The sequence below is a fragment of the Pseudonaja textilis genome, chromosome 8, assembly GCF_049901715.1.
Source record: "Pseudonaja textilis isolate UNSWEBS1 chromosome 8, rPseTex1.2, whole genome shotgun sequence".
NCBI classification, from domain to species: Eukaryota; Metazoa; Chordata; class Lepidosauria; order Squamata; family Elapidae; genus Pseudonaja; species Pseudonaja textilis.
Window position 1 is genome coordinate 23,022,210 of NC_141997.1, and position 72,089 is coordinate 23,094,298.

Sequence of the window (72,089 nt, forward strand, 5' to 3'; positions counted from 1 at the left end):
ACTCTGTATCTTTTAACATCATAAAAGCTGAAATTCATAGGAAACTAAATTCTATTTCTAAAGTGGGTTTTACTCTTTTTAAATGTTCTGGCAGAATAAGAGCACACATGATGGATATAAGCTATTATTAAAAAACAAGATTTCAGAAAGCAAAGCTAACGGGAAGCCCAATGTTAGCTTAAATATACCTTCAAATTATATATAAGATTAGAGGAATACAATTTAATGAATATTGTGTTTTTGTCTAGCAACGAAAAATTGGCTCAATAGTTAATTCCCTGCAATATACATAAAAACATTTCAATTTCACAATCTGAAGGCATTATTTATAAAAATCAAGAGCACCACATTAAAAAATTCACAGTGGAAAGTATAGACCATAAAATAACAGAAAATGAATCAATTACCAAAAGAGTTGAGTGCAGCTTTTCACCTGTATCACTATCAATACAGAGATAAGTGAGGCTATCAGTATAGTCTTTGTGTCAACTGAAACTTACTTTTCCAATCAATCCCTGCCTTTAAAAAAAACATTATAGGTAGTCTTTAACTTTGAACCACTCTTTTAATTATCAAACTTACAATGGCATTAGAAAAAGTGACTTATGAGCAGTTCTCACACTTATGACTGTTGCAGCATCCCCATAGCCACCAATAAAACCTCATCCTGTATTTATGATGGTTGCAGCAACCCAGGGTCCTGGGATTGTCATTTGCAAATAAATGAGGGAAGCCAAATTTGCTTAACAAGTACATGACTCACTTGATTGTAGTGATTCTACAGCTTAACAACTATGGCAAAAGGTCATTAAATAGGACATAACTTACTTAACAATTGCCTTGTTTGGCAGCAGAAATGTTGAGCTCAATTGTGGCTGTAAGTCAAAAACTACCTGTATTTGCCTTTTAAACCAGCAAATAAAGCAAACTCTTCAACAGAATTTACACGCATTTGTGAGATTTTTCACTGAATTATAGCACAAATGTTAATAATGCAGTATTTATAGATAAACCATAATGCACCTGCCTTCTCTCTCTCTCTTTGTATATATAATGTGATCTAAAAATATACACATTCTATTTAACATTCAGTTCACATTCATTTACTGTCTCAAAAGAAATAAACTTCCAATAATCTATAATTCATTCTGCTTTCTTCTACTCATGACATTTAAAAAAATTAGCAACGCAGAATTAGGAAGAAAGGAGTGGCACACCAATATCCTCCTGTTCTTTTTCTCTTATTTCTTCCCTCGAATTACATAGGAGTTAAAATATACAGGAGCTTTTCTCTTGTAAAAGCAATAATCTCAGAAAAAGAGCCAAGAATATATTTCTAAACTCCATAGCCTAAGGCTATTGCAATTCATAGAATAAACAACCACAACTTAAATGGTAGAAATGGTTGCATTGAATGGTGAGATAAGAAACATAGTTTACTTCAAAAGTAGGATCATGGCATCAACATGTTTGTGCTAGTCCACATTTGGAAAACAGGCAATACTTGGAAAATGACCATTTGGCACTATATACTGAATAAAGATGCTTGAAGGAATATCAAATGACACTTGGTTAAAGTGACTGTTCAAAGTATATTGCCATATATCAAATGATACTTTTTAAAATAATAAAGTGTGCTTTGGCTGCTTATTAGTAAAAAGCAGCAGATGCACATGGATGGAAATACTTTTTCCAAACTCACATTTTAAAGTGAGGGCACATATTAAAAAGAATAAGTTTATCTAAAGAGGAGAATGGCCATTTGTTCCCATCAGGCCTGCTTACGATTCAGCGCATATCATAAAAATGTGTACTATGTAAATTATTTTAGTTAATACACAGTAGTGTTTCCACCTTTTTTTAAAAAAAAGTGTTTCCTATGTGGTTCTGAAACACCAACCTTTTTCATTTTGATCCAAACTAACTTTTAAAAAGTTACAATTTTAGTCGGGGTACAAAGTAAATATTACCAAGTAGTGCCAAATACTCACTTGCAATTAGACAAGGTAGCTCAACAGATCTTCATATTTAAGAAAATGGTTAGCTAATGCCCAAATATTGGATTCAGAGGAAGTCCCTGTCTCCATAGAGGTCTATAAGCTTTAAGCTCTACATCTGAACTTTCCTGAGGCATCAACATGTTTGTTTGGGGGATAAAAATGGATGATTGACTAGACGTAATTTGTTCTAATAAACATTTTTCAATGATCCATAGCAATATCAGTTTCTATATCTATTTCCCTTTATTCAGAACCTGGACAAGTTATCAAAGGCAAAAGCAGCACTTTAATATTCCTCAGTCAGATAAGTTGATTTACAACAACCAACCTGCTTCATAGATCACTGATCCATCTAATCCAGGGGTGTCAAACTCAAGATGTTACACTGTCATCACGTGACATATAGTGACTTTTTCCCCCTTTGCTCAACGGGGTTGAGCGTGGCTAGTACATGACACATCCGGCCTGTGGGCTGGGAGTTTGACACCCCTGATCTAATCCAATACTTGTTGGCAATGGTTAGATTTTTTTTCTCCCTAGCCTTAGCTGGAGATGCTGGAATTAAACTTGGAACCTCCTGCACACAAACCATGTGCTCTTCTACACTGCAGGATATTTTTTCCCCCTGCAGATTTTTCGAGGGTTTTTGGCTAATGCATCAGATCAAAAGAATAAACTGTTTTCTGAAATAAGTAGTTTCTCTCTTGTTACACTTTCCAATCTATCTATAAATCTATCTATATATTTAATCAAATACAGTCTTAATGCATTTTAAAATAGACTAGCACAAAATACTTGTAAGACTGGGATGCCATGTTTTAGCACTATATGAAATAAAAATGAAAAGAATATGGCTCATTGTATTAAATACACATCCAGTTTTTGTTCTTTTTATTGTCCTTTTTAAATTTTTTAGAAGAGGGAAAGGATAGAAATCCTAGACTAGAACTTTCTGCTATCATTCCATTTTTATTTTTGTTCTAAGAACTGTGTTATTGGATTACACTAAACTAATAAAATACTTCCCCTAAAAGGCTTTAATCTGACACATATAAGTAGAAACGTCTGATGTTTTCTGGTAGACCACATATAAATACTCAAGTTTATTTTCACTAAATTTTGCATTTCTCAAAAAGCTACATCTTAAAAAAACCTTGCAAAGAAAAAAAATAAGAGGCTCTAGAAACAAGAATTTCTCTCATGCCTGCTACTTAACTACACATTGTAAGACTGGTTAGTCTAGGATCCATTTTTCAAGTATTTCTGCTATTTATCAGTATGACTATAGCACCTGTATTGCACATTGTTTGAGAAAGATATCATTCTTATGGGAACCAGAATCGTCGTCGGCATCTCACTGACCGAAACCCTGGCAAAATCACTTTCCCTTTCCGATATAAATCCTCCTTGATTCCTGTGTTCATCCTCTGCATCAGCAATTTCTCATAAAGCAAAGGGTGATAAGCCCCCAAGGTACAAGCTGCATCATGGTAATGTTCATGGTAGTGGCAAAGGTCAGTTTGTCGGATGGATGGAATATATTCATACACGTGGACTTCACTGCACATGGACATCATGATGAAAATGCCTAAAAATAAAGTACACACATAACTGTAGTTTTGCCACAGAGTGTAATATGCAATTACAATGTCAACCCCCATTTTCTTTTAATGGCTGCAGATATTATGCAAAAATAAAATCGAACCTTTCTGTTTATAATTCAGTTGGATATCAATACACGAAAAACACTATCTGAATTGTCTCACGTTTAAGAATGTGGCAACATTTGCTGACAGTGAATGCAACTTGTTAACAATTGCTCCTTTTTATTCCAATATTTTTTTAAAATTTTTATTCATAAATTAAAATGCAAACTCAAAAAAAGAAAAAAAAGCAAGAATAAAGCAAAGCCAAGACATTAAAAACAACATATACAAATAGATTGTCTTCCCTAGTTGAATACTGATAAATATATTTCAAGAATAATAACATTTGCTGACAGTGAATACTACTTGTTAATAGCTGCTCCTTTTTGTAGCAGTTCAGCTACTGGACATATCCACTTTCTGACAACTTGCAACTTCGGAAGTGCCCTTCTGATCGGACCTCTGGCCTATCTAGTCCAGTAATCTCTTCTTGGCTAACCAATTGCACAAGGAAACCCATATCATTCATTCATTCAGAATGTAGGCAATAGTCATTCAATAGAGACTTTTCTGGGACTGTCTCTTTGGAAAATTATGCTTGTGTGCCTCCCAAATTCTTGGCTCTCTTAATCCAGAAAGGCTTGGTTATAATGTTGAAAAAAAAACTGGGATTGCAAGGTTCCATACTCGGAGGAGTCAATTCTTTTTGCTTCTTGGGATATAACTTTAGATGAATGGATTGACTTCCAAGGCTCTCTTGGTTCCTTCTTATGTTCCAGGAATGGTGGCTATGACAGATTAAACATTGTAAAAAGTCCTGCTTAGATAAGAAAGTTGGCTAGACTAGAGGATCTCCAAGAACTATCTGAATCTTGCTTTAATTAGTCTTTTCTACCTTATGATGACAATGTTTCAGGGTCAGGTTTTGTTGCCAAGGCTGTAGATTGGCTAAGGTGTCCTTGTGGGGGATTTAGGGAGCAACATGGTAAGTCTGAAAATGTCTGGAAGCTGCAGAAAGGCAATTCTTTTGTTTACGGGGTCTTCTACACTGCAGACTTAAGATGCTTGAATCCCATGTGCAAACTAGCCGGAAATTAAACTGGTTTTTTAAAAAACGCCTTTCTGGATTTCAATTCTTTCCTTAGCTTTGTAATTAGAACTTCAAGTGATTTTCTCCTTTTTACTGCATACATCATCATCAAAGCCGTAAGACAAAATTATGTGGGAGTTATGCACACTCATGTATCTACTTATGTAAATGCTATTAGCTTTGCATTGCTGGAAGAGAAACCAAGGCTCTCCTAGTTACTCTATGTTAAAAATAACATACAGAGGAAAAGCTTCACAAGGAGGTCTTTATGTACTGAAGGTTCAATCCCAGAAGCCCAAAGTATGATAAGGAGGCTCTGAAGGCTGGTTCTTTCTCTCTGATAGCACAATCATAGACTTGGGTCTCTGACCTTCTTAGTTATCACAAAGTATTTGTTCCGGATGAGAAGAGGAAGAAGAGAGCTGCTTTTCATGGCTCTACTGATATGGACTAAGATGATTACTGAAATGTTTTGCATCTTGTTCCTATACTGATTAAATATGCAATACAGCAACTGAAAAAGTAGATTTCACCATCACTGGAAGTTGTTAAATGTAGCCACCTGTTAAGCATGCAGATAATCCTGGTTTGGACTATGAGAGCCTTTCAAAGTATGCCATGTGCTTTCTTTATCATGTGTGTGTGTGGCAATTTAATATTTTCAAGCCAATTTACCTCTCTCTCAGAAAATATAACTATAATAATAAATAAATAAAATAATAATAATAATAATAATAATAATAATAATAATAATAATAATAATAAACTAATATAGCATAACTAATGTAAGAACTATTAATTTTCTTGGATGCAAACTCTCCCTTTTGCAAAATAGAAAGTAGAAATATAATTTCTAATACTTTAATGCTTACAATACCATATTTGCAAATATTTTAATGCTCATTGCTCAGTGCAGTGGTAACCAACTGAAATTTTAATATTTATTTAAAATAATTTATTCCTTTGTTGGAAAAAATTGTATTGTTCCTGTTCTTCCAGTTCTATAGTTAGCAAAAGAAAATGTTCTAATATTTACATCTAGTTAAACTCAAATATGCCATTTTACAATAGATGCAAAAGCTCTGAAATCATAAAAAATAAGTTTTCATAAACATATACAGTCTCTAGATAACTAACAGATAACTTAGCCCTAAAAATAAAAATTGCCAACATTGTGAGCTAAGTGGCTATATAAATTTAATAATAAATAAAAAGAACTTACACATTATAAATGTGTTTTTCTACATATTATAAAAGATAGTTTGCTTCCAAGCTATGAATGCTGTTACTGCAAAAATTAAAACCAAAACCAAAAAGCAATTTATGCTACAGTGTATGTCAATTTCATACTCATCAGTAACTATTTTTTTAAAAGTTTCTTTAACATCTAGTTCTGCAATCACAGTACTCAGCAATAGACTATTTTACCAGGTAATCATTACGGCTGAAATAAATGAAAACTCAAGAGTAACAGTACATAAAACAAGACATAACTGCTTGTACATACAGTTGTGCTCATAAGTTTACATACCCTGGCAGAATTTATGATTTCTTGGCCCTTTTTCAGAAAATATGAATGATAACACAAAAACTTTTCTTTCACTCATGGTTGGTGTATGGCTGAAGCCATTTATTATCAATCAACTGTATTTACTCTTTTTAAATCATAACGACAACAGAACACTTTACTCACACAATTCTGGGTGTAATTAAAAATTACTAGATAGTTTTATGAAAAAAATGTTTTTTTAAGATAGGAAACCAAACATAAAATCATCATTAATATCACTTTCATTTATAACAGTTTACAAGTCTGTCAAGGGTGCTGGGATCTTCATTTTTTTTTTATCAACGCTCTATGATGGAATGTTCAAATGTTTTTCTGGCTGCTACCATATCCTGTTTTCTTCCTTTACATCTGCTGGGTGCCTTCGCATGGGAAAGATACCCATCTTTTCTTAATGAATATTATTTTCCCAAACCTCATTTTGCTTTTGAAATATAAACAGAGTACTCTTCAGGGAAAAGAGGATAAGATTCAGAGTAAGTCGATCACTTTTAGTCCCAGTGATATCAGTAAGAAGCTAGTAATGAATCACTTAAATACAGCTGATATCAGAGCCTACAATGCTGTTAAATTAATCTACACACAGATAACTGATTTTTAAATTGATATCCTTACTCTTTTGTGGTCCATTATGGTCAATTGTAGACCGAAGAAAGGGAAATATTGCAATGGATGTGTTAAGCAAAGGCAAAACTCTGTGATCCTCCAGATGTTTTAAACTGTTAACTCCTAGCAGCTGAACTGGGGAAGGATGCTAGGAATTGTGGTTTAGCAACTTCTGTAATGACAAAAATTCCCAGCCTCTATTTAAAGGATAGCATGGGAATCCAGATGGTATTTCCTTAATGTTGAAGGTGTTGGGTTTTTCCCCTCAAATATTTAAAAGAAAATATATCTGAAACTTTTCAAACACTGGTCAGCAATCCTTGTTCCATTCTTTTTAAATATTTTATTTAGTATTTATTTGATTTGTCAATCGCTTACAAATTAGAGTTATAAGAATCAATATAGTTTTGAATACATGAGATACATACTTATAAGAAAAATAAAAAAACAATAGGACAGGGACTGTAGGCACGATTGATGCGCTTATGCACAGGCCTCTTAGGAAGGGGGTGAGGTCAATAGTAGACAGTCTAAGGTTAAAGTTTTTGGAGTGTGGGGAAGAAACCACAGAGTCAGGTAGAGTATTCCAAACATTGACCACTCTGTTGCTGACGTCGTATTTTCTGCAGTCAAGTTTGGTGTGATTAACCTTGAGTTTGTATCTATTGTATGCTTTTGTATTGTTATGATTAAAGCTGAAGTATTCATTTGCAGGTAGGACATTGCAATGTATGATTTTATATACAATATAAATATGGGATTAATGTCAATTGTATTTCATTCTGGTCAAATACACAATAAGTACCAGTAGTAAAGGTCACAAATTTATAATTTTAATTTGTGAATTATATGGGCCCCAAGTTAGAAATTCGTAATAAGAACAACTGAAAACTTCATTGCAATCACTGTACTAGAATTTCTGATCAACAGGAATGAACTGTACTTTAGGACCAAAATAAGAAATTGATTTCAAACATGCATCGGTACACACAAAGCACCTATCAGAATATTTTAAAGCAGTTGCTTTATGGGGTTTCTGACAGAGGCTGGATTTACATCCTACTTGTTTTATTTCTTTGTCTCTAAAGTGCTGCAAATCTTTCTGTGTCTGGATTTGTTTAAGGACAAAACCACTTCCCTTCCCTGAATGACACCCAAAGCCTGTGTAATTCAACAGTCGGTTCCCACCAGTGGTAACAGCCAAAAGCCAGATATGAATAGAATAGCTTTCTTCCCACTTGTTGGCATTGAGAGGAGCATTGTATCCTGAAGATACATGTGATAGATATATGTATCTATGATAACTAAGAAAAACAGAGAGTTTTCACTTCCATGTTTCTTAGCAGATTTGCAATCAAAACCTTTTTTTTTTAAACACAGTGATGTCAATATTTTAATCTGGTGCAAATGTGAGCTCAAATTATATATCAATTTATTTCTGAACAGATTGCTAGAATGTATACATCTCTAAATCTCTCAAAAGGCTCCAAGCAGTATTGCCAGCGTTTAGCTATGTTGTGTACTACATCATCTCTCTATTTGTTCACTTTTATCTCACCTCCTTCTAAATTTCGCTAAAGATGTTGCCTACTCTGGTAATGAATTGTTTGAAAACCAACCCACAAGTTCAGAGAATGAACCTCCTCCCCTAGAAAAACTGCCAAGAAAGACAAAGACCTCAGGAATTTCAGAAGGCTGCTAAAAAAAAGAGAGTATTTCAATGAAAAATATAAAAATGTGGGAACTAACATATAAACAAAAAAATCTCCAAAATATTTTTGAACTCAAGAAACAGTTTCCAAACTCAAATAGTTATACTAAAAAATTTAACTGACTCCAAGCAGGTGAACCAAAGATAGTATACAGAAATTCTGCATAATAGAGATATCTTAGAAGATACTACCTATTTATAAGAATTTTTAGTACTAGATGATGAAGTCAAATTAGCAGTCTTCATTGCTAGTTTGGAAGGCTACAAGAATTGATGATGTATTTACAGAAATATGCAAGCAACAAAAGAAGAATCAGTAAAGATTCTAACCAAACTCTGCCAGCCAATCTGAAGAATGAAACAGTGAATAACAGACTGGATAGTTCAGTCTACATACACAAATACCAAAGAAAGCAGATTGCCTGCAAGCTATCGTATGTCCTTAACTTCATATTCTAACGAAATAATGCTTAGGGTGAGGCAATAAAGTTTGGATCCCTATGTGATAAAGAGAGAAAACCAAACCATCAAGTTGGTTTGAAAAAGGTCCAGGAACAAGAAACATTATTGCTGGTGCACTCTGGATAGTTGAAAAACCCAAATAATACCAAAAATAAATCAGTATGTGCTTAATTACATATAAAAAGGCCTCTGATTGTACTAATCATGTCAAACTTTGAAATATGCTTAGAAAAATGAGAATGCCAGAATATTTCATTGTCCTCTTACAAAACCTATACACTAGACAAGAATCACAGCCTTGACAGAATAGCAATTGCACTTAGACTTATATACTGCTTCATGGTGCTTTACAGCCCTCTCTAAATGGTTTAGTCAGCATATTGCCCCCAATAATCTGGCTCCTCATTTACTGACCTTGGAAAGGCTGAGTCAATCTTGAAACAGTGAGGAGCGAGCACCTGGCAGTCAGCAGAATTAGTCTGCAATACTGCATTCTAACCACTGCACTACCACGGCACAGATTGGCTTCACGTTGGCAAAAGAGTGAAATAAAGCTGTATTATTTAATCAACCTATATGCTGAATATATATTGAAAAAAGCAGGACTCAAAGATGATTGTGGGTTTAAAATTAGAGGAAGAAACAATAATCTATCTACGCTATGCTAATGACACTGATCTGCAGGCTCTAGTAATGGAAGTCACAGAGTACAGTGAGAAAATAAGACTAAAATTAAGTAAAAAGATTACCCAACTAATGCCAAGAGAGCCAGTCTGATGCTGTGGTTAAGGCACCTGGCTAGAAATGGGAAGGTTCATAAATTCTTTGTTTATGCAAATATCACTAAAACATCTTTATGCAAATTTAATTATAATTCCAGCTAGTTAAGCTAAAATATTCCATTAATTCCAAAATGTCAGCAAGCCATAGCTTGAAATACTTTCATATCTAGAGTTAAACTGTGACCTGGTCATTATTCATTAATTTTATATTTTATCTTTGTAAAGAAACCAAGTAAAAGCTTCTTCTCTACCATAGATAAAAAGTTGTAGCATACACTTCAATAATAAATGATTTTTTTCAGAAAATCCAGGTGTCTGAAAAAATTAGGAAACAAGAATAGTTGAAAAATTAGGAAATAAGAGCAGTTGATATGATTAGTGAATAACATGCTTTCCATCAGTTTCTGTAAATTTTTTTTACCATTTTGATAGAGAAGATTTCAACTGATATAAATAATTATTTACAAAGACGCAACTCATGAGAAAATCTACCACTGGACATACCTACCAATGAAACCTGAAGAAGGAGGGTTGGGTTGTATTTTCTCTTTAGTATTCTCCTGAATAATATCCCAAAGCTGCCATATAAATTTTGGATGAAGAATATAGAACGGCTGATTTGGATTCTTACTGCGATGCTGTACGTATGGAGTAAACAAGTTGTAGTCTGGATTCTTATACCACTAGCAGGGAAAAAAAAAAAATCTTAGTGTGCTTAGCATACACCACAAATTATCTAAGCTATCACATTGTCATCTTTGGAAATATGAATGCACCTTGGTATATAGCACAGCAGAACCAGAATGCTACATCTCTTACTTAAAAATCTATCACTATTTCAATCATTATTAACTACTGGTAGTCCTCACTTAATTACGAGTCACTTAACGACCATTCAAAATAATGTCTGACCTCACCCCCACCCCAGAAGTTACTTATGACCCATCCTCAAAATTATAACAGTTGTACAGCCTCCCTGGGGTTGTCTGATGGCATTTTGGGCACTTGGTTGAATTTAGGAAAGGATGCAGCCTCCCATAGTCATGTGACTGATTTACAATGTTTTTGCCAGCTTTTGCCTTTTTTTTTTGTTTGCCATCCATTTTCCAGCAAAAAACTACACCTGTCTTTCATTCAGAATGAGTTAAGTTAATGACCACATGGTAGCTTAGTGGGATAAACAGAAAACGTTCATAGATGTATGCACGTATGAATCAGATTTTTTTTTTTAAAAAATGGAAACACACAGAATTCCCAACAGCTAGAAATTTAAAAATGGCTAAGTCCAACTATGTACTGACAGCTCTTTGGGTTAGTCATTTTCTTCTCTTTGGATACATTTCAATGAGGTATGAAAAACAACATTGCTTTTCAATATTTTGAACGTTGAATATCTACACAATTCCTATCCTAGATTCAGTCTTGGCAAAAGTGCTGAGGCAAAAAACTGTGAAGCTCAATTCTTTTGAATAAAGAAAGAACACAGTGGTATCAACACAATAATGTATGACTTACCTTATCCAAATTTGAAGAATAAGGAGCCGGATCCCAAGCCACTAAAATAACGTCTTTATACAAGGAGTTATCGACGAAATGATAATTAGGATTAGTAAGAATCTGTTAAATGCAAAGAAACACATATCTACTAAAACATATTCCAAACTTTATTTCCCTTCTATGTTCTTCCCTTCTATTATCTGCCAGTTTAGCTTAAAATTAGCTTTAACCTCCACCCCAATCCTTCTGTCATCAGATTTAAATGCCGCCCTCCCACTTTTGAAAAGAAACTTTAAGTACCCTTGCACACTTGATAATGTAGAACACCAGTGTAGAGAAGGTAAGTGTTATTACTTTCAAGGAAGAAAGTAATAAGAGAGAATGGCTCTGCCAAAGAGCATGCTTCTGCCTACATAGAATAAATCAGGTTTTTTTAAATATTTCTGTGTAGGTTTCAATCAGTATTTGTCACTGTTAAAATAACGCTAGCTATTGGTGAACCACAACAGCTGGAGATACCTTCGCAACTGTTGCAGCATCCGGCAGTCACATGATTGCTATATGTGTGCTTCACAACCTGCTTCTGACAAGCTGAGTCAAAAAGAAGTGGTAGTCATTGATGCCTCTTTAACGACTGCGGTGATTTGCTTAACTAAAGAAGCAAAAGTGATGTTGTGAGAGCAGCGTGGTCATGTGATGTTTCCTTTAGTGCTGTTGTTGCCAATTCCCACTGTGGTTGGTAAGCACTCAAGCGTGGTGAGATACTGCAGGGATGCTGCAGGCATATAATATTTTCCAAGAAGTATTTAAGAAATAATAATGGCCTGAGGAGTGGGGAATTTATTAGCTGCAAGTCATAGTTAAGAAATATAAAATTCAAAATGCATACAAAAAGAAGTTTGTTTTGAAGTGAATAATGTACCTGCCACAAGAGGGTGCTACAGGTTTTTAAAAAGGAGTATTTGTTCTGTTTGGCCTTGAATCTCTAATCACTTACAGCTTTTAGCTTCATTCCACTCCCTAAAACTTTGCTGGTTTATGTCATCTCTGTTTTATCTAGTTCCCGTGAGTTCTTATGGTGTAACAGTCTGAATATGTAATGCCAGTACAGTTTGTACTAAAATCTATATCCATTCTATCCAATTTCCACATCCCATGGCACTTTTAAATCTCAAAAATGTAGGTTTACTTCTGCACAAAATATCTAATTAATTTAAAATATCTTTCTCCAAACCATTTTTGCATGCATTTTTAAAGATAAGAATTACATATCTGGAAAATTATACAATCCAAAAGATCTGCCCTGATTATTAGCCTACGAACCATAAATTTATCCATTTAAAATGCAGGAAAAAAATGAAGTTGTCTACTTAAGATGCAATTTATAAAGAATGAAAGGGATAGACAAATCAACAAAGCCACTGAGTCTGGCTTTCCTGTTTATTTTCCTCTTCTGTCTTTTTATGTGATCCCTAGGATACAAATTATATTTTATGCCCCTATATTATGAAGCCGGAAATTTATTATTTACAATCCTATGGTAACATAATTTTACACTGAAGCTAATAGATATGCTGGTTTATGATTATCACCTATCTAAGCGCAGCAATCCATTTTTGATTAATAAATATGAGTTTACTTGAACAGTAGAACCTAATAAGTTAAATGATACATTTTAAAATTATGTTGTAGACTGGTTAAAAAATTCTGTTGAGCATGTTGATGGAGATAAGTACATGTAAAATTTTCAAAATGTATTTATTAAGATTCATATTGCTTATACCTTCTAGAAAATAATATATATTTATGGATCTTCAACAGATTTACCTGGGAATTAATGATGCGCATTGTAGTTTTATTTCCAACATCTTTTTCATAACCTTTTGTTGGAGCTGAATTGAATCGCAGAACTGCATCATGAGAATCTAGTGTGAAAAAAGTTACATTTATTTGGGTTGTTATATCTGTGCAATCATACAGATGCTTACTCAAAAGCAGATTCCACTGTATTTTAAATGAATATATGCTTGATTATGGAAATTTTTTCTACTATATTCTCATTTTTTCTTTTAATGACCCTGTAATCCCTTGCATCTAGGATGGAGTTGAGGTGACTTAATACAGCTGAGCATTTACTGGCCAGATGCCTTTCCTGACACCTATATGGAGCTCACAGCAGATATGTTCTCTTTGTGACCAGAGAGAGAAATATCTATTGCCACCTAGGATCGAACTCATAGTCACTTGACTGTGAGGCTGCACATCTAGGCCACCACACCACTCATTTTCTATTATATTCTACTATAATATTTAAATTCACTCAAAGAACAGTCTACACCAAGACTTTTAAAATTAGAACAGAAACATTAATACTCCATGTAAATATGGTTCTATTGTCGTATGTTTTTACAAAGAGACAATAAATGCAAATACCTAGTTGCAGAACTAGTTACACTTTTTTCCTTTTTCACTATTGTTTTAAATAAGGTAAAGTTTATATACTTTGGATATTTTATGTATTTTGCATATTTATCTTCAAATACATTTTGCTGTATCTTGGATTACTATGCCAACATTTAAATTATGAGAGAGCGTGAATATACCCCGGCAATGTTTATTTCCTCATCAGACACAGTTCAGTTATTCATACAACATTTTGCCATTCTGCTGTGAAACAATTCTATACTGCGTTGATAAGCCTTGGAATTCTGTATTGTATATATTGGCTAGATTGGGTAGTATCTTAAAATTCTGTAGTACTAGGAAAGATTGAAGGAAAGAGAAGATGACATGCAGCAGGAAGCTGGGTTGCCTTGATTGCAACAATAATGGGTGCATCATCAGATCTAAAAGACCCTGCTGGGATCAGATTCTCCTTGAGATAAATCAATGTGATCACCAAGGGTTTTCAATGGCTTGATGACACCTGATCAATGGAATGTAGGTACAGAAGGGAGACAAGAAGAGAAAGAGTCAAAGTCAGGACAATAGTAAGGTAGTAAGGATAGAACTGATGGTTCTGGTTTCTTGCATGGATTACTTTGAAGGGCTTATAGTTCCATTGTGAGAAAGGAGGTTTTTTTTAAAAAACGTTTTGTTCTATCATCATGCTGTCTCATTCATGGCATTTTATAGGAGGTCCAAATGCTAGAATTTTCCTCTTCTATGCCTTTTCTTTCATGTTTTGTCACCTATCATTCATCTTTTCCTCTCCCACAAAAAGTGAGAAAAAAGTAGATTAGTAAAGTAGGGGGCATTTTCTTATAAGCACCAACATAAATATGGTACAAAATTGAGTATCAAAACTGTAAGGTTTGAACCTGGCTGTGACAGCAAGATCCCCATGAGATCTGATGTGATATAAAGCAGGATACCTTAAATAAGCAATAAAAATGAAGTGAGCATTAGCAGAAGGAACATATGTACGGTCAGGAAGATAAAATATACATGCACTAAGAAATAAAACATTTGTCTTTTTCCTCTATTCATTCCTTTCTCAGTAAACAAAGGAGAAAAGAAATGAACAGTGGCCTCAATGTAAAAAACAAGAAAGAATTAAAGCTGAGCCAGCAAAGGAATAAAAAGGGTGATAATTTGTGAAGAAAAGAGAAATATGAAAGAAGTGAGTATTACATGGATTCCCATTAGAAGACTCCGTCTCAAATACTTTGCAGCTTATCTCATTATTTGCTATCACAAATGTGCTTTAAACATCTGAAACATGGCAGATAAAATTATATGTACTACTATTATTATTATTGCTGTCATCATCAGCTTGCAGGTATATAAATGAAACTCTCCAGAGCAGGTAATAAGGAGTGAAACATTAGGTCTGGAATGATAGAACACTATTTTAAGAGGTGGGGGGGGCAGTCAAGTGGACTATGGGGTGGTGATGGAAGGAAAAGAATACTGACAATGTCACTTTCTATAAAAGAAGGAAAGTTAGGACCAGAGGTGGTTTAGCAGGTTCTGACCAGTTCTGGAGAACCGGTAGCAGAAATTTTGAGTAGTTCGGAGAACCAGCAAATACCACCCCTGACTGGAGATTTTACAGAATTCTTCCCCTGCCACGACCACCAAGTCATGCCCAGAGAACCGGAATTAAAAAAAATGTGAATCCCACCACTGGTTAGGACTCTACCAAAACAGAATAAGAGAACAGAATAATATGTGTTTCCATGAATTAGATATGATAGTGTGAGTTTCATAACCAAAGTTTGTTTGCAAAATTATCATTGCTTCATATATACACATACACTGCTCAAAAAAATAAAGGGAACACAAAAATAAGACATCCTAGATCTGAATGAATGAAATATTCTTATTAAATACTTTGTTCATTACATAGCTGAATGTGCTGACAACAAAATCACACAAAGATTATCAATGGAAATCAAATTTAGCAACCCATGGAGGTCTGGATTTGGAGTTACACTCAAAATTAAAGTGAAAAAAAAAAACACTACAGGCTGATCCAACTTTGATGTAATGTCCTTAAAACAAGTCAAAATGAGGCTCAGTAGTGTGTGTGGCCTCCACGTTCCTGTATGACCTCCCTACAATGCCTGGGCATGCTCCTGATGAGGTGCCGGATGGTCTCCTGAAGGATTTCCTCCCACACCTGGACTAAAGCATCCCCCAACTCCCGGACAGTCTGTGGTGGACCACGGCGTTGGTGGATGGAGCAAGGCATGATGTTCCAGATGTGCTCAATTGGAATCAGGTCTGGGGAATGGGCGGGCCAGTCCATAACATCAATGCCTTCATCTTGCAGGAACTGTTGACACACTCCAGCCATATCAGGTCTAGCATTCTCGTGCATTAGGAGGAACCCAGGGCCAACCGCACCAGCATATGGTCTTACAAGGGGTCTGAGGATCTCATTTCGGTACCTAATGGCAGTCAGGCTATCTCTGGCGAGCACATGGAGGGCTGTGCGGCCCCCTAAAGAAATGCCACCCCACACCATTACTGACCCACTGTCAAACCGGTCATGCTGGAGGATGTTGCAGGCAGCAGAACACTCTCCATGGCGTCTCCAGATCCTGTCACGTTTGTCACATGTGCTCAGTGTGAACCTGCTTTCATCTGTGAAGAGCACAGGGAGCCAGTGGTGAATTTGCCAATCTTGGTGTTCTCTGGCAAATGCCAAACGTCCTGCACGGTGTTGGGCTGTAAACACAACCCCCACCTGTGGACATAGGGCCCTCATACCACCCTCATGGAGTCTGTTTCTGGCCGTTTGAGCAGCCACAAGCACATTTGTGGCCCGCTGGAGGTCATTTTGCGGGGCTCTGGCAGTGCTCCTCCTGTCCCTCCTTGCACAAAGGCGGAGGTAGCAGTCCTGATGCTGGGTTATTGCCCTCCCACGGCCTCCTCCACATCTCCTGATGTACTGGCCTGTCTCCTGGTAGCGCCTCCATGCTCTGGACAGTACACTGACAGACACAGCAAACCTTCTTGCCACAGCTCGCATTGATGTGCCATCCTGGATGAGCTGCACTACCTGAGCCACTTGTGTGGGTTGTAGACTCCGTCTCATGCTACCACTAGAGTGAAAGTACCGCCAGCATTCAAAAGTGACCAAACCATCAGCCAGAAAGCATAGGAACTAAGAAGTGGTCTGTGGTCCCCACCTGCAGAACCACTCCTTTATTGGGGATGTCTTGCTAACTGCCTATGTTTTCCACCTGTTGTCTATTCCATTTGCACAACAGCATGTGAAATTGATTGTCAATCAGTGTTGCTACCTAAGTGGACAGTTTGATTTCACAGAAGTGTGATTGACTTAGAGTTACATTGTGTTGTTTAAGTGTTCCCTTTATTTTTTTGAGCAGTGTATTTAGCTCATGATAAGTGCAACAGGAAAATCTGAGAGAGGGAGCTTCGTGTAGCCACAAATCCCATAAGAAGCCGAGCAGGCATAGTAAAATAACTACGAAAATAGAACACATGGATTCCACAGTGAATACATGCAATTGTAATAACAGGAAAATAACCACATCAAGATATACACTTCCAATCATATTTATTTTAGATTAAGACTAGGTGTTATCCATACTATTCCTATTTCTCAGATATTACTATGGTTAAGCCTTTATTAGAAATATATTTACTAGAGCTAGTCTTCAATTTTCCATCATTCATTTAGTGACAGTTCAAATTTATGATGGCACTGAAAAAAGTGACTTACAACTCAAGTTGATCACCATTGCAGAATCCCCAGTCATGTGATCAAAATTCGAATGTTGGTAACAGGCATGTATGAGCCAGATTCATGTAACGGCTACATGATTCACTTAACAACTACAATGATTTGCTTGTAGCAAAAAAGGTTGCAAAATTGGGTACAACTCATTTAATAAACTTTAGCAATTAAAATTCTGTTCTCAATTGTAGTTGTAAGCTGAGAACTGCAGTATCTGTAATTTTACTAAATTAATAGGAAAGAAATTGCTTTTGAAGTTGTGTCAGAATGTTCTGTTTTCATACTAAATGATCTCTTCTGTAGTTTGCAGCCTCTCTGATCCCCATGTTTCAAAAACATCTCAGAGAAAGGCATTATGAGGCAACTCCCTGCATGGGGATTCTTCAGATCAAGTATGGGGGGACCCAGAGTGATAAGAGAGATACAGAATGATACGCATCTGAGAGTAAGATACCAAATAGAAGCCCCCCCCCCCCCGAGGAAGAAAACTTTCAGAAAATAGGAAGATTTTTTTTCAGCCAAATATTATTCAAGACAGTCTCTTCTATATGCAAGCTGGTATCTTTATTTGCATATAATATATATGTGTGTGTGTGTGTGTATATGTGTGTATGTGTGTGTGTATGTATGTATATGTGTATACACACACACACACACACACACACACACACACACATATGGTATTCAGCTTTGTTCGGGTATTTTCCCATGTCATTGTAGTTGTGGTTTTAAAGTTGTAGCAATGTTTCGGCAGAATCTTATCTGCCATCATCGGGCTTCTGTATTGTGTTCGTCTGTGAGTCAGACTATCACAGCCGTTTCAGTTGTGATAGTCTGATTCAAGATGAACACAATACAGAAGCCTGATGATGGCAGATGAGATTCTGCCGAAATGTTGCTACAACTTTAAAAGCACAACTACAATGACGTGGGAAAATACCCGAACAAAGCTGAATACCATACATGTAAGTACCCGCGAAAACTTAAGAAAACAAATACATACACACACACACACACACACACACACACTCTTAATGAATATTTCAAAGAGGGAAATGTGTATCACCCCAGAGTCAAGAGAAACATTTTCAATAAAGGGTAAGTCACAATATAGTGAGCATACTGAATAGAAAGAAAGATTCCAGGAAGGTTATGCTTGAGACAAAACTGTTGATTCTGTTTAAATGACAAAGGTTAGTGGAAAAGTAGTACATATATTTATAAAATAAAATCTATTAACTTGAATTGTTTTATTTTTTCCTACTGAGAGAAAAGGGGAAAATGGTTAAGCTATTTTACAACAGAAGTTTTCAAACCAGTAGGACTTTGACTTTCAGTGTTAAGGTAGCATAGCTCTTATGCTGAGCAGAGATGCCTACTGAAGTAACTGGATAACAATAGTACTTTCAATGCTCCCAAACATTTTAGTTTTTGAGAAAAGAATAAGTAATAAAATAAAAAAGGATAGTTATCAAAAAATAACAAAAACATATTTAAGTAAATAGAACAACTTAGTATTTGAGAGAATTAATAACAGAGAAATAACCTAGAAATAAGGGGAAAATTTCTGACAGTGATACCAATCAACCAATGCTTGCCTTCGGAAGTTGTGGGAGTGTCATCACTGGAGGCTTGGAGATTGGACTGCTATTTGTCAGAAATGGTGTAGGGTCTCCTGCTTGGGCGGGGGTTTGGCCTAGATGACACACAAGGTCCCTTCCAACTTCTCTCTCTCTGTCTTAAAGAACATGTAGTGAGGGGTGAATGGAAAACTGTCTGTACCACATGGTTTAGAGAAATTCAAATTTTGCATACTTCTTAGTGGATTCAGACATGGACTTGCATTATCCTTAAAGAAAAGTGTTTATATTTTAGTTCTGCATAATTTATTTTGCACTTGTAAAGAGTATTTTTCATGTTTGAAGTACAGGATAAAGTGTCTTATTGAGGTTACACATGAAATGTTGCTTAAGAGTTTTGTCTTGTAGATGTCAAGAGAAAACATCTTTCTGTGGCCACATGAGTTTATTAGTCAGGAGGAATTCATTACTTTTTCATCTCTCTACTTCTGATGTTAGCTAATTAACATTTTTTCAACACTTAGTTTTCTACAAAAAAAATAAGATACAATTCAGTAAAAATAAATCCAACCAAACCCAGTGACTTTGAAAATTGGAGATGAGTACCAAAATGGAGGGGAAGGGAGGCAGTTTTTGTTACTTTAGATGTTTATCATTACTGTACGATATGATACAAAGATTATTAAATTATATTTAGAAAAACTGTGAGAGGAAAGTTAAAGAAAAGGGCGAAGCAAGTGATTCTGCCTATTACAGGCTTTAATTTAGGCACCCTAATTCTTGGATTCCTTATTGGGAGAACCAAAGGTAGAGTGTCTCAAAGGTGTTCTTTTTTTTTTTTCTTGAAAAGGTAACTGAACTGTTTTTTTCCTTGAGAAAGAAGAAGAAAACATTTTGCTTCTCATCTAAGAAGCTTAATCAGTTCCGATGGCAGGGATGAAGCTTCTTGGATGAGAAGTGAAACGTTTTCTTCTACCTTCCCAAGGAAAAAACAGTTCAGTTGCCTCTTGAAGAAAAATGCACCTTTGAAACAACTATGACCTAGATGACTGAGAATCTCTACAGACAAAAGTAGAGTGCCATCCTAAAAATTAAGTTCCAGAAAGTGTTGGCTCATGCTAGATTTTTTTGCACTGGAAAATTCAACAATGTGGAAATCTAACTTCACTAAAGCAAACAGTTCAAATTTATGTTCATAGGAATTTATAAATTAATTAAAAAATACTACACGTTTATATTACTATCAAATGTTCTTAAGACTATAAGAACAGCACTGCTGCTCTTCATCACCTTGGATTGCTTTGAAATTTATAATTATGAACAGCAGGTCAATTGGTGCCTATTGATCTGGAGAACTATAAGGCTGTCCAATGATTTATCAATAGCAAAAAAGAGAGCATGCCGTCATCTATCTTTCCAAGGAGAGAGGTCTGGAGGGCCATTCTGTAAAATAGGATACTAGACTATAAGGTCATAATCTGTTCATAGCACTGCTACTTATAAGAGTTAAAAATGCTGAAAAAAATTCAAATTTCCTTTAATAATCTTTGAATGCATTATTCCCTGACCAATACATTAACCAAGCAAAACATGTTGAATCATCTTTCGGAATATATTAAATTGTGAATTGTTAAAACAAGAACATGGAGACTATAAGATGAAGTCAAAAGACCAAATGACTGAGAAACTTTTCAATGGTTCTCATTTGTATAGTTGACAGAAAGATAACAGTTTAAAGTATAGTTTAAAGAAGATAACAGGACATTTGGAATTGAAGAACATAAGGCAGAATTTGAAACTGAATTATGTGATAATGTAATTACTAAAACATATAAGTTTTTATTTACATTTGAGACAGAAAAATGGCTAAAATCTGTGGTTATTTTATACTAAAGAATAAATGGAAAATGAAAGGACTGAAATTTACATTACAATTTAAAAGAGAACTTTTATAACTTTCTTTTTTAAGTATATTATATAGAGAGAAATGACTATTTTGTTCATGACTCAAATTCATGTACTGACATTTAATGATAGCAGAATAGCTAACAAATTGCTGTATTAACACTAATCACAATGGATATATTATATTTACTGGTACTTTTATTGTAATTTCATATAGAGGGTTAAAAACTATTTAACCTTAATGTCATACTTTCATACTTTCAAATGATTCACTTGTCTAGGAACACCACTGCCTGGGGTCTCCAGATGTTGCTGTTCTTTAATATCTGACAGCTCCAAATCAACCAATGGTAAAGAATGCTGATAGTTACCATTCAACATCTGGTGTGAAGGAAGGTTAAATGTATGATTTAGCCTTTACATAAAATCTGTTACTATAGTTAATTCGTTGTTTAACTTTTCTGCATCCATATAGTAATGGAATTTTGCCCTAATTGACATTGCAGTGCCGCTTGTGATTAAATGTATGATGTATCCAAAGCCGAGTCTCACTGACTCCTATACTAGTTTACTGAAATGTTACAGCTGTTTATAATGTAATGGAATTTTGCGTGTGTATAAATCTCTCCAATCTTAATCAAGTTTTAAATGTGGCATTTCTATTTAAATTGAATCATTATTTGATAAGGAAAAAAGAAAACTAAAATAAATGAGAACTCTTGTTTCATACTTTTATATAATCAAAAATATTATAAACTGAGTACTCAACTTTGCTTGATAACATTTCCACTTGAAATACATACATCTGTAAAGACCAGTATGTTTATCTTATTTCTAACCGCTTAGCAAAATATGCTCCAAATTGCATTTGTCCTAATATAAATATTTTGTAAACCTTAACCCTTAATATATTTGTTGAATATAGATTTTTAAATTTATGTTATACATATTTAAAAATTTAGAAAAATGCAATATACATTGTTTCTATACTGATTCAGGTCATATCAGTAATATGGATTGATATTAAAAACAAAATGTACTAATTTCTTCTCCAAACACATTGTTCCAAAGGTGCTTTTCAACTGGACTTTCTTTGTTTTTTCCTTAAAGATGTTTTGCTTCTCATCCAAGAAGTTTCTTCAGTTCAGAACTGAAGAACCTTCTTGGATTAGAAGCAAAATGTCATCAAGGAACAAACCAAGTCCAGTTGCATTTTGAAAAGTACCTTTGGAATAACTGTGACCTGGATGACTGAGAATCTCCACAAACCTCCAAATACATTGGTTCACAAAAGTGTTTTTTTTTTGGGGGAGGAGGAGGAATTGATAGAAAAGATCATATAAAAAGGAGAAACTAAGTGTTGAAAGAAAAAGAAACCTCTTCTCATAATACTTATAATTTGTTGCCTTCACATGGAGGCAATGCATATGACTACTCAATTCAGAGGAAGTATGCCTTTGCTATGGTATCATTTCTGGAGAATAGCAATATGGGAAGATTGCTACGAAATGCTGTTCTGTTTAATTCCAGAAAAAGAATACGGTTGCCTCTATACAAAACAGGATGCCTTCTTACAAGCTTTGGTCTAACCCACTGCTTCTTTTACCTTACCTTATAAGGTCAAAGAGTATAGAAATAGCCCACATGTGGTCATTTGGATTCTAGCTACATATCAGCATTCAAATAAGTTAAATACCCACCTATTTCATGCCCCAGGGAAGAGTTCAGTATGGCACCAGCAGACATAACGACAGCACAGCTTCCAAATCCACGAGGATATAATTTGTTCAGTGAAGTTTGAGGGACATGTTTTTTCCAACCAAGGACTGAAAAGGGAGCTTCCTCACCATCAATGGTTCTGATGTTTACGCGTGCTTTGAGCTCACAGAAGAGCTGTTCTGAAGTCAGTTGGGAGTTTTGCTTCCCTCTGAACTTCACCCCATGCTTATTGGCATTCAAGTAATCTTTCATTGCTTTCTGAAGGCGAGGATTCAGCATGTTGGAGGAGACATCCCCCCTCCAAAGCCTGAACAGGAATGATTTTGACATTGTGGAATACATTTCATTCCATTCATGGGACCCTTCAACCAGTTCTGTTCCTCTGTGATTTATGTGCCTTTTCTTTATCTTCTTTTGAGGGAACCAAGCGTTCTGCAAAATATTCCTCTTCTGAATCTCCCCCTGTGCAGAGTTTAATTTCACTATTCGCTGAACATTATTTGATAACAGAGGCTGACCAGCAGCAAATAAATAGTCACTGTTCCTCTGATGAAAATTGCTTTTGGATTTCCTTCTTAACTCAGAAGGAAAAAATTCTTCACTTTCAAAACTATTATCTAAGCCAGTCAATTTTTTAATATTCCCAGTTTCTGACTTAAATGAATCTAAGACGTCTCTGTTGAAGAGCATCTCACTGACTGCTTCGGAGAAGGGTGGGTCATGAATTGCTCCCATGATAACCCTGTGTTTGCCTTGAATAGGTAGGAGTCTTTTAGTCTCAACATATGAGAAGGAACTCGGAGCTGCATCAGTGGTGTTGCTATCTGTGAAATATATGAAGATAAATAGGAACAGGAGGCCCCAGGCAAATATTCCAAACAGCATAACTTGTTTCCATTGTTTCAGGTTGGGTTTCATGGCAATGTTTGTAACAATGCCTCTGTGCCTTAAGGGTTTTATGAAAAGAAGAAATGACCTGGAAAAAAAATATAGTTATTAATGAAACTCTTGAAATATTCACAGGTTAGCAAAGAAGCAATCTATTTTTCAGAAAAATAAGAATTCTAAATGTGATGATTCTGAACAACTTATACTAATGCCATGCTACTCTTATTGTAAGATAGACTGCTTTATACTAACCGTTTGGTCACATAATTTGTAATATAACCATCATTCCCCAGTAAAATGTAATTTTATGCCATAAAATTTGTATGTAATAAAATGAGGGTGAGATCTTTATTTCTTGGATTTTTAATGTTGTAAGACTCTGAGAGTCACGAGGTGTGAGTCAGCCAGCCACATAAATTTGTTTAATCATTAAATAATTATTAAATTATGCTACAGGTCAGAGTGAACCTTTTGACATCTGTCAGTTTGTCCATATAGAAAATGACTATCTTTTTTTTACTCAGGAGTAGCCAACAGTCTAGCCAACAGCCAGAAGTTATCTAGTAGACTAAATCTATTACCCTAAAGACCTCTGCTGGAACTGTACAGGAATGGTCTTGTGTCATCAATTCTTGTTTTGTTATCAATGGGGGATGTCCTTTAGGGAAAGCTGAATTTCATCTATTCAGCATTGGGTGATTTTAGGGGACACTGCTGTGCCATAACTAAACCATTGCCAGTAAACTAGTGCAAAAACACACAGCTTCTAGTAAAATAAAATTGTTTTACTCAAAAGTAAAAAAGACATGTAATACAATTTATGCATATTTACTATGTAATGGATTTTGTATAATTGATTAAGACTTTATTTCAGGTGCTAAAGATCTGGAACAAACTAAAACATGCTAATGGGAATTTAATGTACTGATATACTGTATCATGAGAGGATTATCAATGCAATTTAATACATTAGCTCAAATTTTGTACAGATTCAAGACAAGTATAGACCTGACATGTAATATTTAAACATTTGCTGGGCACTTAAGTTTTCTACATAATCATGTGCTGTTATCTTTATTCCTTCTACATACCTATTTTTGAAATGTGAGAATAAGATGGCTTTTTTATCTTACAACAACACTGAAAAGTTGTGAAGCAATCTTATTAAACAATTAAAAGCTCTCTATATATAGTACAATTAATGATATTACTTGCACTTAAATTGCAATATAGAAAAGTCACATGACAGTTAAGAGTCAGAGAACTGATCATACAAGTCAGTATTTACAAAGAGCATTCTCTGTTGAAAAATGCCCCAAAGAAGTCTTATTTTTCCTTTGATCATTTACAAATAGCTGAGTGTAGCTTCTCTGCTAACTCTTATTATTTGTAACAAAAGGCACTTGAAGGTTTTTAAACTAGATCTTCTTCTATTTATAATGGGAGAACTGAATGGACAAAGCATCTCTATTTCTTTCAAGCAATTTCCTTTATTCATTATTATTACTTAGAGTTCCTTTTTTTTAAAAAAAAAGACAAGCCTTATGAAGCTAGGAAAATCAGAGTTTAAGTTTAGGCACTGTTAAATAAAAGACAGATAGATACCCCTCCATCACCACCTTTTAATTAGAAGTTTGTTTCCAGATTAGCAAGGATTTTGAATTATTATAAGCAGACATTCCAAAGGCAAATTTCTTTTGAAGTTTAAACAACTTAAGTAGAGAAAAATATTTTACAGTTAGTATTAGCTGAGCAAAGTAATTAAAAAATCTATTTAGCACAAAGTGAATTATAACTTGTCTTCAGAACCTGGAGATGTACATGCTCTGTAGCCCAGCATACAATTATTACTAGTAATGTAGCTGCATTGAACAAGGCTGACATTTTTGCCTGTGTCCGGAATTGATGGGCCATCAATATACCAACACCAACATTAACCTGTCTAAGGTGGCTCAATGTCCTGTCAGATATCTTAATAGTTATATCCTGGTCTGACTTGGCCAGCCTAGATCCTCCAATCACTGGGAAGAGGGAAAGTTGGGTTTCAGGACAGAATAGGAAGCTTCCATGCATATTCCTAGACAAGCAAATACAATATACTACTTAACCTCAGTAATTTTGCTTACATATAAAAGAAATGACAATTATAAATGAAGGCTGCATTCCGATGTCACTTTAAAGTAAGATTGGTTTATTGCAAGGGTCTTCAAACTTGGCAAGTTTGAGATTTGTGGACTTCAACACCCAGAATTCCTGAGCTAACATGACTGGAGGAGAAATTCTGGGAGTTGAAGTCCACAAGTCTTAAAGCTATCAAGTTTGAAAACCCCTGGTTTATTGAATGACCACAGCTGACCAAGAAAACACAAAATGCTAGATAATCAATAGCAAAACATTGCTTCTAGAATGTTGGTGCAAAAAATTGCACAGGTTATAAATCTCTTATTTTGATGAATTCAATTAAAAAATCAACAGTGAGAAAAGCCAGCCAGTTAAGTTTCAAATGACTGCTACTTGAAGCAGTTTAAGAATATTATACTGGTAGCAAAAACTGAGAAAACAGTAGGAAAAGGAAACAGAGAACTTCACAAATTCAATCATTTTTTTCAAAGATATAACCAGGAAAATATAGAATTTCATAGAAGAAAATATTATCAGGAACAAAATGAAGCACATCATTCACACGATATTTACCTTTACCTGTCAAGATTTTCCTATAGACCAAAAATATCCACTGACTCACAAGAAACTGCTGAGTTTTTATGGACAAAAAAACATATATCTCAATCAGTCCAAGAGAGTAACTGATAGCCATACTCATGTCACCTTGGCCTCTCAAACTGGTCAAGAGTCTTTCATTATTTTAATGCATCAAATAAGCCATCGGGCTGATTTCCAAAGAACAGTGATCAGGGAATTGAAAAAAATCTTATAACTCACTGATTTTTCACTATCTGGTGCCTCACAAGGAACATTACCTCCTTATTATAGTGATTTTAACCATTTAAACTGATGTAATTTCCCCACTAAAGAAGCTTATTAAAAAAAACAATATTAGAATGTTTGAACACAAAAGTGAAGGAAAAATAAGAAAAACATGAGAGAAAATAAAAAAGAAACAGACCGACAACTGACTGACAGACAGAAAGAACAGAATTATGATTCCCGTCCTTTTTTCTATCAAGTAGTAGCCATCTTATTCTTTTCGTCACTTCTTTAATCCTTTTTAATCTCTAAATTGTAAAAAGCCTATTGGAGATAGGAAGATTAGAAGCCATCAACCCATACCATGTAAAGACAGCTGTGCTCAACCTGACAAATATTTTGTCTGCAAAATACAACCTTAGAAATTTAAGAGATAAAGAATAATGTTACGGTACAAATAGTACTTGATTTATGACCATGAATTTAACAACTGTTTGAAAATATGTTAGTGCTGAACAAAGGGATTTATCATTGGTTCCCAAGGTTGTGGCCATTGCAGCACCCCCGTTGTACATGATCAGAGTTCAGGCGCTTGGCAGACTGCTTACATTTATGACTCAGGGGGCTATGACTCTCCCCAGCAACCTATATCCCTACCACCTCTGGCCCCCGGTGCCCTGTGCTCTGCTGCCCCAGCTGACTTTTGCTCTTTTCTGGCTTCTGTTGCTGAGAAGACACGACTGGCCTGGCTCTTCATGAAGCAGCTGCTAGCCACATGTGATTTTCTTCTCCTGGTCATGCATGAGTTTTGTCATGAGAATGTGGCTGGGACTGGGCTGAGGGTTTGCAGCTTTGCACTGTGCTCTTGGGCTGGGACTGACCTCTGTGTTGTGTCTCAGGGGACTGCTTTCAGTGCAGCATGAAGCCCAGCCTCCATCTGGCCTAGCAGCTAGGCCAGGCATGCCTTGTCAAAAGCAGGAGACAACAAAAATCAGCTGGGGCAGTTAAGGTAGTAGTTAAGGTGTTGGCCTTGAAACCAGGAGACTGTAAAGTCTAGTCCTGTCTTAGGTGAGAAAGCTCACTGAATGACTTTCGGTTGTCACTCTTTCTAAGCCCAACCCATATCTCACAGGGTTGTTGTTGTTGTGGGGAAAATAATAGGAGGAAGAAGGAGTAATACTGTATGTATTATCACTATTTTGAGTTACTTATATAGTAATACAAGCAGGACAAAAATTTAATAAACAAAATTTTGGCACACCCAGTTGTGGTTGTTAAGCAATCTTATGGGTTGCTGAGTAGAAAGAGTCCAGGTAAGAAGCACAGAGTATCTTGGGTATATGAGAAGATTGCTTCTGCTAGGATTTCAGCTTCCTCCTGTCTCTGGAAGCTTGATGAGAGAGCTGCCTACCTAAGAATTCCAATGAGCAGAAGGGAACGCCAGCAGAGTTCAGGAACTGAGCTCAAATCTTCAGTATTTGAGCTCCGTGTTTGCATCACACTGAAGGGGTTCAGTTCCCTTCAGCAGGCAGACATAGAGGTGGTTTAGTAGCACACTTTATCACTGACTTGGTCATAACCACAAACCTGGGATCCTTTGGTAAAAATAATTTTATAGGAAACACAGTTTCTACGGTGCAGCCAACTCTCTACCGCTCAGCATGTGTTAAATTAGGCTGTCTGCTTTAATTGTTACAAGTAGGAATACAGATAAAAGGCTTATAGAGAGAATAATTTACAATACAAGATAAGCTTGCTAAATAATCTTTTCTAAATTTCATTGTAGAATACCTTATGCCACCAGACTTGAAATTCTAGACCTAGAAAATCTTGAATTATGCCGTCTTTGGTCTGATCTAAGTATGTTATATAAAAACATACATTGCAATGACTTACCTATCAATGAATACTTTAGCTTCAACCATAACAACACAAGAGCACACAATAGATACAAACTCAAGGTTAACCACATCAAACTTGATTGCAGGAAATACGACTTCAGCAACAGAGTGGTCAATGTCTGGAATACTCTACTTGACTCTGTGGTTTCTTACCCAAACCCCCAAAACTTTAACCTTAGACTGTCTACTATTGACCTCACTCCTTTCCTAAGGGGTCTTGTAGGGCATGCATAAGCGTACCAATGTGCCTACTGTCCCTGTCCTATTGTTTCTTTTATTTTTTCTTATATTTCATGTATTCACAACTATGTATATACTTATACCTATTATCTTGTAAGCGATTGACAAATCAAATAAATAAAATCAATTAAATAATAAATAAATGTATATATGGAGAAATTTATATACAAGTTATCTTAGCTGGCATATAACTTTTACTACAAGGATGCATATTATATGTGGAAAGAAAAATATACCTACTACCACTGCCCAATCTTCTGGGTGCCAAAACAACTAATTAAATAGATGGATTGTTTGTCACATTTCAGAATGTGATACTACAGTATCTGTATTCTTTTTAGCTTTAGCTAAAGCAGATGAAAACCTCTAATTTTAAATTCTATTAGCAAACCCTCAAAAAAATTTAAGAGTCAGGGACATGAATTATCATAATTCCATCTGCTGCACTAACATCATCATCCTAAAGTTACCTGTGAATAATTATGTCTGCTGAGGAAGAACAGGGGGGTTATAATTTTAAACTTCTCTGTCTTCTAAAATGTCCCTTTTCCTACACCTGACATATTAGTTGAAAGGTTAACAGTGGTGCAGCAGAAATGAAACACAAGGTAATTAGTACAATGTAGAAAAGCACATGAACTGAAAAACTGATTCAAATAGCACTCTCCTATTCTGACATAGCAAGTACTGTACAGGATAACAGGTATACCAGGTATAATTGGATTAGAGGTTCTGTGTAAAATGTCTTCTAGTATAAATGAATCATAAGGTCAATAAAAGGTCTACTGGCAATTCCCTTCCTCTCCCAAATATCAGACCTGCAGAAATATGTATAACTTGGCACAGATATTCAACTATATTCCAGACATTATGTTTAAGGAAACAAGATAAACATATCTTAAATACTGAAAATATTCTGAAACTATAAATAATTTGAAGTCTTCAAAAATGACATGCGCATTTTGAATTAATTTTCATTTAATTAATTGAACTATCAGATATATTACAAAGCAAACTTGTCTTATGTATAGTTTTGAGTGTAATTTATATATGACACCTTGGAAATTGTTAACCCACATTTATGTCTGTAGTCATGAAAAGAACAAGGAGGAAAAATGTTATGAGAAACAGATAATGAACTTGTAGTTTAATTTTTATTATAGCACTGATTTGAAAATCTTTAATGAGGCATCTTTTATTTATTTATTGCCTTATCTAATAAAACAGAAAGAAGGCAGGAAGGCAGGCAGGCAACAAAAGATATTGTGCCCAGATATGAGGTCCTGACAGGGTGGATAAACCTAGGTTTTAGTCATGGTTGTATTATGCTTGTATTAAATGTAGAACATCTTGTATGTTGTCAGCTATATTACTAATGTTATTAATTTTGTTATTAACTCTTAGCATGCATATAAAATAGATGGCCATATAAAGTTATTAAATAAATATGACAAATGTGTGTGTGTGTGTATGTATATGTGTATATGTATCTATCTATCTATCTATCTATCTATCTATCTATCTATCTATCTATCTATCTATCTTTGGTTATTCGGGTTTTCTCCCTCGTAAGATTGGAAGTATCTAGGCAACGTTTCGATGAAGTCTCATTCATCATCTTCAGGCTTGTGTCTTCGGCTCTGTGCTTCTCATCACTCTGAGAAGCACAGAGCCGAAGACACAAGCCTGAAGATGATGAATGAGACATCAAAACGTTGCCTAGATACTTCCAATCTTACGAGGGAGAAAACCCGAATAACCAAAGATCCACATACTAATACCCGCGAGAACCTCAGAAAATATATATATATATATATATTTATTTTCTTCCCTGGTCCAACACCTCAAAGCCACAGGACATGAGATTGACTTTAAAAATACCAGAACTATCGCCAAAACTCAACACTTCTACAACAGAATAATCATAGAAGCCATAGAGATAGAAAAACGCCCACACAGCATGAATAAACGAGATGAAACCTCCCGCCTACCAGCCATTTGGAAACCCGCCCTCATGAACAGACGAGTACCTAACATGAAGAATGACACCAGACCCACACCCAGGAGGCCCACACAAGATGCCACCACCACACTTCCACGTAGAAAGCAGACTCACACCCACACAGAAGATGAGAAACGACCATAGACCAGAAGCCGCACTGCAGCTGCATCACTACCCACTTCAAACCCCTCCGAGCCATACATGAAGCGAACTGACACCCACCATGAAGATGTGGCACGACCACGAACTCAAAGCCAAACAGCAAACTGGTGATCACAGCTCACCAGCTCAAATCCCCCAGCAACTAAGACTAACCTGAGCACAACCAAGCCCCCACCTGAACAGAACACACCTCCAGCCAATCAGAATACGGCCAACCTCCCAACCAATCGGAACACAGCCAAACCCCCTACCAATGAGAACACATCCCCAGCCAATCAGAACACAGCCAAGTCCCCACCCAATCAAGTCACACCCCCACTAGCAGTTAAAAGGAAGAAGCAGCTGCAAGCTCAGATCACTCTGAGAAGCACAGAGCCGAAGACACAAGCCTGAAGATGATGAATGAGACTTCATCGAAACGTTGCCTAGATACTTCCAATCTTACGTGGGAGAAAACCCAAATAACCAAAGATCCACATACTAATACCCACGAGAACCTCAGAAAACATATATATATATATATTTATTTATTTTCTTCCCTGGTCCAACACCTCAAAGCCACAGGACATGAGATTGACTTTAAAAATACCAGAACTATCGCCAAAACTCAACACTTCAACAACAGAATAATCAGAGAAGCCATAGAGATAGAAAAATGCCCACCCAGCATGAATAAACGAGATGACACCTCCCGCCTACCAGCCATTTGGAAACCCCTCATGAACAGACGAGTACCTAACATGAAGAATGACACCAGACCCACACCCAAGAGGCCCACACAAGATGCCACCACCACACTTCCATGTAGAAAGCAGACTCACACCCACACAGAAGATGAGACATGACCACGGACCAGAAGCCGCACTGTAGCTGCATCACTACCCACTTCAAACCCCTCCGAGCCATACATGAAGCGAACTGACACCCACCATGAAGATGTGGCACAACCACGAACTCAAAGCCAAACAGCAAACTGGTGATCACAGCTCACCAGCTCAAATTCCCCAGCAACTAAGACTAACCTGAGCACAACCAAGCCCCCACCTGAACAGAACACACCTCCAGCCAATCAGAATACGGCCAACCCCCCCCCAACCAATCAGAACACAGCCAAACCCCTTACCAATGAGAACACCCCCCCAGCCAATCAGAACACAGCCAAGCCCCCACCCAATCAAGTCACACCCCCACTAGTAGTTAAAAGGAAGAAGCAGCTGCAAGCTCACATCACTCTGAGAAGCACAGAGCCGAAGACACAAGCCTGAAGATGATGAATGAGATTTCATCGAAACGTTGCCTAGATACTTCCAATCCCGAATAACCAAAGAGAGAGAGAGAGAGAGAGAGAGAGAGAGATGAATTTACTTCCACTATCCAGCTGTCAATTTTCGTGCAGTTTTACACATCCTGCCAGGTACCTTTAGCATTGACACTCAAGTATTACCATTTCCCTATGTTTTAAAAGAAATGTTTATTTCTTGGTCCATCCCTCCTTGTTACAGTTTAGGAGAAGGTGCAAAAATATTCCTTTATATCTTTATAAGACTTTTTATTTTGCTGACCCTGTGGCTTTAATGTTTACATTTTTATAAACTGCCAAACACCATTTAATTGATTTAATCTGTATTTTAAATATATTGTATATATGTGTGCTGTGGTTGATACACCACATGTAAACATTTATAACTATTTTTAAGTCAAACTATGTCATTCAAGTATAATTTGAAACATAACTAAGTCTTCCCATATTTGCTTTTAACAAGAAGGAATTAAAATTATACCTCATCTGGAGGAGAGATAATCTCACTTTAATCACTGAACAAATTTAGCTTAATTGAATATATTTTGCAGCTTTAAGAAACAGTTTCAGGATGGGTTGGCTCACAATGTTACCTTTTTTTAAAAGAAATTTAGTGTCAGGGAAATGATGATTTAATAGCCAACCAGCTGCTATAATGTAATACTGTAATGTTGTAATGATGATGTAATGGTAGCAATGAGTCAGCAAGGTTACTGCTACCGCTTTAAGAGGCTGTACTATAAGAGAGACCCAGTGAGAGTGTATCTCTCTCTCCATGTGTGATTCCGTGGTGTAGCTGATTACTGATTGCTGTTTGTTTAAGGCTTGTATATATGTTTTTGTAGGGATAAAACCACTATATGTTAATAAAAACCTGTGTGCTGTATTTGGTCCTGGGTTGTCTCACCTAGTCACACTGTGTTCACTCTGACATTTAGGCAGCAATTGTAAAAATAATTGCACACAGAAAGCTGTATTGAAAACTTTAAAATTTACTCCCAAACATCTTTAAAAGATTACCATTGAATCACTGGGTCAAAAGGGACCTTGTAGGTCTTCTAGTCCAATTCCCTGCCCAAGGCAGAAGCCCTCATACAAACATGGATAAATGGTTGTCCAATCTTTTTTTTTTAAATCCACAACCAATGGGTCATAATTTGAGATTTCATTTTGATTTAAACTTTTCTTTATATTAAAATGATTACAGAAAATATTTTCTAAAATATTGATAAAACCAACCAATATAAAATATTTATGCTGCATAATAAAGTTTTAGAATTTAATGTTCATAATAATCATATTGAAGAAATACAGAATTCATAACAAATTTTACTACTCTACCTTTAGATATTTATTTATATTATTTGGCTACCATGTGTTTGAAAAAAAATCACATTTTTCTGGATATGACATTATTATTAATGGTGTCAAACACCCCCAATTTTTTCTAGCAATTTAAATTTATTTAGGGAATTTAATTTAAATTTGTACTGTGACTAAAGATTACCACCCCTAAGAAAATGTGACAAAGTAAGATTTTAAAAATCTGTTTAAAGGCTGAAAATAATTTGAAAAAAAAAAAAACAATCTGAAATTGCTAGGATAATACTACTTTTCTTTCTTGACTTAAATAAAAGCATAAAATTAGTTTGCATAGTTCATAACAAGCCAATACATTCTAAACAAGATAATTTAATTATCTTTCTCTTATAAAATAAATCAATGCTTGTTTTCTGACACATTCATCTTCAGCTGAGACAACTGCTCTTTCAAGCAAATTTGATCAAAATAACTTGTTTTTTAGTATCTAGACATTAGTATTAGTAATTGATTTTATTTGGTTAGAAAAATCAGTATATAAGCTGTGTGCCTATAAATTATTATCACAACAAATATAAAGAAGAGATCCACTTCATTCAACAAAGAATTGATCCATTAGATAGTACTTTAATATATACTATTTTCATTATTTTTCTTAAAATCATGTATTAAAGAAACAATGTTTCAGTGCCACGTTTTAAAAATATGTGTCATTATTTTGTGGCTTAGTCATTTACTCACTCCCAATTATTTGTGAGCTGATGGACATAATTTTCACCCGTTGTCTATTGGTACTTGAATTTTTTATGCTTTTATCAGTATGCCAAATGTATTCATTATATACAGGAACATACAAAATATAAGAGCATATGGAATAACAATTCTGAAGACAAAAGAACTGTTTCTAGACATGAAATTATAATTTTCATTTGAAATTACCAGCTAATTTTGCCTGCTAATTACTTCCCCATTTTCTTGCAGAGCTATGCAAATCTTCATTCTGAATTTACTTGCAATATTTCCTCAATGTATTACTGAGCTAGAAAATAGTTAAAACAGTTAAAATATCTCTTAGGCAGTATGCAAGAACCTGTGTAATAAAAATAGCATCTTGGAGCTCTAAACTAACTCTTCCCTGTCAACATGACAATCTATAATTTCCTTTCAAATGTTCAAAAATGTTTATTTGAACTATGATCCCAAGAAGTACAGAATGAATGCTTTGGATGGGAATGATAATTCCTCTTAATGAAAAATTCTAATAATTTTAGGCTTTGGAATGAAGAATGCTGGTAATTTGAGCTAGCAACCATAGTTTAGATCTGTAATAGACTTTTCTCCTATCAGAATGACGAAACACCACAAAAATCTTGAACTTGAGTTGCAAAATTTGGCGGGGCTGTGTAGTTATTATTTTTTCCAGATTATCTACCTTATTATTTGACTGTAGAAATTAGCCTCTTGCAGTTCATGGAACAGACAGTATGTTATCATTTATTCTTAATAAAGTGAACTATGTATGAGACTTGTGCCAAAACTTAAGCTTTCCTTCTTCAGCGGTCCATAATTAATCAGGAAGTCTTCAATTAACCTTAGCCTCCTGTTACACCTGAACTGGAGCCAAGTGATTACCAGAATCTGTTTTGAAGTTAACCTCTAGAATGCCTGGGGTCAAAAACATTTAACCCCTCTTGGTTTTTGAAGGAAAAAATAGACCTCCGAGTTTTGAATTTATTAAAATATTTACAGAATTACATTCCTTAAGCCTTGCATTCAATGTTTAAAGTTTGACCTTCAATATGATGCATAATTACTGGATAACTTATGGCACATCCTTGTTTTGCCAATTACAATCTAATCTTGATCAATACTTTCTTTTGTTAACTTGGTACAAGCAGTCCTCAACTTACAACCATTTTAGAAGAGTGACTTGCAATCAATTCTCACAATTATGACTATTGCAGGATCCTCACAGTCATGTGATAAAAATACGGAGGGCTTGACAATTGGCAAGTATTTATGATGATTGCAGCATCCCAAGGTCATGTGGTTGCCATTTGTGACCTTCTCAGCTGACCTTCTGATAAGCAAAGTGAATGGAGGAAGCCAGATTTGCTTAATTCACATTATTCACTTAAAAACTGCAGCAATTCACTTAACAACTGTGGCAAAAAAGGTTATAAAATGGGGCATGAATCACTCAACAATGGCTTTCCTTGGCAATGGAAATTAAGGTCTCAATTCTGGTCATAAATTGAGGACTACATGTGGGGTAGTATTCAAATTTTTAACAACCGGTTCTGTGGGCATGGCTTGGTGGTCATATGACTGGGTAGACATGGCTTGGTGGTCATGTCATTGGCTGGGTGTGGCCAAAATATCACTCACATTGAGGTATGCATCTCTTCACCTGCCCTCTCATGACTGCGGGGATGCTGCAATAGTCATAAGTATGAAAATGGTCACACGTCACTTTTTTCAGTGCCATTGTAACTTTGAATGGTCACTCCACAGAAGCAAAGTACCAGCAAAGGAGGGGAAAAAAACTCCAGAGACGTTCCTGAGACAGGAAGTCTAGTCCTGCCAAGAATGTAATAAGGGTTAACGGAGAGTCAGTTTCTGTAAGCAACACCAGAATGTTTCCTTCCTGCTTTCCTTTCAGGATTAGGCCAGTAATTTCTTCTAACAACTGGTTCTCCGAACTGCTTAGAATGTTAACATCCGGTTCTAGCGAATAGATGCAAACTGGTATTATCCCACCCCTGACTACATGTACCCTAATATGCCTCTGTTTTTTTTCCTGTTTGCCTCAGGCAATTCAAAAAATACCTCATAAACTAAGTGGAAAAATAAATAATCAGCAATGCTGGCCTGTGATAACCATGCTGCAAAGGCACATGAAAGTCACATTTATCCTCACTTCCATTTCCAACTTGTCGAATTTACATTTTGAGAATGGATAAGAAATGATACAATTAGCCATGTCCTGCTATGTAATATCAAACACCAGGAATCTGAAATAACATTAACACAAGACAACCAGACAGTCAAACCTCTTTGCCTTTTAAATTAAAAGAAGCAAACTAACAAGGTTAGACTCCAAAATCAAGATATCAGCAGGTACGAAGGACCAGGGTTCTAAGCAATAGAGCTAGATTGGAAAAGAATCAAGTACAGGTAATCCTTGAGTTATGACCATAATAATAATAATAATAATAATAATAATAATAATAATAATAATAATAATAATAATAATAATTTATTTAATTTATATTGCCGCCTATTCGCCCATGGCGACTCGAGGTGGCTTACACAATGTAAAACCATTTTTAAAACAAAAAATAAAAAAAGTAAAAAGTAACAAAAAGAATCATATAAATTAATAAAGTACAATAGAACAAAATCTGGGGAAAAAATCATCCCCCCAACTCCCATCCCCCATCCTGACGACAGCAGATCACAGTAGCCGGGCTCCATCCCGCTCTGGGTTCCTCAGGCCCGCTGGCAATGGTAATTATAGTCGTAACCCAACCCATAGTCAGAGCCCATTATAGTCGTAACCCTAAAGGATGTTAACTGAATAAGTGAATGAACTACCATCCCTGCTCTCTCTAATGCATTGAATGCATGGGCCGTTAAGTGTGCATAGATACCTCGGGGTGGAGAAGACCGTAGGGAGCCTACTGCAGGAACAAGACTACCTGTCTCGGGCCATCCAAGGCTTTATCCCACCCACTATGATATCTGCTGCTCCATTTCCCACTCCTTGGGGTTTCCACAGCTCCTTGGGCCTTCTCTACATCCTATTGTCAACTTATCTTTCAAATATCTCCAGAGCTCAAGATGTTGGGGTCGGAAAGGAGAAGAGGCAGAAAAGTCTTCTTCTCAGATGCTGGCAAAGCTGTTTTCCTTCCACCATTGCTAGATGATAGACTTCCCCGCCCCCCACCATTCGCTCTCCTAGTCTTACAGAGTGGAGTTAATGGTAAGGGAAAAGAATGCAGCCAACCTCTCCTTCCTTCATGTGTGTGTGCATCCTTATGCATATTTCCCCTCTTCACAAAAGCACTTTTTCTAAGAGGGAAAGTGTGCACAAGAATGTGCGCGTGTGCGCGCACATACCCATACACTTTCCATCTTCACAATAGTGCTTTTGCAAAGAGAGGAAGCATGTGTAAGGGAACACACACACACACACACACACACACACCTATAGGAAGGAGAGGTTTACTGTTGGCTACATGCCTTCCTTCTTCCACTATTAACTCCACTATTATAAGACTAGGGGAGCTAATGGGGGGGGGGGAACTCTACCATCTAGTGATGACAAAAAGAAAACAGCTTCGCCAACATCTGAGGTAAAGATGGCTGCTTTTCTGCCACATGGCCCCTTTTTTTTTGTTCTTTCCTACTTCGACATCTTGAGCTCTGGAGATCTTTGAAAGGTAAGTGAGCTGTTGGTGATGGGGTGGGGAGGACCACGTGGAACCTTGTGAGTTAGCAAACAGCCCCAGGGCCTATGGGGACATAGTACTGCAGGATTGGGGGGGGGGACATAGGTAGGGGGCATGTTGCAGCATCTCTGTGGTCAGTCATAAGAACAAATGCCAACCATAGTCCTGCAACATATACAACTTCACAGCCAGCCATAAATATTTGGGAGAGGGGATTGTCGTAACTTTGAACCTTCATTTTCATAACTTGAAGACTACTTGAATAAAGAGGGACAAATTGACAGATAATGGCTGAAATATCTCCGTTTAATGGGGATGGTAATCTTTAGCACTTTAGTGCTTTATTAGTGCTAAGGAGCTACCACTATAGAAAATTATGCTCAAGGATTTACTCTTGAATTCTACTACTAAGAGCCATGCATAAGTGCACAATCGTGCCTACCGTCCCTGTTCTATTGACCTCACTTATTCATACCTATTTCCTGTATTCTTACTCATGTTTATACTTATAACTATTATCTTGTAAGCGACTGACAAATCAAATCAAATCAAATAAATAAATAATATACTAATGCACAGGGCCCATTCACTGGTTCACAGCCATATGTTTTCTTGTTCCTGGGGGCAGAGCGTGGCAACTTCATTTGTGTCTAAATCTGGAACTGTCCCTCAAGACTGCTTTAGAAAATGCTCCTGTTTTGTTTCCCTTTGTCTAAACCACAATCTCCTTTATACAACATACAGTAAATACACAATTAAGAGACTTAACAGAACATACGGTACAAGAATTCACAACATCTATTATTCAATTTGTCAATTCAATTTATAACAAGAATATAAGATTGTCATAGATTTCTTTTGTCTGAGCCTAGCAACATAACTTCTATGGAGATAATTGATCATCAGCTTGCTGCATGTAGTGACTACTCATGGCAGGAAGGCATATTTATATTGTCTCAGATTAATCCACAGAGAGAAAATTATTTGTCCATCCACAACCAATAAGAACAAGAAATTATATTGAAGTATAATGCATTAAAGTTCAAATTCTAGTTACAGTTGCTATACTGTAGTTTACAGCACAAGATATATGTAGTGAAGTTTAACATTTATTATTCCAATCAAAGCTATATCACACTTTCTGACGAAAACTTTGGATAGTCTTGAAAGTTGATGGGAGCAGTGAAAAAGTAGCAGTAATATTTTTACTTGACACAAAAGAGCTTCATTTGTTCTTATCTGACATGGAAATTACACTATTGTCTTGTTTCTAGGAAAAGATGTTTGGAGGCTATTTGCAGTGGTAGATAAGTTTTGTTATACATGCCCTAAAACACTTTAAAAAAAATAGTACTTCACGTGTTACAGAGCTAAAGTTTATTTATTTTCTTATTTGATACACGTAGCGTTTCCTCCTCAATTTTTTCCTTTCAACAATCAATTGATCAGAGAGTGAATGAATGCCCCTAAGTTATCCTGTGAGCTTCTATGGTGAAGGGTCAATTAGAACTTTGGCTTACCTCAGGGGTGGGATTCTACCGGTTCTCAACTATTCGCTAGAACCTGTTGTTAACTTTCTAAGCAATTCAGAGAACCAGTTGTTGGAAGAAATCTCCTTTTGTTTTTTCCACTTTACAGGACTAACCCTGTAAGGAAGGCAGGAAGGAAACATTCTGGTGTTGTTTCTAGCCTAATCTTTATTGCCCAGCTTACAGAAACTGCCTCTCCTTTAACCCTTATTACATTCTTGGCAGTACGCTTAGAGTTCCTTTCTCTGGAACTTCTCCAGAGTTTTTTTTCTTTGCTGGTATTTTGCTGGTACTTGACTTTCTTAAAGGGGAAGGGTTGTTTTAAGCTTTTTACACTGCTGTTGGGAGGAAATACTCCCCTGGAAATACTTCCAGCCGGGATGCAACGATCAGTACTTTGAGGAAATAACTGAATAATGAAGCAGAGCTGCCGGACAGAAGCTTTTAATGACAAGGAACCAAGATGAGTGACATTCAGCAAGGCTTCTTGGCTAGCTAGAAAGATTTTTCCTATTCAGTTTTATTTGGAAGGAAAAAGGTTAATCTCTGTTCCTGAAAAGAAACTGGGTTCAGAAATCTGGCTAGTTCCTATGTCTATTTGTTCTGGTAATTGGTTTAACAAGCAAAATATACTGTTGTAATTTAATTATTTGTATTGTGTTTGAATTTTTTCCTGCCTCATGATTTCTTTTTCTATCTGGGGAGGGGGTCTTCCCTCACTGCTTTAGTGGTTCCTGGCACTGTCCTTTTGGGGTATACTTCCAAGAGGCAGGATGCAAGCTTGGCACTGATTTTTTTACTGCCTTTTGGTGTGATTTTTCCTTAAATCTGGATGATTTCCTTAGGATATCTTGTGAGGTGAGTGAGACTAGCTGGTGTCTTTAAGTGGTGCAAATGGATTTAAGGATTGCTTCTCCTGGGTGTGCTCTTTCTGGAGAGCTTAAATGATCTCTCTGCTAAAGCAGGGGTAGGCAACCTTTTGGACCTTAGGGACCACCAAACTCATAATTTTAGATCCCAGAGACCACGAACTGGTTCTGTGGGCATGGCCTAATTTGTGGGTGTGGCTTGTGGTCATGTGACTGGCTGGGCATGGCTTGTATGTAAATATTATAAATATTTATATAAATATTGAATTTTTTATAAAAAAGAGCAACTTTTACCCAAAATCAGGCAAAGCAGGCAAGCAGATTGAGTTGCTCACAGAATCACAGATTCCTTCAGAAATCTATCTATCTGGCTAGCTCAATCTGTCACATAAAATTTGCCTGCAAGCAAACTCAAAAATTTGCTATCAAGCAAACTCACAAAATTAACTCACAACACAACATGTAAATATTGATTTTTTTATTAAAAAAAGAGCAACTTTTACCCAAAATCAGGCAAAGCAGGCAGACTGAGTTGCTCACAGAATCATTCAGTGATCAATCTATCTGCCATTGGCTAGCTCAGTCTCTCAAATTTGCTTGCCGTGTTCTGCTGTGCTTAGCTAGAAAGCAAGAAATCCAACCATTTCCTGCTTCCTAGCTAATCTAAATCTCCTGGCACAGCAGAACAGATGATGGTCGGAAAAAGGAAAAATAGCAACTTAGCAGACAAGGTTGCTGGGTAAGGAGTGAGTGGGCAGGGAGGGTTCCCATGGGCCATGTAGGCTGAGCAGCATTGTGTTTCTGCGCAGCCTGGATTAATTGCTTTGGGGGGGCGCTCTGGGGTGAGATTTCTCTGCAGCCCACCAAAATTTTCCCATGGCCCACCAGTGGGCAGTGGCCCACTGGTTGGCGACCGCTGTGCTAAAGGGTTTCATTTTATGAGCAAGAGTTGGCTGCTGTTACCATTGCATTTTAACTATTTTAATTCCTCAAGGTGGTCTGGCACCCCGCTTGATTTGTTACTCCAGCTTGCAGGTATTTTTAATCTAATGATTGGTATTTAGGGCAGCTTTTTGCAAGCAAAAAAACTTTTTGTATTTTTGTACAGGTAATCCTTGACTTACAACAATTCATTTAGTGATCATTTAAAGTTACAATGGCACTGACTTATGACTGTTTTTCACACTTACGACCGTTGCAGCATCCCCATCGTCACAACAGGCCAGGCAAGGAGAACAGCCCCTTGATGTGAGTGATGTTGAGTTGGTCACGTCCACCCAGTGATGCCTATCCAGCTGGTCATTAGGGCAGAGAACCGGTTGTTAAATTATTTGAATCCCACCACTGGCTTATCTGGCGGTTTACTAGATAGACTCTTGTTTGAAAGAGTATTCTATCAGTAATAACTCTGGCTTCAAATTACATTTACAAATAGGTTTAAGGAAGCAGACAGGACAATTGTAGCCCTTAATTCGCAAAGTATAGTTTGTTTTTATTTTAGAAACAGTTGAAATTCTTCATGTCATGCAGTTTGTTATTTTCTTATCTTTTAGTGGAGGATTTTAAAAACTGAACAATATTTTGATTAGAAAGGTATTGAATTTCAAAGACAAGAGGATGGAGAAGACATGATTACTCTATGAGAATCAGAAATTGAGTGTCTTGAAGGCACTACCGGTAGCATGTGTAGATAATCTACGATTGTGTATTACTTTATTGTGTTTTATAAAATAAATCCAGTATGAGTTATTTTAAGTACAGCAAAGGTACTTTTTAAAAATAAACATAATCTGATCTTTCTGGTTTCCAATGAATGGAAAAAAGGAAACTTATTTCTCTACCAAGGAGGATGCTATTAGAGGTGAAATGATGTTGAACTAGGGTCATGAAGATCCAGTTTCAAATCCACCTTCAGATATGGGAATTCACTGGGTGACTTTGAGCCTCTCACTACATCAAAGCCAAAGTTGCTGTTACAAAGAAAAATGGGGGATGGAGGGTGTAGTTTTGCTTTTAGTTCTTAAAGACAAGGTGGAATATAAATCACATTAATTCCAAAAGATAAATAATCAGATTCTTCTTTATAGGCATTACACCAAGAACATATCTGCACATTCCACTTAGCCAATCACAGTACAGGATGCCCACCTCTTCTGAAGTGCAGGGAACAGACTGCTATGACTCAAAAGAAGTATTTTTCTGCCCAGGTTACCTCAAGCCCTTTTCTAAAAGAGTAGACTTTTTCAAGCGCTCCCTTCAAATTTATCTAGCAGCCATAGCCGTGATTGGCTGCCTGGCTTGCCTCACCCCCTCCCCTCACTGTTTATTATCTTATGCAAGTATTTCTTCCCTGGATATCCAATTCTCTGCTCTCTTCTCTCTCACTCGTGTGTACATACAAACACAAACATTAAGTCCATATACTAAAAACTTCTTTAAATCTAGTAGGGTGGCTCAGCAGTGATTTCCCAGCTTCTGTATAACCTTCCCGCTGTGCTCACACCTCAAATTAAGCACTTTCCACTTTCTTCATGAACTATGTAAGGGTTGATTTCCTTTTCTCCCAAGTCGTGACCATTATTTAAAATTTTTTATTGATTCTATTATTCAAAAAAAAAAAAAAGTTCATATGAAAACATTGAATCAACCTTTTAAACAAACAAGGAGTTGAAACTCTAACAATAAATTATATATTATTACATTTACAAACCAGACGAAGTGACTTACAATAAATATATCTGGCGAAGGAGTGTGACAAGATTGTATTTTGCTCCCTTTTTATATTCTGAATACATACTGAATTGGAAGATGAGAATTTTTACCATTGGAAAAGAAACATCAATAACCTGCACTATGGTTGACACTATTCTGATATATGAAATAGCTTCCCGATTTAATAAAATCTCTGTCAGAAGCTTTACATCAGGTATTCTAAATAAAGATATAGATTCTTTTTAATTATAACATCTGTAGAAAGTAAGTGTTTTTCAGGTTTAGAAGGTATTTTTGTTGTTGTCTTGCAATGATTACTTTAGTTTTCATATATTTTAAGGTAATTTTATTAAGTTTGCAAGCTATCAGAAAATGGTTTTTTAAAGTGTCATATGAATTCTTTAATAAATTCATTATTTTAATCTGCAAAATCCATGATAAAGAAGTTGCTTAAACCTTAGCTTACAACTTTTTATTTTAGCCTTAGCTTAGCTTACAATATTTATATGTCAAATTTCTAACATAACTTTGTGACAAAATATTGCTAACGTTTCATTTTGCTTTTATTCATATTGAGATAAATTGGACTAAGCATTCCAAAGATAAAAGAAGTTCCAAAAAACAAGGCATTCTTTAATACCTGGATAATTTCATAATTTTCATTGGCTTGCACTTTTAAAATGACTTGGCTGAAAAGAATTAAAATTTACTTTTAAATTTTCTTGGCAACTTATAATGCTTTTTACTAATGTGGTCATGTTGCATAGGTGAAGCTAAATTATGCACTACCTCATTGCTGACACCAATACTGTAAAAGTTATTTGTGCATATTATAGATTTATGTTTCTTAGGCAATTTAAACAATTTCCCCTCATCTCCTCTCTCTCCTTTTACTAATATTTCACAGGCATCCTTACAAATCCAAAAACTATACTTCCATGAAATAATCAGACTGTAACCAATAACCATATTAATTTATTTACAGAAGATAGAAAAAACTATATTGTTCAGTAGTGGAATTTTACCATAGTCATTCTGACTGAAAAGAACTTGAACAATCAATTCATAGTACGAAGTGAAAGTTCAAGTTCATTAAGCACACTTAATTCCTTTGGGAAGCATCAATAGTCTTGAAATAATGAAACTGCACTTAATTTTGGTCTTGCAGTCTACAAGCTGAGTCAGGTTTTCCATTCCTACTCCAACCCCACCCAATGCAGATTCAGGAGCAGCTGGAAAGGGATGCGAGAGTGTAGATTTTATGCTCTTTATCTCAGTAAATATTTCAAGTGCTCATTAAAAAAGATAAAACACTACTGTAGATTAAAAATTGGATTGCAGTCAACACAATTTCAGAAAGCTAAAACTAACTCAATTTATGTGATGCTTAAATACATTCCATACTCTTAACTGAATGCCACATTACTCTGTAGATCACATTTTACCTGTCCAACACTTCCTTCTCTGCCATTTCATTATTTCTGTGCCTCTCTAATCATGGAGAACATCTAAGTGGTCATTAGCAGATGAGAACAACTTCATGGCACATCATCCATCCATCTACCCATTCATCCATTCAGTTCAATGTTCAAGCTTCAATTCTAAATGAATTCATGTAATGCCAAACCAACTGCTTATTATTTAAGTAAATTTGAATAAACTCTAGTTTTGGAAATAATTATTGATCTTAAATTAGACCATTAACAATGTAAGTGTTGTGAATTTTTGCTATAGACTATTCAGTGTATGTACATGTGTGTTTGTGGGGGTGGGGCAGAGGGGGAAAGCCTCCAGTTTTCAAGACACTAGAAAAGGGCTGCAGAACCATAGATTTACTGTAGATGTACCATTGCTATTCCAATGGAACTAACATGTTGCTGTGCATTAAATGCAACGTGTTAAGAGGTCCAATCCAAAGCTTCAGAAACTATTTAATATACTCTGGACTGAACCAGGTTTTCCAATGAAATGTTGTCTGAATCCAGAGCAACATTTATTCATTATCTTGCATGAGAAAAACAAAGGATTGGTTTGTTGTTGTTACTCCAAACAGAACACATTCTTATAACAGGAACTAGTCTACCAAATGTCACGAAATTGGTGATGGTGTTTCCAAGATATGCTTTGGTTACACCGGAATATAATTTGATGAAAACTGCACAAAACAGAAACTCTAAGATAGGAAACACTCATGCCAGATTTCAGAGGGTTAAGATTTGGAGAATTAGTTTGGGTTTCTTAAAAAAGAAAGGAGTATTCCTATTTTTGGGAAGGAGGGAAAATATTGTGGAACTAGTTTTCTCAGATACTGCATTGGAATATAAGCAAAAAATCAGGATGCATTTATCCAACAAATTTGATGGTAATTGAATTAAATTAACGATTGTTGGTTTACTTCAAAGGACAAGGAAGATTAAAATAGGAAGGCACTAATTAAATTCAATGATAAATCACTCACAAAACAAATTTATTGAAAACATAACCACAATAAAAGAAATTCTTCCAGTTTGATCATGAACAGTCCCTGACTTGAAGCTCAAGCTGTAACAGTCCAATAATCTAATCACTATTACTTTCCCTTCCCACTAGTTTTGAAGCATTTTTAAAAGAATACTTTCATTTTATATTGTTCTTATGTTCAAGTGCTTCTTAGAGAACTGATTTTTTTTCTTCCATTTATGTCTAATTCTTGGAGGTTGCCTGGACAAGTCCCTGCAGGTTTTCCAAAAGTGGTTTGCCTTTGCCTCCTTCCTAGGGCTGAAAGTAAGTGACTGGCCCAAAGTCAGCCAGCTGGCTTCATGCCCAAGCAGTGACTAGAACTTATGGGTTTTTCAATTTCTACCATGATATCTTAACCACTACATCAAACTGGTTCTCAGAGATCTGATCTCAAATTGGTCCAATCTGATCTTATGTCACTTAGCCCACATGGTTTACCTGACATACATCTGAAACTGCAATTTATCCACGTTATTTGCAAATTCCTAAAATAACTAAATACTTAAAAGCTTAAACTTTTTAAAGTGTAAAGAAATAATTACCTTAGAATATGGCTTTGTATTTTTGCATGGTTCGTTATTTTCAATATTACTTCTTGAAGACAGGCATTCCTCCATACTCTACAGAGGGAAGAGGTTAATTCTTCAACTGAGATTCTCTCCAAAGCTGTGGAAGACCAGGCTGCTTAGAAAAATTGCAGGCATCTATGCTGCCTTCCTCCCCAGCATCACCATTGCAGGGTTGCCCATAAAAGTGGCAGGTGGGAGAAGAAATGTGCTTTTTGGAAACTCTGCAGCCAGCAACAGAGAAAACAGCCACATTAAAGAGGGTGTTTTTCCTTCACAAAGATTGAGTGACCCAGAGGAAAAAGAGTCACAGCAAACATGTATGCTTTAGATCAGGGGTGTCCAACCTTTCACCTTCCCTGGGCCACATTAGAAGATGAAAATTTGGTTTGGGCTGCACATAAAATAAAATAACAGTAACGACACCTGATCATCCAAAAACCATAGAAAACATAGTTAACATATTAAATTTATTTGGAAATGAAGTTAGTGAGATGTTTTTATTATTTATTATTAATTATTTATTAAAAATATTTTTTTTAATCACTTTTTTTTTTATCACGGTTTATTTTCCGGCCAAATTTTGCTGGGGGGGGAGGAAGAAAGCTCGCCCGCCTCGCGCCTACCTCTCCTCCTGCAAATGGCCCGGCTGGATGAGGCAGGACTGGAAGGCAGAAGCAGAAGCGGTGGTGGGGGCAGAAGCAGCAGTGGTGGCGGGGGCAGAAGCAGCGGCGGGGGCAGAAGCAGCAGCGGGGGCAGAAGCGGCGGCGGTGGCGACGGTGGCAACAGCAGGAGGTGGCGCTCTGATGGTGCCCACCTTTTCTGTTGCTGCTTGGCCTGGCACTCGCCTCGCCCCGCCTCACACCTGCCTCTCCTCCTCCTCCTCGCTGGCTCTGGCACGAAGGCTGGGGTGGGCACTGGGCCGCATTATGAGGCGACCTGGGCCACATGCGGCCCACGGGTTGGACAAGCCTGCTTTAGATGCTGCCCATTAATAAAGAAACAGCTGTAGAAACCCCAGATAAAAGAGGAATTAAAGACAGATCAGTATCTGTAAGAGTAAAACATTGCTCTATGCAAGTAATAACAATGGGAGCAGTATATAGTCTAGAGAAAATTGTGTACTAGCAATTGAAACTATAATTGAAAATATATTTGTATGTTTCACTTTTATATTTTAATTTTTTTCAAAATAAAATACCACCCCAACCCTTATGAAGAAATATAAAAATCAAACAGTTCAGAGTCCAATGCTTTTGTGGATCTTCTGAGCTGGGTCAATCAAATTTGCTTTAGTTTAAAAAAGAATCTCTGACAATAGCAGTTAGAACTTCAATTTCAGAATTCCCAGTGTTGAGAATTCTGAGGATTGAAGTCTGACTGACCTGTAGGCATTAAGTCTGGGGGAATCTCTGCTACCTTTTCTAAAGGCAGGCATCTTAGTAATAGAATTATGTTTCTGGCGAAGGCTAACTAGGCAAAAGCAAATGCCTTAAGATCCTCATCCTGTTCTAATCAGCATTATCTTCAATTAGAGCAGATAAATCATCCACTCAAATATGTACCTACTACATATTTACATACAATATTTTCTTTCCAATTATCATTCTTTATTCCATGATCAATTCTTTTATAATTTTGTTTCATTTAAAAACTTTCTTAGATTTTTACATAGTAGTTATCTTCCATTTTTGTTTCTCAGCAGCTCTATTTTGCTTACCTTACACATATTCAGCATTTATTCAGTCTCATTTAATTATGCTTCTTCACTTCATTTTTTTAATCATTGGGGAGAAGTCCTTTGGCAAATTGTGTAGTTTCCAAGTTTTCCTCTCATATGTGAATCATGTTTTCACTGTATATAAACCCACATCAAAGTCTACTGGTAGTGTTAGAGAGAAAATTCATCTGGTTCAGTTCCATGCTGGGAGAAAGGCATTGGAAACAAAATGGAGGCTAAAGCAGGGGTCCCAACCACCGGGCCACGGACCGGTCCCGGTCCGTGGAACATTTTCTACTGGGCTGCCGGTTTGCTGGGCGCCGCCATCTTGTTTTGATGAGAAAGTGCTTCCGGTGAGCTTTTCCGGTTGGAAAGTGGCGTTTGGGTCCTGAAGTAATCCTCGCGCCTTAGTTTCATCGAAGGGGGGGGGCAGCTTCGAACAAAACTAAGGCGTGAGAATTCTTTCAGCACCCAAGGCGAGCCGAGCGACTGTCCCGAAGCCGTCCTGAAGCCCATCGACAAAGTACAAAGGAGTTGAAGGAGGCGGGGAGAAGCAGAGGACGGCTGGCTGGCCGGTCGCTCGGCTCGCCTTGCCATGCATGCTGATGCTGGTACCAGGCCGCGGATCATTTTGTGATGCTGGTACCGGGCCGTGGCACAAAAAAGGTTGGGGGCCACTGGGCTAAAGGGTAATTGGAAAGAATGATTTATTGATGCAGCAGAACCACCAACCACATGTGATTCTGGGCAGCTGACAAAATGGAGCTGAGAGTGGATGGGTTTTATATCTTCTCTGTTTTTTGTGTTTGAGCTTCCTGTTCCTGTGCAAGAACATGTCTGGCTGTTGTCAGATTCCAATGGAGTCATGGCTAGCTCTATAGGCAAAAGGGGAAATGCAAATCCTTGGTGCTTGTCTGAGCTAATTTCGTCAACCTTTTGTTAGTTGCTTGTCTGAGTTTCTATCCGGCCTTTTTAATATTTCCCAAAATATTTCATTCTTATGGGGAGGGGGACTTCATATAGTAGCATCTCCTGCTGGTTATGCTGGTTCAGCTGCTGGCAGTTACAGTGGCAAACCACAGACTCAGAATTATAATTTCCCAACTTGTCATTCATATTCAGAATAAGTTTATAATAAAAAAGTAAATAAATTAATATGAGAAATGGTAATATTAAAAAATGCTGGTTCAAATACTGAACACTGCCCTATGTTTACCTGGTGACAAATTATTGTTACTCCTATGTACGATTTCCTATCAACTACCTTGTTTTACTAGAGAGGTGGAATACAAAAATCTTGGGGCTTTGATCAAGGCCAATCTAAAGTCTTATTCAATGAGACTGCTCCCAAGAAAGCAAATATATGAATTATTGATCAAATGAACCAAAAATTCTCATTCGAGGCACAAACAACCAGACTCAATCATCATACTTTGGACACATTATGTGAAGGCCTGACTCTTTGGATAAGATTTTAGTGCATGGACTTGGTGGAAAAATAGAAGAGGATGATCAGCAGCAAGGTGGATGAACTCAGATACAATGGCAATGGTGTACTCTTGGAAGACTTGAAGAACCAGGTTAGGGCCAAATTCTCATGGAAAAAAAGTCTATGTGGTTGCTAAGAGTCAAAAACTGCACATAATTGATTGAACTTTCAATTAATCAATCTAAAGACCAAAGGCAGAATAGAATATTTCCTTCTCTATCTTTATTGTATTGACTGGAATAGATGAGCTGTTATTTATTTAGCTTATTTTCATCAAGATGTAAAAAAAAAGAACTAAAATAGTTGGTCCTTCATTGGTAGATATTTGTATTAAATCCTAATAGACAATTGCATAATCACTGATGTGGAAGATGCCATATTCAATTGGATTCACATAGACTAGACTCCTGTATATTGGGTCAAGTCACAGGGATATGATCTCAGCAAATCTTTTTCTTGTTGTTTTATGTTTATTTATGTTGTAAATATCAAGCATGTAGACAGAATATGTAAAGAGATGAGAACTATAATTTAATTATTTAACTTCCTTTCCAGTTGAGTAATTGATGAGGATGGGATATAGCTTGTCTTTTTGAACAATTTTGCTAAATACTTTTGGAATAATTTTGCTTATGCTATTGTTATATATAGTCTTCGTTCTTTATTCCTTTAATTGTCATGTTATGTGTTTATATCTATCTATCTATCTATCTATCTATCTATCTATCTATCTATCTATCTATCTATCATCTATCTATCTATCTATCTATCATTTTCAAGCTTTCTGAAGATACTCCCTTATTCAGACCACCCCACTCTTACGAGTTTTAAGTACCTATCATGTTTTAAATCAGTATTCTGTCATTCAAAAAAACACCATCACATATAAAATAAAATAAAATTTCTCCAGTCATCCATTTATTCTACATACTCATCTTCTATTAGAACACTCATATGCACAATTCTGAGCTTCAGTGAAATGAGATTATGTAGAAATAGTGTCTAGCTCATTTCCTGTACAATCATCAAAACAAGTACTATTAATTTTTCCTCATCCCCATTTTTGCCAAACAAAGGCAGCAAATGTGAAATGAAAATAGCTAAAATTAACAATTATCCATTTAGAATTCACAGATAGAATCATCTGACAAGAAAAATCTAGGACTCCGTTTTAATTTGGATTTTCTCGTTATTTTGGAAAACACAGATATACAGTGAAAAATATGAAATAAAGGGATCCTGTTCTTTACAAATCCATGCATGTACAACAGCCAATGATGAATACTACAAGACACACTTAAAGGAAAAGAGCACAGATGTATCTACAATTATCTGTCACATTTTCAAAAATCAGTACACTATTATAGTTGAGCACACACAAAGGAATTCTTACGTTTATATAATATTAAATATATGACTGAAAGCCCACAGAAGCCATATGATTCCCAATGTTTACCCAAAAGAATAAATTGCAAAACTTTTCTCTTAGTTTAACTACTTACCAAAGATGTTTTCTGTTCATGGTTTAAATGCTATGTAGCTGTTTATGCATTTGAAGCATACAATTGTGATGAGACTGAGAAAAGACCAGTATTCTCAATTAAAATTCAGTAATTATGTCTCACAATGTGCTATGTTAGTAGTTCAGACAAGCTTCCTCATGTTGAAATATTTTTTTACCTAACCTGAGTTTTTAGAGAGCCGCTAGTAACTGCAGAGTTCAGAGACATCAATGCAGACATCAATATGTTTTGGCATCCATCTTAATCTTGTTATTTGGTATCAATTATTGCTTTCAGTATGAACTAGTAAATACTTATTTGATAACACAGGAACTCAGGTTGTTGTGCTTATTTAGGCTACTGTAAAAGAAACGAAAGCAAGGAAAGATGATCAACTAGCAGTGAATTAGATTCTTCAGCTACAGTCCCAACAAAATCACAACTGACTGTATCTACAATTATCTGTCACATTTTCAAAAATCAGTACACTATTATAGTTGAGCACACACAAAGGAATTCTTACGTTTATATAATATTAAATATATGACTGAAAGCCCACAGAAGCCATATGATTCCCAATGTTTACCCAAAAGAATAAATTGCAAAACTTTTCTCTTAGTTTAACTACTTACCAAAGATGTTTTCTGTTCATGGTTTAAATGCTGTGTAGCTGTTTATGCATTTGAAGCATACAATTACATTTTATTACATTTTTTTAATTTTGCAAATGCTGTTTACTGGCATGAAATCTTGAAGGTATACATCAGAGTGAAGCATTTGTGAAGGTCAGAATCACTCCAAGTTGGTAAAAAATGGCTAATTAGGAATGATAAGCAAGAATATTGGCTGAGAACTGAGACTGAATTAAGATATAGCAAATTCAGAAAAAGAACATCATTTTTATCCGCAGCTAGAAAGTACAATGTCCTAGTTAACTTGGGAAGAGTAAACCTTTCGACTGTTTGCAAAATCACTTTACAATCTTGCTTTTCTTTTCTTTTTTACTATATAGCTGTTATCTTTTCTCTAAGAAATATAAAGAGGCTCAATTGTTTTACATATATTTTGTGGGCACCCTTTATTTTATTTTTTAGCCCACCTTTAAAATAAGAGTTTTTCTAAAATAGCTTAGAAATATTTTATATCTACTATTTAAATATCGAGAATAAGCTTGGTGTAGTGGTTACAGCAGGGGTGTAAAACTTGCAGCATCACGTGACATGTCCCTCCTCCCAGGTATGACCCCTCCTTCACTAAACTGGGTGTGGGCATTTCTTGCAGGCTGCGAGTTTGTTTGCTCTGGGTTAAGACATCAGGCTAGAAATTGGGAGACCATGAGTTCTAATTCCACCTTAGTCACAAATCCAGCAGGGTGACCTTGGGCCAATCATTTTCTTTCAGCCTTAGAAGCAGTGATAAACCACCCCTGAAAAACTTTGCTAAAACTATAGGGACTTCTCCAGGCAGTCTCCAAAACTGGAAACAACTGAATGGAAGAAAAATAAAATGTATAGGCAATTGCCAAGAATCTACATTGACCTGAAGGCACAATGAGAAACAAACGTTACAGTAAACTCTTGATTTAATGGACTGACTGCTAAATTAGTTACTCTTGACATTTTTTTATCATTCAAAAAATAGCATTTTATACAATTTGCATAAATATAACATAATTTAATCTAAGTTTACATGTATCATTCACACTACTCCAGATGCAATGTATTTGTCCATTATTTGGGGACAATTCCAGGCAAGACATTTGTCCATTGCACCTGAAATTCTCTAAATACAGATCTAGTTTACTGTAATTAGGAGCAAAACAGAAGAAATAAATTAGAATGTAAAAATCCCACTTCAGCTTACCCACATCTATCTACTTGCTCCCCTTTGGGAGTAAGTAATATTTTATGAAATGTATCAATACAATAAGTAACAAACCCAGGAAAAATTTTAAAAGCGTATTTCTGTAGCTTCAGTAATGTTAAAAAAAAAAGTTAGGAACCCTACACCTCCCTGGAATGGCATTCCAGAGTTTGGAGGGAAGCAATACAAAAAGAACTGCTTCTCATTTGCCAATGTCATTTGTAAGCATGGGTTACAACTTTGCTACTGGCTGATAAAAGTGACTTCTTTATAACATGTATCTGTGGGGACTATGATTCTTTGTTCTTTGTGTACGTGCTAGGCCTTCTGGTGGTTGGCTGGAACATGGAGCAAGGACAAATTGTTGCCATTTCTAACCAGAACTGTAGCAAACTTAAACTTTGCAGCCTTGTATGCTTTATGCGAATGATCAGTGCATGTTGTGTGATGTAATGCGTTTGTGATAGGACGTTAACAAAATTGCTACGATTGCTTCTAATAAAAGAGGGTTTCGGAGTTCGCTCTGCGCTCTCATCCCAAGACAACTTTGCGTAGTGTCTTCTTTTCATGAGAGCCCACCACATGTATCTGAGTAGGTGAATCAACCTTGCCCATGCTAAGAGCAATTTCCTTAATATGTGAAGTTACCATGTGAAGGGTGAAAATAGCATTGAGTCATCAACAGGCTTTTTGCTATTTCTTCTGTTGGAGAAAATATACACAACATGACCATAAACAAACAAATAAATATCTAGCTATAAATGCTGGCTCCTGTTTAGGAATGGCTATCACCAGAAGATTTATACACACAGGTTTAATTCCATATTATACTTGATACAAATACATAGGCACAATGCCTTTAATTTAATGCTTCCTGAATTATTACAAGTTTATCAGCAGAACATCCAAAACTTACCAAATCAATAAACACATATTTCATTCAGTGCTCATGCTTTCTATTCTGTTTAAAAAAAATCAAAGTATTTTGAAAATGAATGTAAGTAAAATAGTTCATTAATAAAAACAAAAACTGTAGGGATTCTCAAGTATTTCAAATAATGTTACCTAAAAAATAAACCAGAAGTACACATAGGAAAAAAAGGATGGGGGGATTCTATAGCTATTTTATTGTAGTCACAAAAGTCAACCTGTTACCCAACTCAATGAGTGAAATAAAACTTATATGTAGAACATATATAGGACAGGTCCTTCAGGAGAGTTTTGATTTGCCTACAAGTTTTTTTTAAAATGCCAATAATACTACATGCCACCTGGTATTTTTTAAATGAGGAGAAAACGATTGGCCTAATAAAGGAAGAAGCTATAGTAGCAGGGTCATGAAATGTCACCTTGATAAGTAACAACTATCAGTGGAAAATAGTATTGTGAAAATACAATACATTCATATGATCTCCATCTAAGCAAAGCCAATTTTGGAACAAATTTATGGCTGAAAACAACTATTTAATAAAATGGAAAAAAGCAAAGTAGAAACCACAATTCTTCTTCCACAGAAAACAATGTAAGCAGAACAAGAGATGTCCATAAATCATTCATTTTAAATCAATGGACCAAGTTCACTGACTTCTTATATTGAAGCTCATCGTGGTGAAGCTTCCACAAATTCTATTAATTGATATGCAATTTGCTCAACAGGTTTATACTTTTGTTCCAACTAATGTAGCTAAGCTGCATCAATCAGACAACAGCAGCAACCTGTGGGAACAGGGAAGTTAGGAGGGGAAAGTAAAGGAATTATTTGCCTTCTTGCTGCTGTTTGAATTACATTGAAACGTAATACATAAGACAGGAGTACCATACAACAGGAAATAGACTTATTAGATGGAGGCACAAACTGCTTCTAAAGGACTGCTTAATTTTGTAGCTTTGGAGTACCAGTCTTGGTATGCTTGCTTGGAATAACTTGTTGATAAACTTATATTCTAATATGATTTTAAGCTGTGTTTTATCTGTTAAGTGTTATGGCTTGTTTTAAATATGCTTTGAGTTTTTTAAACAACATTCCAACAGTTGGCTGGCCACAGGAGGGGCGAGGTAACCAAGCAACTGGCCAGCTCCTATATTGGACAGCATGACCAGTCACTTGTGGGAAAACGGAAAACTTTCTTTTAATTAGGTTAAAGTTGCAGGAACTTTAGAGCCAGCTTTTACCAGTTATGCCAATATGTTCTACCCAATAAAACTGTTATTTGAGGAACCTGCTTGCCTCAGAGTTCTTATTTCTATGGGTGGATTACTTGGAACACTGACATCACAAGAAATATAAACTTGGTAAGTTATCACCTTGAAACAAATCATCTCTTCTCATATTCCATCTCTTATCTATAAGAAATCCTTAAAGCCTTGCTGTTAAGCCCTGATCAACAAAAGTCAATTAAGGATTTTCAGAGATAGCATCTATATTAACCTTGATCAAATAAATCAACTCTATATTCTTTATTTAAAAAAAAAGATATTGTCACTTCAAGTAATGTCCTAAAATGTCCCCTCTTTTTATTTTTTTTGTTCCACCCCAAAAATTCCTCAGAGCTTTAACAAATCATTGTTGTAGTACTCCATAATGACAAAGTGAAAACAGAATTTTAGAAATATCTGTAAATTTATTTTAAAAAGAAAAAAACCCTGAAATATCACTTTTGGCATAATTACCCTTCACACAGTATTTTGGGCACAAATGGTCTTGTATTTATCACATAGTCTCAAAATGGCATATTTTGCATGATTTTTAAAATCCACAGTGATTTTGATTTCGTTATACCACCAGTATCCATGCCAGTTAAATCTCAGGTCACATCCTTCTGTCCCTCAAACCTGTTTCTCAACAGCATTCTTTCATCTAAATCAACCAGTAACCTGAAAAATATATCTTCAAATCAGGTAAACCCAATCGTACCCTTTCCTTTGCATCTTGCAGTACCTTTTATTTAACTTGTAGCTTTTTTTCCTGCCACACAAATTTAAATATAATCTTCTTCCACTGTTTAAATCAGGGGTAGTCAACCTTTTTATACCTACTGCCCACTTTTGTATCTCTGTTAGCAGTAAAATTTTCTCTAACCACCCACCGGTTCCACAGTAATGATGATTTATAAAGTAGGGGACAAAACCCCTACCACCCACCATGAAAGCTGGAACACCCACTAGTAGGCAGTAGGGACCAGGTTGACTACCACTGGTTTAAATGATGCATCAGGTGTCAAAACAGGTACTGTTTGAAACAAAACCACCATTCTAGGTAGGATATTCATTTTATCACATAACTTATCTCATATTAATATATTTTAACTTAATTTTACATTTTAATGTAATTATTTTGAAATAACATTCATGTTTGTCATATCAATAACCAAACAATTTAGTTTCTCAATCTTAAAACTCATGTTATTCATCAATTCTGTCTGAAGTTCAATTTTTGTGTTAACTTCTTTTTATTAACCTTAATTAATATTAATATTAGAACTCTCTACAGCACCAACTTCATTAATATTTCAATTCTCTTTAAAGGATACTCCAGACCCAACTCCAAATCATCCTTAAAACACCTTAACTTATAAGGTTTTTTTTCTCTCCCTTAACCCTCTCATGTTATCTTGTTTCTCTATTCAATACAAGAGAGGGATAATGTAACTGTCTTGTCCCTTTTTGTATTTCATAGGGTTTTGTTAAATCTTCATTAACAATTATTTGTGCTTTGTTAAGTATAGATCAAACTTATCCATTTTATGAAGTTCTTTACAACATTCTTATCTTTTAGAATATTCTTATCTTTTTTAAGCAAGGAAGTTGAGTTAATTGTCAATAGCCCTTTCTGAATCTAAGAATACCAATTCAGCTTTTTTGTTTTTTAATTTAAAAATTATTTTATCAGTTAAGCATTATTTTATCATTTATGTAATAATTATTTTATTAAATAATTCAGTATTACACTTGCCTGAACTCTTTGCACAAAAACACATTTTAAAACAAGCCTAACCTTAAAGAAATTGTTATTTTCATCTAATGCAATAGTGGATTTGAAAATGGCAGATGTTTTATGCTCTGTTTTGTTTTAATGTGCTTTTAATAACTATTCTAAACTTTTGATTTGAGGCTTTGAGTGCCATCTTTTGGCAAAAAAAGATCTGAACTCAGAAATATCTAACAGGTTTATATGAGCTTATAAGAGATGTTTTGGTTGATGAGGCATCCCCTGAAGCTGCCTCATGAAGCAGGATGGATTTCTCATGTTTAAACCATTTAAACAAAATTAAAATCATTTTGCAATGGTGTAATAAAGAAAGCCTGCTTTTGCATTCTATTTGTTGTTGCAAGAGTGCAGTTTGACGTTACAAAGAGTAGCAAACTGACCAAAGTGATGGATTCAACTTACTCATTTCCCTGGCTGAGCTCAATAAAGGGAGAAAAGATTAGAGACCACTGTTTTCTTCGTTCATGAAGAAAATCGTTCCTTTTCACCATGCACAGACAATGTACACAGAGGGTGTGCGTTTGCCTACACAATGTTCTCTGCTTTGCTCTGCATAGCAAAAATTGTCATATATAACAAAAGCTCCCCATTCCCCATGTACAGAAACCATACTATGGATCGCCAGTTTGCTATTTCATCTGCAAATACTTTGTTGGTCATCTTAGCTGTCCACATTTTTCAACCATGGGAAAGACAGAATAGTTAAGATAGAGACCCTTTTTGAAGTGAAGGCTCTGACAGTCTTTCCCAAGCAAATTCATGCAAACTGACTGAAAGAGAGAAATTTGGAATGGAGTGGTCTTGTTGGAAGCTTTAATAAGACAAATTAGACCCATTGGCCAGATATTTCCTACCTGCCTTAGAGGCTGGTTTTAACATCTATCAATAGTAAAATTCCCAAGTTTGTGATATATAAGATTAAAATAAAGACCAATATATAGCAATGATGTATGCATATATACATATTGCAACCAGTGGTGGAATTTGACTGATGTAACAACTGGTTTGGTGAGCGCGCACTTCGAATATATATATTATTTTATTATGAAACATACACATATTTCTAATGTGATTTTTTAAAAGTATAATTTTATAATAGTATGGATAGTATTTGTTAGTTCTGGTTTCAATTCAGTTTCCTTAATTATCTTGCTTTTTAATTTGGACTAGGCACAGACAAGAGATATGTGCAGATAAAAATTGCCTTTATTTCCATGGTTAGAAAATATAAATCAAGGGCACAGATGTTTTTGATTGTGCTACAGTCTATCTGCAAATAGCCTAATACATCTCCTGGGCCATTTTGAGACAGAACTTCTGTCCTAAATAATACAGATTTCAATTAACCCATTACCAACAATATTCATGGTTCGCTTTATCTCCTTCGCTTTTTGTTTTGTCACTGTGCAATGGCAAAATCCTGATGCAGCCTGTGGAAAATGACACAAATTGCTAACAGCAAAATGTTAATTATAGACAGACCTTAAAAATGAACCTCTACCACAAAGCAAGAAAGCTTTCCCATGTTATCAAACAGCATTGCCAATTTATGCCATGAGTGAAAATGCCATTTAAAATCTACATAGTAGATAGCATTTAAGCAGCTATGCTGCATCACTGTGCCTGCAGAACAGTCATAACTTCTAAACCTCCAGTCCATGGGCTGCGGCATGCGAACACCTGGGCCGCATGAACAAGCGAAGCCCCATTCTCAGGATGCAGGCATCACACAAAACCACATCCCCTCTGGCTCAAAGAACAACCTTTCTCCACAGAACCGGTACCTGGTGCCCAAAAGATTGGGGGTTGCAGTTCTAAATTACAATGTGCTAGTAAACAACACCTTTTTAAAGCTGGAATCCATAATCCTACTTATTGACTTCACAGCAGGCATAGCAATAAATCTTGACATTCAACTCTATATTCACAAACTTGCTTTATGAGCACTGACATGAAATGGACAGATATGCTGTTTTATTGACTATAGGAAACAATTCACATATGTGCAGAAGATCAGCTTTACTGCAAAACACGGAACCTCTTACCACTTTGAAAAGTATCTTTATGCTTCCCCCAACATTTATGATTGCATTGCTCTAATAAAGGAATAATGCAAGGAAACATTCTAAAGAAATTGATACAATTCATTGCTATAACTAAAATAATAATTATCCTCATAAACAAAAATAAGTAGAAGAAACACTCACTGTGTATTTAACAGCCTTATGGCCTCCAGATCATCAGGCTAGAAAACAACTGTTAAGAAGACTAAAATTTTCAAAATTCTCAGCCAGAACAGATTGAGGAAATCTGTCTCTTCCTCACAAAATAGGTGGTCTGTCTGCTCCATATTGATTTATTCTCACTGTTGAGTCATAAATGAAGGCAAAAATAATCAGTAAAAATGTGGTATTGGAGAAATATTTTCTAAGCAAGATAAGAAAAAATGCCAGCACTAATCCCAAAAAATTATGTTTTAAACTTCATTTTAAGTGTATTTTCACATATATTTATCTACAATAAACAGAGCATGATTATTACATATCTTTTGAAATAAAATAGTGATTAAAAAAAAACCTTAGCAGGTCAAGGATGTTCTATAAGGCAGGGGTCCCCAACCACCGTGCCCTGGACCGGTACCGCTCCGTGGAACATTTTCTACCGGACCGCTGGTTTGCTGGGCACCGCCATCTTGTTTTGATGAGAAAGTGCTTCTGGTGAGCTTTTCCAGTTGGAAAGTGGCGTTTGGGTCCTGAAGGAATCCTCGCGCCTTAGTTTCATCGAAGGCTTTGAACGAAACTAAGGCGCGAGGATTCTTTCAGCACCCAAGGCAAGGTGAGCCGAGCGACCGTCCCAAAGCTGTCCTGAAGCCCATTAACAAAGGTACAAAGGAGGAGTTGAAGGTGGCGGGGAGAAGCGGGGGACGGCTGGCTGGCCAGTAGCTCAGCTCGCCTTGCCATGCGTGCTGATGCCAGTACCAGGCCGCAGATCATTTTGTGATGCCGGTACCGGGCCGTGGCACAAAAAAGGTTGGGGGCCACTGCTATAAGGGAACTGGGCAAGCTTCTTTTGACAAAGGCCTTCTGTTTGGTCTGTAGATGGCATATTTAGCAACCACATTCTGAAAAGTTCTTGTAGCAATACAGGATTTTTTTAAAAAAGGGAAAGTATAGAAAAATTAAATCATATTTAAATGCAAATTGAATGTAAGCCAAATTAATTAACAGGACTTCCCTCCAAATATTTAAAGATTTCCCCATTCTGTCACATTATAAATTACACTTCATTGGTTACTTCTGAAGTTCCTAGGGCTGTATCCAGGGTTGGGTGCTAATGGCTTTTGTTTTGTTGCTCCTGCCTATAGGTGACAAAAAGCTATGACAATAACTAACAATCATCCCAGCACTAGCCCACCTCCAGAAGCAGTCTAGCAACCCAAACCCTCATTTTATAAAAAAAAATTGCCTGAATTTTAGACATTTTCAGATGTTTTTTTAACTTTATTAGTACAAGAAAGTAAGATTAGTATTAACCTTAGGAGAAGTATTTCCGCAGGTAACTTGAGATAACTGAAATAATTAGAATAGACTGGTAGTAGCCAAAAATGGGAAGGATTTATTTACTGTAATCACATTCTTTCTCTTCTGTTACTACCTTATGTCCAGTTTAATTTCATTAACAGTATATGCAAAACACACATCCCTCTGCCAAGTGGCTTATTATTGTTTCAATTAGAGGTTAATGCTATTTGTCTACAGAATCAATCAACTACAATTACATATATGTTGCTTTCCATATGTACCTTATCCTGACATAGATTGCTACAAGTTTAGCTACTTCGATAAAATGGCATCTTATTTAGACTTCTACTCCTTTTCCAATTTACAACCCACACATAAATGAACAGGTGCGCAAATTAAAATTCATGTACTATATTAAATGACACAAAGTGCATAATATCTCATAATATAACAAAGAAATGTATCACTAAGGAGGAACTTTGTTTAATCCTACCTAAAGTGAATTCATTACATAAAGTATAAACTGCTGTTTATAATTTATTCATGTGAATCAAGTTATAAACTATTGAAGCAAAACCCAGGAAGCAAAAAGGAAAGTTTCAGTCTTGAGTTGATATTTCAGTATCCCTAGCACATGCTAACTGAAAACTAAATATTTATTCTTCAGAATGAAAAAACATAGAGAAGTTCTTAAAATCGGAAAGGTTATGTAAATGTTAAAGCTAAAACTCTAGTTCTCCAGAAAGCCTTGTAATATATGCATGCATTGTATACACTACAAAAACTGTGGAATCATACATGAGTTTAAACATATTGATGTACAACATTTGTATGATGAAAACATGTTGAAATATCTTTCTTAATGCTAAAAATGGCAAAACTAGATGGATTATACCTTTTACTACAAAATTTATCAAACTTCTAAAGCCACAGTTACTTCAAGCATCAAATGGGGATTTAGCATACATGTAATTGTTACTCTCACATACATTTGTAGTTCAATTTCATAAAAAGTTCTTGACTACAAGGACAACCATAGTTTTGTACTTTGAAACAAGTGGACATAATGATGTTGTATACATTCCTCCAATCCCTTCAGCATATATTCTTGGTGCACGAAATATGCTAGTAATTTATTATACAAAGGAAAATCTCCCCTGCAGAAGAAGGAGAAAGCAATCAATAATATAGCCTTTTATCATTGCAACTATATTATTCCCCTAGAGGTGATATATATCAAACAGACAGCTAAGTGCTTACTCGCCTTTCCAAAATCCTCAAAACACCATCTATGTGTAGAATGGGAGAACATTGTAAGACATTCTTTGGTAAAACATAATTATGTCTGAGCTACCTTTGTGTCTCTATTAATTCACAATGATACAAAGGGAACCCAGGATAAAGTTATTGCATATTAGCCTTTTAAGGCTTTATCTGATACAATCATGTTGTAATCTTGGTAATCTTGATTGGTTTGGGGGTTTACTGATTCAAAATGTTAAAATTTGGGACTAGCTTCTTCCAAAGCATCTTCCCAAGTATTGGTATCCAGCTGACTATGTCTAGGCTCAGAAGCTAAGCAGGAAGGCTTGGGCCTGCTTAGTATTTGGAAATCATTGCAAAAGAATAGAGGTTCTTAAAACATGGTTTCTTCCCATTTTATCTAATGACCCAAGCATAGAGGGGCAACAACATCTTCTTTATTATTAGTCTACAAAGCAACCAATAATACGAAAGATTTTAGAATTTGTGAAGCTATAACAGTGAACTAATACTGCATCCAGGATAACTACACTAAACAAGGAAGTCAGACTTTCAAAAATGAACTCTGCACCATAGTTTCTATTTGTTACCTGTGCAACAACCATTCAAATATTTAACAAAACTCCTCTCCCTTTTGAATAAGCTTCTAATTAATAGGTTTATAAACTCCATGAGCATATCTATAGTAAACTAAGAATTATTATCAACCAGTTTACTTCTTTAGTGAACCTATTAGTTTGTTACACATGGTTGCTTTATTTTATGGCTCTATTTTTAACTGTTTTGCAAAGTAACATGAATGTGTGAGGATTTAGGAGAGAAAGAACAGTGAGATTAACATAAAAATAGAGTCTTTAAAATGGTAATTCTTTGTCCTGTATCTGACTGTTTCAGAGTTTCATGGCAATTGGGTAAGTAGAGCAAAAAACAAAACAAAACAAAAAAAAAACGTAGCAGCAGCTGGGCATACTATTATAAACAACCAGAAGATGCATACAGTAGAATCTGTTTAACAGACCATAAAATTAGGAACTTTTCCTGCCATTTGGTATCCTAAAGGAATTGATCTAAAAATGTCATTGTCCTTGGATAGCAAACATATTAGTAATATCAGAAGAAACATAACTAAGTCTATTAAGAATGAGAAATAAAATATTTCCTAATACCCCAAATGCAACCGTTCATGTCTGACCATTGTACTTCTATTTCACAATCCAAAATTATGCTTCCACTGCCTTAGTTGAACAGGTTATGGATTGTTAAAGAAAAAACCTCTCTCTCTGCAAAATATTATATCATTCATAACATGCAATTTTTTTTCTGCAGAATTTTATTCAAATCTCACTGTACTTTTGTTTGGAAATTCTAAGCAACTCACCTGTTCATTTTCAGTTTTAAATGCTAAACTAATTAATTAAAAAACTTTAATTTTTAAAGTGAAATATCCCTTTTCTCTTTAAACACTTAAATTCATTCCTTTAAAATTTGCTGATTTTCTTAAACCAGTAAAAAGGTTATTTGAGGAAGACATTCAGAATTTATGTAAACCTCAAGAACAATATCTGAAACCAAAACCCATGATAGCATTCATAATGGAATTCTACCTGTATCTCCTCTATAGTAAATCCCATTGGCTTACTTACATAGAAGTACCACTGAATTCAACAGGATTCCTTTTCCGGGCTAGACACCTATGGAAACATGCCATGAGTCACTTTTGCCCAAACGGTTACTTCTATTCTAATACTGTAGTCTGAAATATAAAAGCTCTTCAATTCACCTTTTTTCTTCTTCTCTGTATCATATCTAGTTTCTTGGGCACAAATTGGATACAAAAATATCTCAATTATGCTTATAAAATTGGTTCACACACTGCATTAAGCCATGATATGCTAAATCGTAACTGGCTGGACCACACCATCATAAATGATATTGATGGATTCACAGAACATAACTTAAAAAAAAAAAAGGTCAAAATCAAACATGGTATGTATTGTGACTGAGCCCAATGTGTGGACTCCATCATTCTGTTCATGAACATGGATTTCTCTGAGATTCAGTGCAAAAGTCTAAACCTGAGAAAAAACAATGGAAAGGACTAGAAAAGTCCCAGAAAGCTGGTGTTAAACACTTCATTTAAATTCTCAAGAAGCACCTCTTTCCCAAGCAATGTGTAAACCCATTTACACTCCTTTGACGTTCAGCCACAATAAAATAAAGTAGAATAAATACACCTCATGGAAAGTGAAGAACTCGGGTGGGTGGGTGGGGTGAAAGATCATATTCCACCCATTACAAATTAAAATTCAACTTTACGGGTTACAAGAAGTATACAACAAAACAGGGGAGAGGGACGAGATAATATCCACGATGAGTCTCCTCTCACTCTTTAGATCGTTATGGAAAAGAACATTTTAAGAAATTCGCCCAGCAACTTTGTCCATTCGAGTATCTATTCCCCCCCACCCACACGGCATTATTTTTCCCTGCATTTACAGTTACAGTATTCGGGGTTGCTACAGAGAGAGACGGCGAGAAACCGCTTTTTCTTGAGCCCGAGGGCAAAATATTTCGGATCCCCCACGCGCTTCGCAGCTGCCGCCGCCGCCACAGTCTGGTGTCTGCGTGCTCAAGCTGGGGGCACTTCGCAAGCTTTAGTGCCGCTGCCAAACCCAGCCACAGCCAGTGATATTTGGGGAGGGGGGGAAGAGAGAGAGAGAGAGAGACAGCATTGCTCGCATTACCAGAGGAGGAAAGGAGGCGAAACAAAGCTCACTCTTTCACCGAGACCTACAAAACGCCAACCTACCGCCTTCTAGGAATTCTTCGAAACCACCAAACACTCCCACTCGCAGTTCTCGCGCCTCCCGGCTCTTCCAGGGACCCCGGAGTCAGGTCCCTGAGATGCACGCGCCAACTAGCTCCCACACACGACGGCGGCGGCAACAACAGTCCCCTCCCCCGGCACCCGCTGTCAGCTCTCCCCATTCATTCCCCCTTTGGATTGCTCCCGCCTCTCTCTCTCTCTTTCCTTCCCCCCCTCCGCGCCAGCCCCCCAGGCTAAGTGGCCGCTGACCCCAGCTCCGCTCCTTCCTGGCACATGGCTGTGGAGGTTGGCCGCTGAACTGAACCGTGCGCGCCCGCGCGCGGGGGGGGGGGGCTCTTCCCCGGCAGGGGGAAGCGACCCCTCTCGGCTTGGACTCTGGGTTTGTGGCTGGTATCTTTTAACCGGGACCGGGATGACTTCGTCTCGCCCGCGGGACCGCCAAGCAGCAGCTGCCAGCTCCTTTCTCCACACGCCAAGTCTTACCGCGGGAAAGAGAGCAGCTGAGGGGTTCAGTGTAGCCGCTCGGTTAGTACATAATCGCCCTACCCGGAGAAGGAGATGCTGGAGGAGGCGGCGGCGGCGGCGGCAGTAGTGGAGAAGCAAGCCAGGCGTTAAAGACCCGGCAAGAAAGGCAGCAGCTGCTGCTGCTCGTGCTTCTGCCGGATGGCTGCAGCAAGTACCCGTCGCCGCTGGTGCCGAGAGGCCAGCATGCTAAGGCAACTCGGGCGCTACCGCTGCGGCGGCTTTGCCTGCCTCTCCGACGCTTTGATGTTGTGAGGGCTGGAAGAGCCGAGAGATGCGCACGGCTCCTCGTGGCCCCTCCCTGCTCTTTGGGAGGGCATGGGCGGCAAAGACAGGCGGGGGCGCTAGCGCCTTTTGCGCGAAAAAAAGCCTAAGGGAGGGGGATCGACGCCTTATCCTGAAAACGGAGGGGACGGCGGCAGGCTACCCGTTACGCCTGACGCCCGCGCTCGCAAAGACATTTTGGCCTCGCCTCCCCGCCCCCGCCCCCCAACCTAACAGCACTTTCCCCCAAGTTTTGTGCCAGGCTGACGGGAGGCGTCTGTAATGCCCGAGCTTTCTCCCCAACGTATGCGTGTCCTCCGAATCGCCAATAAAATCGATAAAGAAACAAGTCTCGGGAAGGTTCCTTTTCCAGACCTTTCCGTCTCGGTGGCTCTTCGTTGCGCGTTTCGGGCGCAAGCTGGACGGAAAGATCCCAGGCGCCCGGAAGCAGGTGCATTCGGGCTGTTCCTCTGTAACTCCAGAAAATGGTAGAATTTAATTCACGTGTTCAGTTTGCCTGACTTCTGGAATGAATTCTTTAACCATTTTGTGTCAGGGACACAATCACGGGTATGATGAAACCTATGGAATGTACAGAAACTTCTCAGAGAAATTTTATCTAAACATAAATATACTGTAGATTGATTTCCTTTATAATGTAATGATGCTCAAATACAGCTGTTAAAATATAACAAATGTGTAGCATAGCAATATATTGCTTTATCAATGCATTAAGTCAATAATACCATGTAAGCTAAATTTCAGTTAGAGATTGCAATAAAGCTACAGGGTTGGTTTATTTTAAAAAAAATCCTGCCCTCTGTTAAATCTATCCATGTGTCTGTGGATCCCAGATTAAGAACCTCTCTTCTAGGAGTTTAGAATGGTTTATAGAAAAATCTCCCTTTGCTTTAACCCAGAACAGCCCTATGCAGTAAATTGGTCTGGAGTTAGCCAGTGAATTTCTATAGATGAAGGTGGATTTAAATATGGATCATCCGAATCCAACTTCTTAACCAGCATCTTAATCTGCTCCACACATAACAATAAGCCATAATGGATGATTCACACACTATATTAAGCTAAGAACCATATTATGACTTGTGACATGATGTGTGTGAATTAGCTTTTGGTGTTGAACATGGGGCTTTTTGCATGGTCCCTTCCTTGCAGGACAAAGACGTGATAGTATCTGTTGTTATATGGTGTGCTCTCATAATGTTTTGTGTATCACATTCCCCAAAAACAGCTGACTTTCAGAAAGCTGAAAGACATCTTTAGCTGTGTCAGGCTTCCCTCAGCAGGATATGCAAAAAACTTCAATAGATTTCCAAGGACACTGTCAACTCATAAATTGGGGAGGGAGAATTGGAAGGCCTCCAAGGTCCCTTCTGGCCCTTATTACTCTATGATTCGGATAACAAAGTACCCAAAACAACCAATTTGTAATTGAGTCACAGTGCCTCAATGCTGAAAGAGAAAAATGGGGTGGAAGAGCAGGTTGTCCTAGAAGATAAGCTGGCTGGTTTCCTAGGTATGTGAACACCATCACTGAAAGAGTATAATATTTACTGATGTTTTTTCTGTTGAATTTGTGTATAAAGTCTACTTAAGAATTTTCATCTGGAAAAGCTGGCTAAAAATACACAAGCATAATTAATTTTAAATTAATATCTTATCTTTGAAAATGTCAAAAGTTCAATTTCTGGGTTCAAAATGTTTTCACAAAGAAGAAAGCCACTTGTTATAGTTCTTCATAAATGCAACTTGATGTTTTTCAATATGACTTGCTTATGCATATGGATTGGTTATTTTCTATTAGAAATGCATGGAGATAATTTGCATGTGTATATCAGAAATCAATATTTTAATCCACGACAGATAGATTTGTGTATTGGAAAGAATGCATTTGCATTCTTTGCATTTGTATTGAATTTCAAAGAGCATCTCAGTTTAGAACAATCTTTTTCAGTCTCATGCTCTACAGATGTATTGTGACTATTGTTCCCAGAATTCTCATTTAACATGGCCAACAGTCACACTAATCGGATTTTGGGAATTGTTGTTCTAATACATTTGCAGGACATCAGATGTGGGAAGATTGGTGAAGAATTTTTTAATAATTGCCGCAATGATGTTATGAGGTTTAGCTCTCAGAAGGTAAATCTAGTATGACCAAGTTACCACATCCATATTCTATTTGTGCAATGCATTTTTTCCATTTTGAGCCTGACTTATACGTTCTTCCTTTTGTTCCTTTATAACATAAAACAGTCTTTCATGTTTAGGTTTTCATGAGCACAATGTCTCAACAATATTAAAGAAAAATCCATAGTGCAAGCTGAATTTTAAGAAACTCTAAAGCAAAATGATTCCTTTTTGTTAAATCTCTAACTGGGAACTTTATCAAGAAATAATTTATGCTAGTTTTAAAGAGACATTCTCAGAAAACCTTTGAAAAAGGATTTTTCCCTATTGACATTCATTAATATGTGCTAAATCTATGTTGACTGGGTGATGGAAAAGTAAGCTTGTCCACAGATCCAACTCTTATGTTCTCAGCATCAAAAAGCAAGATTTAAAACTAGTTTGGAAAAAAAGACACCAGAACAGTTATGTTTCCAAAAAGCAGCAACTTTTCTTATAATCGTTTTGAAAAGTCTTCTCTAGTTTATCTCCTTGCATGATATGATTTTATTTGTGCTTCATGGACATATGGTTGTCCTAGTTTCTTTGTTATTTATGCTAGTAAATTCAGCAACCTGGACAGAAACGATCTATGGAGCTATATTCAAAGTGGAAGTTACAAATTCTTTCACTTACACATGTTTCTAGAAAGAAGCTGTATTACAGGGTCAACATCTTTTATAGATGATGGGCATAAGTGTATAATTTGATATAATGTACGTTGTGAAGGAGCTGATGCCACTTTTTAAGAAAATGAAAATTAAAACACATGGAACACATAGCAAGGAAAATCATATTCCACCCATATTACTTTAGCCGTTCTGATATTTATGTGTTTGTTTGTTTATGCATCAACTTTCAGTCAGGTTGAACATTATCTTCTTAGTGCTTTTCTTTCGTCCAGCACACTATCAGGTATATTTGCCCAAGAGAACATGACTGGCACAAATTTGTCTAAAGAGGCAGGCTAGAATCTGGGTTTCTTCACTGCCAGTCCAACACTAAACTGCCCATTTACTCTCATGCTGAGTAAAGATCTGTCACAGGACAGATCTTATAGCAAGCAATTTAATAATACAGGTCTCCATCTTGTTAGCAAGGGAAGTGCTATGCAGTTCAGAAGACTGGACTACCCTATACAGGCTAAATGGAGCTACTGAAGCAAGTATTCTCACCTGCCTTTTCTGACTCAAAATATGACTTGAAATATAAATTAATCTAAATTCAATCTGATTGATATCATAATTCCTTACAGTCAGTGGTGGGATTCAAAATTTTGACTACCGGTTCTGTGGGCATGGTTTGGGTGTGGTGTGGCTTGGTGGGCGTGGCAGGGGAAGGATACTGCAAAATCTCCATTCCCTCTTCACCCCACTAACCTGCTTTCCAGCTCCGTTCTCCCTGTGCAGGGCAACAAAAGAAGACCCAGCTAATCAGCTCGGACTTGGGAGGCAGAGAATAGATGGAGGTAGGGCCAGTCAGATGGTATTTGCCAGTTCTTCGAATACTCAAAATTTCCATTACCAGTTCTCCAGAACTGGTCAGAACCTGCTGAGTACCACCTCTGCTTATAGTGGTCTCTTACTGGTCTTCTCACCTTTTCTATGTAAACAAGGAAGTTTCAAAGCAAAATGTCACTGCACTCTGAAAGAATGTGTCCTATGGCTCTGTATTCCATGGCAGAAACAGTTTTGTAGCAACAGATAAGAAAGGAAATATAATACGTAGAAATATAAGAAGTTGCTATATATATGGTGAGAACCACTTTGATGTAGTGGTTAAAGGGACCAGGTTAGAAACTGGGAGAGTCGTGCGTTAAGCACAAAGCCAGTTCAGTTGACTTTGGACCAGCCATTTTCTCTTATCCCTTGAAAAAAGGCAAATCCAGACCATATTTTAAAAAATGTTGCTAAGAAAACCACATGGACTTGTCCAGGGAGTTACCACACTAATCCAAAGACATCAAAGAGTATAGTAAGACTTTTGTTCCATCTTACCCAGTATGCTTGACTAGCAGTTCTTCTCTATGATATCCATTCTTGCATGCAGATAGGTATGTACGTGATCCTCTTGAGTCCTTTAATATGTAAATTCAAAATAAATGGTACATATGATGCATATAACTGTACTCATATAAACAAACCTTTCACTATCCCCAACTGATAGAAATCCTTGGTATCTATCACAATTATATAGAAATAGCTATAACTACATTTGATGGAATGCTTACAAAATTTTGGCTTGAGAATGAAATTAATATTTAATTCAAAATTCAAAGAACATTATAAAATATCAAGAATGTGGGGGCACTGTGAAAGAATGGCTTTAATCTTTTTGTTCCCACTATTTTCTCCCCTGAAATTATCTTCCCTTTCAAATTGTCCTTTTGCTGAATTAATATGTAACAGTACTGTACATTCTTTCCCACCCTGTGATATTAATAACAGTTTGGAGAATAATCTGGAATATGTAAATTACATACAAAAGTGATTAACACCCACTCCCAGTTTTAATTCCACAATCAAACTGGTGGAAGCTAGTTTCTGCAGCTTCTGGTAGTAAAGAAAAATTCGTCAGAAGATTCAATCTCTTGTAGTTTTGGCTTATATCTGCAGTTGGCATGCATTAAAAGAGATATAATCTCACTTTTCTCCAAGAAAATGTTTTATGGAAGCTGAAGCCAGGTGGTATTGAAAAGAAAGAAACTTTTCAAGTTAGTAAAATACTTTAGCACTTCTTCAATTTAAGTCATGATTAAATTGTAACATCTACTGAAAAGAAGTAGCCTCAGAATAAAGAATGTAAGAAAAGGACATTGTATATTTGTTTAAAATAAGGAAATGCTGTACAAGGAAAATAAAATAAATCTACATGAAGTATTGCTAGATATTATTTATATTTAATTATGGTTGAGAAAATAAGCAACTGTAAACAACTATAGGACAACAATTTTTGAACCAAGATATCTCAAAGGGGTTAACTTACATTTTCCGTCCAAAATGTGGAACTCATGACTGCTGTGAATTGAAAATTGGCAAATTTTATAAAATATTTTATGACATAAAATTATAGTCAAACATTTTATGACATAATGCAACCTGTCTCTAATGATTGTTAGATCAGTAGATCTAATCATTATTATAATATTATTAATATAATTATTAGATGTAAGTGCGAGAGCCCACTATAACAACATTGCCAAAAAAGCATTAAGAGTTGTTAACCTAATCTTGCATAGTTTCTTCTCTGGTAATATTGTACTGCTAACTAGAGCATACAAAACATTTGCTAGACCAATTCTTGAATACAGCTTATCCGTCTGGAACACGCACTGCATATCGGACATTAATACAATTGAGAGAGTCCAGAGATATTTCATGAGAGGAGTCCTCCACTCTTCTGCTTTCAACAGGATAACTTATACCACCAGACTTTAAATTTTGGGCTTAGACAACTTAGAACTGCACCACCTTCGGTCTGACCTAAGCATAGTACACAAAATTATTTACTGCAATGTCCTACCTGTCAATGACTACTTCAATTTCAATCACAACAATACATAAGCACAAAGTAGATACAAACTTAAGGTAAACTGATCCAAACTCAATTGCAGAAAATACGATTTCAGCAACAGAGTTGTCGATGCCTGGAATGCACTACCTGACTCTAGTTTCTTCCCCAAATCCCCAAAACTTTAATCTTAGACCCATGATGGCGAACCTATGGCATGCGTGTCACAGGAGGCACACAGAGCCATTTGTGCTGGCATGCGAACTGCAGGCAAACTTACTGCACATGTGTGCACCTCACAGCTGATTTTTGGCTGGTTTGAGGCCTTTTTCAGCCTCCCAGAGGCTTGAAAAAAGCCTCTGCAGGCCAAATAGGCCTGTTTCGTCAATTCCTGTAATACCGGAAGTGATGAAACAGGCCTATTATTTGTCCTGCAAAGCCTGCAGAGGCTTTTTTTCAAGTTTCTAGGAGGCCGAAAAAGGCCTCATGTTGGCTGAAAATCAGCTTGAGGCACAGTGCAGGTAAGGGGGCGGCAGGGTGGGGACTGGGGTTGGGGGATTGCATGCACATGTGCAGGGGGTGAGGGCACACATTGCCTTCTGGGTGTTGCCACATAAGCAAGAGCATTCTACCACGCGCACACTTGACACAGGAGCCCAAAAAGGTTAGCCACTACTGCCTTAGTTTGTCTACTGTTGATCTCACTCCATTCCTAAGAGGTCTGTAAGGGGTGTGCATAAGCGCACCAATGTGCCTACCATCCCTGTCCTAATGTCTCCCTTTTATTCATACCCATTTCATGTAATCATGTTCTAATTATATTTGTTATCTAATGCATGCTTGACAAATAAGTATAAAATAAATAAATGTCATAAAACATTCCTGTGTCACCTAATGATGTTTGCCTGTGCTGTACAGTTCAACACATGCTACTTTCAAGGCAGATACATCTCTGAATATCTCCCAGAATTTTAAAAACTTTTTCAAGTACATCAGAAGCTTTGAGGTTGTTGAAAGCATTGACGAATATGGTAAGGATACAGTATCTCTTAAACAATGACCCAGTAGATCATGGGTTATCTAGTATTTCATATAGAAAAGAAGTCACAAGCACTGAAAATACCTCATCCTGAGGTATCAATGAAGTGCATCAATAATAATAGAGAGCAAGCCACTCATGCTGGCCAAGTAAATCATACATAAATAAGTTTATATTGTTTGTCAGTTGGGTGCACTTTGACATAGTCCCATATTGGAGAACCTATGGCACGCAGGTGGCACGCAGAGCTA

The 72,089-nt window shown here is 36.5% G+C and overlaps 1 protein-coding gene across 1 annotated transcript; it reads right to left on the reverse strand.

Moving 5' to 3' along the window:
* Positions 1-1,867: 1,867 nt before the first annotated feature.
* Positions 1,868-23,743, reverse strand: ST6GAL2 (ST6 beta-galactoside alpha-2,6-sialyltransferase 2). Its single transcript, XM_026707480.2, has 5 exons — positions 22,758-23,743; positions 13,189-13,286; positions 11,380-11,481; positions 10,373-10,547; positions 1,868-3,588 (listed from the first exon to the last, which is right to left on the reverse strand). The coding sequence occupies exons 1-5, from the start codon at positions 23,692-23,694 to the stop codon at positions 3,326-3,328; spliced, it is 1,575 nt and encodes a 524-aa protein (XP_026563265.1). The 5' UTR covers positions 23,695-23,743; the 3' UTR covers positions 1,868-3,325.
* Positions 23,744-72,089: the final 48,346 nt, after the last annotated feature.

Excerpts from the sequence above, each read along its gene's own strand:
- ST6GAL2 (XM_026707480.2), bottom strand. The coding sequence starts at position 23,694 with ATGAAACCCAACCTGAAACAATGGAAACAAGTTATGCTGTTTGGAATA. Across the intron at positions 10,548-11,379 it reads ATTCTTCAAATTTGGATAAG|TGGTATAAGAATCCAGACTA; the intron begins GTAAGTCATACA and ends TTTCCCTGCTAG. Across the intron at positions 3,589-10,372 it reads TCCTTCTTCAGGTTTCATTG|GCATTTTCATCATGATGTCC; the intron begins GTAGGTATGTCC and ends CTTTATTTTTAG.